Source organism: Brachypodium distachyon, chromosome 5 (genome assembly GCF_000005505.3).
Source record: "Brachypodium distachyon strain Bd21 chromosome 5, Brachypodium_distachyon_v3.0, whole genome shotgun sequence".
In the NCBI taxonomy this organism is placed as follows: domain Eukaryota; kingdom Viridiplantae; phylum Streptophyta; class Magnoliopsida; order Poales; family Poaceae; genus Brachypodium; species Brachypodium distachyon.
In genome coordinates, this window is record NC_016135.3 from 1176205 (window position 1) to 1229183 (window position 52979).

The 52979-nt window shown below is 45.4% G+C and overlaps 4 protein-coding genes across 36 annotated transcripts; 2 read left to right on the forward strand and 2 right to left on the reverse strand.

Moving 5' to 3' along the window:
* Positions 1-1644: 1644 nt before the first annotated feature.
* On the reverse strand, positions 1645-4554 carry LOC100833026 (serine/arginine repetitive matrix protein 1). Of its 2 annotated transcripts, XM_003580141.4 has the most exons (3): positions 3277-4554; positions 2611-3173; positions 1645-2028 (listed from the first exon to the last, which is right to left on the reverse strand). In XM_003580141.4, the coding sequence occupies exons 1-3, from the start codon at positions 4283-4285 to the stop codon at positions 1996-1998; spliced, it is 1605 nt and encodes a 534-aa protein (XP_003580189.2). In that variant the 5' UTR covers positions 4286-4554; the 3' UTR covers positions 1645-1995. The 2 variants fall into 2 exon arrangements, with proteins under 2 accessions (XP_003580189.2, XP_010239627.1); XM_010241325.3 differs by lacking the exon at positions 1645-2028 and having other exon boundaries at positions 2364-3173; positions 3277-4553.
* Positions 4555-6377: 1823 nt separating this feature from the next.
* On the reverse strand, positions 6378-12547 carry LOC100844336. The gene is made up of 3 exons (XM_003580909.4): positions 12280-12547; positions 11750-11937; positions 6378-7079 (listed from the first exon to the last, which is right to left on the reverse strand). The coding sequence occupies exons 1-3, from the start codon at positions 12492-12494 to the stop codon at positions 6868-6870; spliced, it is 615 nt and encodes a 204-aa protein (XP_003580957.1). The 5' UTR covers positions 12495-12547; the 3' UTR covers positions 6378-6867.
* Positions 12548-14604: 2057 nt separating this feature from the next.
* LOC100839661 (protein transport protein Sec24-like At3g07100) lies at positions 14605-21964 on the forward strand. The gene is made up of 13 exons (XM_010241326.3): positions 14605-14750; positions 14894-15937; positions 16015-16153; positions 17397-17587; positions 17999-18106; positions 18242-18445; positions 18549-18780; positions 18869-19018; positions 19357-19513; positions 19819-19946; positions 20028-20350; positions 20932-21117; positions 21400-21964. Exons 2-13 carry the CDS (start codon positions 14906-14908, stop codon positions 21628-21630), a joined length of 3081 nt encoding a protein of 1026 aa, XP_010239628.1. The 5' UTR covers positions 14605-14750; positions 14894-14905; the 3' UTR covers positions 21631-21964.
* Positions 21965-31725: 9761 nt separating this feature from the next.
* LOC100844641 lies at positions 31726-35362 on the forward strand. 32 transcript variants are annotated; one of them, XR_002961141.1, is made up of 6 exons: positions 31726-31927; positions 32780-32886; positions 33793-33883; positions 33973-34297; positions 34469-34538; positions 34614-35354. XR_002961141.1 is itself a non-coding variant. In XM_024455947.1 (5 exons), the coding sequence occupies exons 1-5, from the start codon at positions 31794-31796 to the stop codon at positions 35054-35056; spliced, it is 477 nt and encodes a 158-aa protein (XP_024311715.1). In that variant the 5' UTR covers positions 31726-31793; the 3' UTR covers positions 35057-35362. The 32 variants fall into 32 exon arrangements, 8 of the variants coding, with proteins under 8 accessions (XP_024311715.1, XP_024311716.1, XP_024311717.1 ...); XR_002961144.1 differs by having other exon boundaries at positions 33973-34280; XR_002961149.1 differs by having other exon boundaries at positions 33973-34054.
* Positions 35363-52979: the final 17617 nt, after the last annotated feature.

Sequence of the window (52979 nt, forward strand, 5' to 3'; positions counted from 1 at the left end):
ACTCCACATATCTGATGCTTAGACCATTGATGGCAGACAAAGATTTATTTAGTGAGCTTATTAATGCAAATTACCATCCTGGATATCCCCTTCTTACTCCTGAAGTTTGGCATGTTCTTGGAGTGCTGCTCCAATTTGAGATCTTTTATGATGCAAATGTTCAATTGTCGGGTGTTTATTATCCCACATCTCCTTTAATGGTGCATTACATTGAAGATATTATTGCTCACCTTAAAGCATGGGAAAATGATCCTATTTTATTTGAAGCTGTTGTTGCTATGAAAAGAAAATTTATGAAATACTGAAAAGAGATCCCATTGTTGTATGCCTTTGCTTATCTTGGATCCTAGGGCTAAGCTCACCGCGTTTAGTGGTATTCTCTCACTAACAGCTGGTAGTGTGGGCTACGATTATTCTCCTTATTTTACTAATGTTCGTGCGAAACTTAATGAAGTTTACAGCAAGTACAATTAAAAATATGGAAGTATTCGGCAACAACTTCCTCCACCAATACCGACCTCTGCCTCGGGCTCAAATACAAGATCGTGGGGGAAGTTATTTGGTAAATCACCCTCTGCCTCGGGCTCAAATAGAAGATCATTGGGGAAGTTTTTCTGAATTTTTACATATTTTTTTCTGATTTTTTTAAGTCATTATTGATAAATGGACTTCTCAGGTCCGGGGCTTTTTTTAGGCTCGTCGGTCCGCTCGGGCCGGGCCGGCCCGAGCCGTGCATGGAGCCGAGCCTGGCCCTTGGGATCCCCTTGACGTGCCGGCCCAGCCCCTTCAATTTTCGGGCCTGTGGGGCCGTGGTCGGGCCAGGCCCTGGAGCAGCAGACGAAGCTGCTCTTCGTCGCCGCCTCGCGCCGCCGCTGCCCCGTGGCTACTTCGGAACGGCATCGTGCTGATGAACGCACTGGCCAAGGGGGGGGGGGGGGGAGGGACCTGCTGGCGTCACCGTTGTCCCGCGCCACGGCCATGGTGCAGGACGTCGTGCGGATGGTCACGGAGGGAGTATTAGATAGCTAGGCACATGCATAAATATTCAGATCTCATGCATAAGTTATACTCTCTCTGTCCCAAAATAAGTGACTTAGATGGCGATGTATCCGGTGAAAACTCCCATCCAGTGAAACCTGAAAACTTTCACGATGAACCGTTGGATCGAGAATACACAATTCAGATCAGAGGTCGAAATCCCTCAAACCACTTAAACACGTTTTACGGAAAAAAACCCTGCCCTTGACATTTTGCTTGGGAAAACATTGACCCAAAAGGAAAAGAAAACGGACGAATCGTCTTCTCCGTCTGGCTATGGCGACGCAAGTGCCGCCTCAAGGAGCTGCCCGTCCGCCGGCGCTGCAACTACTACGCCGACGGCAGCCATCATCCCCTCCGCGACGGCCCCTTCTGTTTTCCCCTCCACGACGGACCCCCTGTTGTTTTCCCTCAGCGACGCCCCTGTTGTTCTCCTGTAACTGAAGTTGTTCTCATGTTAACTGAAGAAATTGGTTTGTTGTACTCCAATGGTGGATGTACAGGCTGATTTCTGCCTTTTGTTGTTGTATTTGCCTTGTTGTTGTGCAATCCTGTAACCCAAGAAATCTTCTGATCCGGCAGTCTATATAGTTGTGCATGAATTGGTGATTAAAATGAATTCCTCCGGTCAGAAAATTCATTGGAGTACCGATTGATAGACAATCTTCTGGATACTCAAACAAACTGGAAGCGATCTGTAAACAATCTTCCGGTATACAATCTGATCTGGAGAGCAATCTGTAAGCAATCTGGTCTGTATGTAATCTGTATACATTGTTTAAAACACATTGGATCTGAAAATGCAATCTTTATAGACTACTGGATAAAGAAATTAGAGTACAGATTGATGACAAATTAAATTGATGCCCAGTTCACTAATTCCAGCAGCCAGATTGTATTTTTTTCCTCCGGTCTTCATGACATTCAAAATGACCGCCAGAGTGTTGGATCACTTTTTTAGAAACTATACTTGAAAATCAGCTCTAGATTCTGGAACAAAAGTAAAAGTATTATACAATACTCTGTTCAGTGTAAAATTTAACTAACACTGACCAGGAGTAATGCAGGACAGAACAAGTGTGTGCTAAATTAAAAGAAGCTCACGACACATATTGCAAAGCAAAATCTGATCTATTTTATCCTTTAACAGTAAAAAAGATGCATGCAACACATTTTTTTTAGATTTAGCAAACATATAATCTAGCCATAAGAGATATATTAGTTGCTATCTGATGTTTCAAAGAAAAAATATGACTTCACAAGTAAGAAAATATAAACTCAATCCCTAAAATAACCAGTTAATCATGACACAGGAAACAGGCACATAAAGATCTAGAATTAAGCTCCCATTAAACTTGGTGCACTTAATCACAACACATAAAACATGCACATACAAGATCTGGAATTAAGCTAGCATTAAACCGAACAGTTGTTTGAAACATAGGGTGATGCATGCTGATAACTGAGAAAGGCTAGCACAATCTTTCTCGGGCTCAAAGTGAAGAGGTAAACATGAAATCAGTTCATGACCTAGCAAGCTTCTGCCAGCTCACCAGCGAGTGTCTGCCTAACCTGGGAAACCTGTGCCTTGGCTGCATCAAGCTGTTTCTCCAACTGACATGCCACCTCAGCATCTATTCTAGTGAACGAGCTTTTAGCGGAAGGATCTATATCCGCAATAAGCTCCACCTCCTGGGCAAGGAGAGGGTACATCTCACACATTTCCTCAAAGCTCTTGTCCCCAGTCTTGCTGCCATTGCTATCCTTTCGAGAATTTCTCCGCAATGCTTTCTTGGAGAGATTTCTGCCACTGCTATCCTTAGCCCCAACTTGGGAAGGTTTGCCCCAGGCTTGCTCAGAGAGATTGTCAAGGCATTTACCATGCTCAGTAGTAGATTTGTGCTTCTTCTCGAAGTAGCGGCGCCATAGACTTCTCATTTTATCCTTGACAGCACGGAGTTCTAAGCTCTGGTCCCCAAGCTGCTTGAGGACAGATTCAAAGAAGCCGCTGTCCTTGACATCTGGGGCATCCCCATGGGTGTGGCGGTAATTGATGACCTGCTCGAGGATCAGGATCTCGTCATTTGGAGCCCATTCACGCCTGATTCTCTTTACCTTGGAAGTGCCCGGCTCACCTTTTTGAAGTAAAAAGTAGGTGATTAACATCCTAGTGCGATTAAATACAGAGAAAAGAAAGGAACCAAAGAAAACAAAAACAGGGGACTCTGGCTCGCTCACCTTGCTGCTGTGCTGGCTTGATCCTATCCGACTTACGCTTCTTGGACTTGATAACCTCTGCCCCTTGATCCTCTGGTCCGTGCTCTTCCGGTGCAGGCTTGCGCATCTTCTTGTTCTTGCCCTTTAGAATCCCTGCACCTTCATCCTGCGGTCCATGTTCTTCCGGATCCTCTGGTTCATGTCCTTCATCCTCTGGTCCATGTGCTTGCGGTGCTGACTTGCGCATCTTCTTGCTCTTCTTCTTGTTGTTCTTGACAATGCCCGCACCTTCATCCTCTGGTTCATGTTGTTCCTGATCCTCTGGCTCATGACCTTTATCCTCCGGTTCATGTTCTTCCGGTGCTTGCACCTCTGGCTGGAGCGACCTACTGAGCATGTTCCTCTTGCTGGGACTGGGACTTGGAACCTCTGTCTGGCGCGACCTAGTGACCATGTTCCTCTTGTTGGGACTGGGGCTTGGAAGCGGCTCCTGATTCCTCCTCTTGTTGCCGGGCGGAGGCGATTTCTCGGCCTCCACAACCCTGGCAGATGGTGCGGTCTTCTTGCCTTCCCTCTGGCTCTTCCCCTTGCTCGGTGACTGCAGAGCAGACGCAGACTCGGCCGCCTTGTTGTTGCCGGATGGAGGCGGTTTCTTGGCATCCGCAACCCTGGCAGATGGTGCGGGTTTCTTGACGCCGTTCCTCCCCTTGCTTGGTGACCGCAGAGCAGGCGCAGGCTCGTCCGCCTCTTCCTCTTCCATGGATTCCTCCTCATCCTCAGACTGGGAGCCCTCCTTGCTCGATGAATGCAGATCGGACTGCTCCCCCTCCCTTTCCGCTTCCTCGGACTGCTGGGAACCCTCGTCCTCCTCCGCCTCTCCGTCTTCAACCTCCGCAGCGGGTTCCGGCGGTGGGTTCTCGGTGACCTGGGGCTCCACCGGGACGCCATTGAGCCCCAGCTCAACCGAGCAGTCAGATCCGGCCGGGATTCCGGGTTTGCGGCTGCGCTTGGCGGCGCGCTTGCCGGCCATGGCAGCAACAACGGCGAAGACGGTGGTGGTTAGGTTTGGGGGAAGAGGGAGTTTGAGTTTTGGGGTATCGGTGGAATGGTGGATGGCGTGAGCTATTCAAAGGATGGCGTGGGAGCCGATTCGTTGCGTTGCGGGCGTTGATTGGGGAATTGAATCGAGAATTCGAGAGACTTGGTTTTGAGAACTGAGAGACCATGAATGCTCCACCAAGGAAACGGAACCCAGCTCCTCCTACTGGCCCGTGCTGACGGTTGGTTTCCTGCTCGCGAACAAAACGAAACTAAAAAAGGACTTTCTGTGGCTAATCCCATCATATAAAATAGTTTTTTTTTCTTACAGCCCATCGTATAAAATACTTGATGACCACGATTGCTGCTACGGAATGGAAAGGTTGCGCTGTGGACAGATACCGGCCGATCAACTGGGTATTCGGTTTCAGGCCCAAAAAACGGCCCGACTGGATACCGAATAATGGGCTGGCCTGAAAAAAGATTCGAATTACCGAAACGGCCCGCCAGCCGCTCGTATATCTACGGCTCAACCCTCCGCCGCATTCGACCACCGTGCCGCCGCTAGCGTGCACCGTCATGAGCTGCTCTACCCCGTCTTCCTCGCGCCGCCGCAGCCGGACGATTTCCCCGCCGCGGGGAAATCTAACCCTATTTCCCCGTCATGGTGGGGAAATAGGACCGTCGCCGCTGACGCCCTCCTCACCCCCGCCGAGCGGGTCAGGCTAGACACTCGCCGCGGGGGAGCTCTCCGGTGGTGGAGCTCAGTGAGGACGCGCGCCTCTGTTGGGAGGCGTTCCTCGTGAAGGAGGAGCAAGGGATTGCGGCGGCTGCGGCTATGTTGGCCCGTGGAGCCGTCGTTCCTGCACCGCCGGAGGAGGAGGCCGACGACGAGGTCACGTGCCTCGTCAAGGAGAGGTCCAAGGCCAGCTTGGCCGAGGATGACGCTCACCGGGCTGCCATCGAGCAAGCCCCGCTCCATGCCGTCATCGAGCTCTCGCTAGCGCCGGCGGTCGTCACCATCGACGACTAAGAGGAGCAGTGCTATATGGCTGCTAGTTTTTATTAATCTATGCATGTAATCTGTTCTAGGGTATGCAATGATGATGATTGGTTTAGGAAAAAGCCGAATCACTCGCAGATGGATCTTTTTTCTACCTTTTCATTACTGATGAACCGGTCGTTCGCATATGTCACTGATAGTTAAGCTATCCAGCTATCTCGAATCAATAGACTAGGCGGTTTAAATATCTATGTTAGTTCTGTTCATGAGTGAATGAGTTTTTTTGAAAGTTTGGTTTTGAATTTGGTTTCTGTTCTGCGCATCGTGTTTCAAAACTAGATATTGTTTTTCAGTTCAACCGAACTCTGCCAGTTCGGATGGACCGTGTTCAGGAACTACTAGAGATGCTCTAAGAATTAAAACCTTTTATGCTCCCCGTTAATTGTATTACTTGTGTACGGAGTAGTACGTGTTTACATGCGAGTATGCCGCAAGATGGATACACGGTTGTTGAATCGACTGTGCACCAATGGTAGAGAGACGTCATGCTGCAGTTTTGTAGGAAAGATTATACATGTACCTCCCTTCCAAAAAAAAAACATGTACCTGAACTGCTCAAGAATGTGTGTTCTATGATGTCTGCTCTTGAGTTTCGTACGGCTGTTTTTGTTACCTCTCGTATCTCTTATTATCTACATCTATTGTTCTCTTGTGTGCAATGCATTGAGAATCTGTCGCCCTGCCTTTGTTGCTCTGATAAATTCAGCATCCCAGAAACTGTTCTGAAATTAGTTCTAGCACCAATACCTCCTCAATGTTGCTTCAGCTGTACAAACGGTACTAGTACATGCTCATCTTAAACAGTCAGATCTTCATGTTTATCTATTCCAAAACGGTACTAGTGTACAATAAGACTGTGCTACATGGTGTTTGAGCCTAAGCTTACCCTATCAAAAATTTATGGTGGAGAGTTATTCAAAGAACAGAGCAGGCTAAGTACGTAAACCCCATCTCCAGCTTCCTGGTATACTACCTTCGGTAGGATACTGGAATCCAGCATATGTAGTTTGAAAACATGATAAAGCAATCTAAACACAAATTAATAAAATGAGTCAGAGATTTCTCGACCACTAACAGTGTACATTCCCAAATAGCAATCTGGAACAATCATTACAAAGAAAATGATCATTCGGCATACATAATGTGATGACCGTCCAGGAAGAAAACATACTGTCAGTATGTATGTATTGCAAGTCTGCAACCAACATGAAGCTAGCTATGTAATACGAGTAGTGAACTAGGCTCTTTCTTCAGTACCATGGAAATGAACTTTCAAAAGAATGAGCTTTTTGTCCAATTTAGCCTTCTTTCAACAACAACAGAAGTTTCATCTAACCTACTCTATGTCGTATCATTTGCTCAGTGCCCACATATCAGAAAAGAATCTCCTGCTGACTTTGTCCCTTGGGAAGTACTTATTTTATTATAGAAAAGCTTGATGAGGAACAGGAAAAGAAAATAATAAGACCATGGTAGCTATGTTCAGACCAAAGATCATCTCTGGATGAGGTTCACTTCCCTTGAGCTGGAGGTGGTGTCGGTGTCGGTGTTGGCTGGGACTTGCATGCGCTGCAGTCAGCTGGCAGTGGAGCTGTCTTCTTGTTGTCTGGGATCGTTACCCTTATTGTTTGGTGTTTCCCATCTTCAGTATGAACATCAAGAATGGCGTCCATAAGAAGTATCTCCCAGTCACTGCGTTGTATAAATGATAACCAAGATCCATCTGCAAGAGAAGACACAAAATAAGAACTGGTCTGCGGGGGACCCTCTGCATCCAGGGCAATGTCCCCTGCTGTGGAATCAACATTATTTATTCTAGATCTAAAATCAACTTTATTAACATAATCTTTACTATTTCTGGTAAAATACTCATGGTACATCTTTTTAACAGCTGTTCATTATTTAATATTACTAGAAACAGTATTAATAGTGTTCAATAAAAGGCAATACTAAAAATGCTATGGCAATGTCAGGCAGACCATAATGCAGTTAAAAGCTAAAGCTATAGGCCAAACCAGATCCAAATGCCATTACTTGAAATTTGCCAAACCATCTTTTGCCTTAGCTTATTCCCCCATTGTACAGTCACCTTAGGCGTAGTAGCATGAGTATCTTCAATTTTAATAAGCTCCACGGAAATTTTAATCTACCAAAGTATGTTGCTGTGAAGTTGTCTCAATGTTCAACAATGAAATAATGCAGTTATATCCTGTACTTAATGCAGCTATATTCTGCCGGCAATCTACCCGCTGTGTAGTGGTATTCACAAACAATAAATGAACAGGCATACTAGTTATTGTTATAATGAAAGAAAAAGGTTAGTCCTGCTCCTGGATTTCAAATTCAAAAGTAGCAGTAGCGGAAAGGGAAGAGTAACTTTATGGCATTCTTATAGAGATCACAAAAATTACTCAATGCCCTTAAGGCCTTAAAAGTTCAAGCGGAGTGCAACTATGTGAAAACCAACAGACTTGCAGAAGCACATAATGCATCCAAACACTAACCTACTCGACTCCACTGCGACCAAGCCCATCCAAAATAAGCTATCCAGTGCTTTGAGCAAAAATCCGGCTCACTACAACCCTGAGTTTCCTATATAAAAATCTGCCCAAAGCTGCCTTTCAATATCCATTTCAATTTTTCTTCAGTCTCTTCTAGCACGGATTAGGTCGTTCGGAAAAGAAAGATCTGTGGGGTTGAACCTTTTATATACAAAAACTTCATTACAAATTAGCTTGCCAAACCAGATAGTCAATCAAAGTCAACTAAAGTCATAAGTGTACCTAGTGGAGTAAGAAAAACACCAAAATATTTTTTAATGGTTTCAAACAATTAACTTGCAGTTACATTCCAGAAATGGAATACACAACATAAAATGAACCAAAGCTCATGAAATCGATAGTGGCAGACCAATGGAATTACATGTGTAACAATAACAACTAAATTGCTCATGTCATCTATTCTATCATACCATGACGAAACCAGCAACACCGCTTGGAGGGCAAATTTAACAACACAAAATACACATAAACATGCATGCAGTCTCGCTCTAAATCTTTGACCACTAATATATGCAAAAGTAAATAGATTGGACATGTAAAAATAATACTATTTGTATGTTTCTTGAAAAATACTTTTATGTCATATGTCCTTTTACTAATTTTGTTGCATATTACGAGTCAAAATCATAGTCAAAGTTGTGTAATGGAGACCATGAAAAGTCAAGCACGCCTTGTAAAACGGAGGAGTAAAATACATCTCGAGCTGCTCCTTTCAGTAGCTTACGTTATAATGATACCCTCTCAGTTGTCCGAGAAACTATAACACCTTGATATAAATGGCTAAAGTCATGTAATCAACTGATCCAATACTTACTAGTAGTTACTGAGATAATAGTGCCTGTTCAGCTCTATATTTAATAGTTTAACAGAATTAGTTTTAGACAGATTGCAAAAGGAAGAGTAAGTAAATATAGACAGAAAGCAAAAGAAATAGTAAGTACTACCTACAGTCTACAGATAACAATGGTACATAGGTTAACTTAATAAATTTCAATCTACCGATCCCAAAATTTCACATCCAGTTTTCCAATGGAAACCACCGAGGAGCAATTTATCCCATGATTTGTTGTGTAAGAACTACCGTACTGATACTACTAAAGTGAATACACAGCTGTCAAAGCTAGCAGGCAAGATTTGGCATGTTCATGTGGTTGTGCATAAAGCTGGTATGCCACACATATGCCATATTAGCACCAATGAGGTCCTTGGAGATGCTATGATGTGCTACATTTCCACACTTCATATACAAAAACAAATAATAATAGGAGAGCAGCATTGTATCTCTAAGAACAAGTTGGTGAAACCAGAGCATATCGGCTTTGTGGTACAACACAGACAATGTGCCTTGCTCTACCTTAGACCGGCTTGACGGAGTACAGTGTCACATCGTCATCTGAGTGCAAAGCCTCAACCTCTACTATGCCCTTGCGCATGCGGGCCATGCATTCCTACACCTCTACGACCTTGACCAACATCGCTAGAGTCAGGTTGTTCCCTTACCGGCGTGCCATCAAAACTGGAAACAACTCCATCGCCTCCTGCAACTCTGTGAAGAAGCGCATGCTGGCAAGAACTGGATCACCCGCTTCATGGTCTATAAAAGAAGCGCAAACGGACGATGGAATGTACAAGTAGATCAAACGAACTGAACACATCAAAACAAATTCATACCATCACATGGCAGATTGGTGCTAACATCAATCATCGGACCACGGCCAACCTCACAACAGCTTCTCCTCTTTCTCCACCACGATCATCTTCTGGCGGAGGCTCATCCAAATCCAAAATCGCCATGGTTATTTCCATGCAACGGATCAGAAGAGGAAGGAGAGAGAGAGAGAGAGAGAGAGGCCTAGGAATGAAGTGATCTGCTATAACTACTAGCCAATCGCCTCATTTCTAAGTCATTCTCTTCTTCCTCTTCCTATCTGTAACAGAACATAACAATGGCCATTTTGGACTTGAACACGCCTTCGCCAAAAGATGACGGTAGCAGGGAACAAGGAGGACCTGCTGGTTCTCAACATTGATCTGCCATGTGATGGTATGAATTCATTTGATGTGTTCGATTTGTATGATCTACTTGTAACTCCATCATTTGATTGCTTTTCTTATGTAGATCATGAAGTGGGTGATCGTGTTCTTTCTAGCGCGGGCTGCTTCACAGAAGCTGCAGGAGGCAATGAAGTTATTACAGGCTTTGATGCGTGTAGCTAGAGGGAACAAGCCAGACCAATGATGTTAAGGACACGGAGGTGGAAGGGATGCATGGCCCCCATGTGCAAGGGCATGGCAGAGGTGGATGCCCTGCACTCGGATGCAGACGTGGAGGTGACGCCGATCATCATCGTTTTGATCTTGCCAAACACTGTCACGCCGGTTGAGGGTACGCAGTCCAGGTTGAAGCCAGCCGCAGGCTTGCAAGGCTTGGCCTAGCTAGTCTAAGTCATAGGCACACGTACCATGCTCCAGTAGTCTTTAGTGTCGAGCATGTTGGCGACGAACGTGTCACAACCAAGAGAGTCGGCATGAACTTAGGACCCTCCATGGAGTCTACGAGGAAGCAAAGATCTCAGCCTTCACAAGAGTCGTCCTCATAAGGGCCTTGGTTGTAACCAGCAACGTATCTTATCCCTCAACTTGCGTGGCATGCTCATCATCCTGGAAATGCACGTCCTCCATCTCATCGTTGTCGTCTCCAGCAAGGTCTTCAACCTTGTTCTCCAAGCCATGCGCCTTTGCCCATCTATTCAATACATTCTGCTTCATCCATCTCTTCAATGCCATCTCCGGCAATATCTTCATTGTTCTTCTCCAAGCAGTACAAGACTAAAGTGCGCTCATCATTGGCAACACACTTTCCTTCAAGCACTCCATGGCCAACCAACCATGGATTGCACAAACATGTGTGGTTTCTCGGCTAGTTAATGACTTTTGTTGCCACGCACATGCACATTTCAGACATGGCCGGCATGTGCCTAGCTGATTTTGTGAAGCGATGATCGTTCATGCGTAGGCTGGTTCCTCGCTAGCCATTGGCAAACAAGCTACTCTTATCCAGCCATAGCGATCTAGGCGAGAACGAAAGACACGATGGAAAGAAAAGAGGGAAACCGAGAGAATAGGGAATTGACATGCATGCATAACAAACACGAGATGGGAAACTAGGTGTGTTCTTTAATTACGACACCAAATTCTAGTGCTCATCACATCTATAAGTTTGGAAGGAAAAAACTTCCTACGAAAATGGATGGAGGGAGTACATATTGGAAATAATGACAGTATGTTAACTTACGGATTCCAATTTACCAATCCCAAATTTCGCATCTAGTGCTCATCACATCATGCAACAAAATATATGCAGTTAATGCATTACATGCTAGTAGGCTACAATCGTAGATACGCAACCTTTAGAGTTTATTCTACCATAAATGATATTAGATGAGAAGACAGAATGAGAATGTTATCCCAAGGAGACAAAACAGGCTCACTGACCACAATCCATCAACTAAGTCTACCAAAATGTGCATTCTCATGGCCTTCTTTTCCGCTCATGTACCCGCTATTCTTACCACATCTAATACACATAAGGAAAGAAACTAAAAGGTACATTTTAGCATGTTTCTTGAGTCCAATATTAAACATACAGGGGGTGTCAACTAAAAATTTCATGTTTTCCATTCCAGTAGCAGCGAATGAGCCGATGCGATTTCAAGTTGGATTCTTCCAGGGAAGAACACGGACTGCCGGTTGATGTAACCATAACAATTCAGCTCACAAGGAATGTAAGAACTTGAACACAGAATTTGTGATGTTAATATATAGCACACACCTCCCAAGCGAACAGCCTTGAGCTTAAGAAGCCCGTCTCCTTGAGGGCCTGACACGGGAAAAGTGCAGGAGACAGAATTCCTCGCGTGGTTCACGGCAATGGAAGCGCTGTACCAGGCACCCCGCGTGATGGGCATGCCGATCGCACTCACTATCTGCTGGTTCTGTGTGGCCTTCTCCATTGCCTGGCTGCAACAAGAGCAGCAAAAGCAGTTAGCCCTAGCAATTGCCTCTTCTTTGTGTAAAAGAATGCCAGATTTGAGCAGCAACAGCAGTTAGCCCCAGGGCTAGGCCCCTGGCAAATATACTAGGAACAAAAATTAACATCAGCAGCAGGAGCACACATCCTGCAAGTTGCACAGACCAATGCGAACATACGCAACCGACGAACAGGTAAACCAATCCACGCATGAGGCGGTGATCTTAGTTAGATTCATCTAATCTGGCCGATCCCACCCGGTAAACACGCAAAAATGGGTATGCATGAACAGAGACGGCTAAGAAATGGGAAGGGTAAGGCGGGGGGTTGACCTGGAGCAGGAGAGGAAGACGGAGAGGTCGCTGACGGCGCTGGCGGCGACGGCGCCGGTGAGCCCCAGGAGCGAGAGCGCAGCCGCGCGACGGGCCCACGCCCCCGCGCCCTCATCTGACGGCGGCGGTGGGGCTTTGGGTTTGGGCTGCGTGGAGAGGCGGCGGAGGAGGAGGCGAGGAGAGGTGGAGGCGGCGTGACGGCAAGCCGCCAACATTTTCGGCGGCGGCGGAACGAGGGAGGGGAGAATCGAAAACCCCTGCTGCGCCCACTGGCTGCTTCGTGGACCCCTTTATGGCCCATACTGTTTTTTCATTATTCTTTTTTTTGGGGAATGCTTTTTTCGATTAGTCTTGTCGGGTTTAGATTTTTTTTCTACGAGTTCATGTTACACATCGAAAACTCTTAAGACATGTCCAATAATGAGATGTCATGCTCATGAACAAAATCTTCGTGAAAGAGTAATCATTATGAGAGATGATACGTTGGCTAAACTTCATATATGGTCGCACGTAAGCCATGGCAAAACCAAAGAGCAGAAAGAGATATCAAATACTACCTCCATTTCATAAAGGTTGGCGTATTTTGTTTCGTTAAGACAAGACTTTGACGAATGAAAACTCCATCCATTGATATGTGATTTTTATATATGAAATTTATATCAATGGATTCGACTTTAAAAGTTCTTTCTAATGATCATGGTTTCATATCATATAACTTGCATTACATTATCTTGGTCAAAGACTAGTCTTAAGAAACAAAATACGTCAACATTTGTGAAAAGGAGAGAGTACATTCTCCGTCCGAAAATAAGTGACCAGTATTTGTATAGATTCTTATACAAGTCATAACTTGATGGGTCCAATGGCCACTACTCAACAACAAAATATCTTCTTCAACAACCTCAGTCTTGAGCATGTTGCTTCTCGTTCAAGATGGAAATATAGGTTAACCGAAGGAAAACAAAGACACCAAATATGTCTAAAAGACTTTGTAACACGAATAAGAAAACTTTATTGATGCCAACAAATATGATTGGGTGGCGACCATCATGTAGAGACCAAACCGCTGCTTTGAAACACAGAAAAAACAGACCCAAAATCGCGAAGTGTGTCTTTAACAAATCAGGAAAACTCAACACTTTGTGTTACATTCCGTACCAAAATCATCGTCATGCTAGCACTAAAGACAAATGAGAAGAGTAACAGGAATGAAGACAAAGAAAACCAGGATACAAGATATAAGAAGGATCATGCACCGGGTAAAAGACAACCTACTTTGACCACTGGGAGAATCCGAAGTGTACAAGCATCAAATGTTCGAAAAGGGACACGCGACATGATTAAACAAAGAGGAAAAGAAGGATGGGATGAAACAGATTGCAAAGGCAAGTTTCAACAATTGGGTGCTATTATCGAAACGCATTGTTTGATTCTAATTAAACACAAAAGATTTTCAAATCCCTTGTTTATGAACCGAAGCCATACTTTTATTAGGACGGAAGTTTGGCTTCAAAGTGTCCATACCAAGCCCACTCGAAGAGTATAGATGTACAAACTCTAGCATGACCGTTTGGAGGTTCGTATATTTTAAACTCCCTAATCCTTAATAGACTACTCAAGACACTACAAATGTGTAGTTAGCATGGAAAGTTTTAAAAAAAAAAAATACTAAGTGGATTTCTTTCTAGCAAAGTGCATAAGATCTTCACCCAACCCATTGAACAACTTCTTTTGCTAGGGTCCTTTATATGCTCATGGTGATCCTCAAATCACTAAAGGACTGTCTATGCCAGGTCCAAGTAGTTAACAATATCAAACTCCTTGAAGCATGTATTAACATATTAGCAAGTCAACAAGGATCAATCAAAAGTACCGCAACCTCATCCACAAGTCATTTTCCCACTACCGTTTTCTTAACATCACGATGCATTAAAATCACGAACGTGCACCGATTGCCATCTAGGTAGTTATTTAGACCATTTATCCCACTCCTCATCGTCCGCTTTACATGTTTCTCCTGGTCTGCGTCGCTGATAACCATAATAATGTCCTTAACGAATCTCATGTATCATGACAGCCTAATATGCTACGATTCTACCAAGAATTCAGAAAATAATAGAGTCCTAGACGTTTACAAATAAAAAACATCTAGTCCATCAACTCACATGTTTCTTCTGTTTTGAAACGAATTCGGAAGGAAATGATTTGGATTTCGGTTCTTCCGAATCAGAACTTCTTGAGCAGAAGGGCAACAAAAGAAAGGGAGATCTAGAGAGAGTCCAGAGAAAGAGAGAGGGGTGGGACCCAACGCACAGAGAGCCAGACAGGCAGCACGCCGGCCTCCACCTCTATTCTATTCGGAACCTTCTTTCTTCTCCATCTTCTCGTCCGACTCCAATCTCGCTTCTGCGTCCACAACCCAACCCCTCGCCTCCCCCACGGGCCGGAGCGCCGCCGACGCCCCGATCTCGGTACTCCCGCCGACCCTCTCCCCCTGATTCGCGCTCCGCCCGCCGGATCCGGCCGTGGCTGTGGGGGATCAGATCGAGAAACCCTGCCCCGGTCAATACCTGATCCTTTTTCTTTCCTCCCGTGATTTGGCTGAATTCCGCAGGTGCCCGACGCGATGCATCCGCCCACGGGGAACGAGAGGCTGCCGGGGCGCCCCGTGTCCGGCTTCGTGCCAGGTAGCGCCGCGGCCGCGGGCCCCCCGCCGTTCGCGGCTGGCGCTCCGCTTATGCGCCCCGGAGCAGCCGCACCGTTCGCCCCGCCGACGCAGCAGCCGGGCGTGCCGCCTCCGCTGGCGGGCGCTTCCCCTGCGGCGCCGTTCGGGGCTGCGCCGCCCGCCGCAATGGGTGGGTACAGGGGTCCGCCGCCGCCTCAGGGTCCCTTCGGCACTGGACCGCCTCCTCAAGGACCCTTCGCCACGGCATCGCCTCCTCAAGGGCCCTTCGCCACGGCATCGCCTCCTCAAGGGCCCTTCGCCAAGGCACCGCCGCCTCAGGGTCCCTTCGCTGCAGCGCCTCCGTCTCAGGGCCCCTTTGCGGCGGGGCCTCCCTCTCAGGGCCCCTTTGCGGCCGGGCCTCCCTCTCAGGGCCCTTTTGCCACGGCACCTCCACCGTTTCGCCATCCGCCGTCTCTCGGGCAGCCACAATCCCCCACGGGGAGTGGCATGCCTGCACCGACTTATGTGAGGCCACCGCCCGTGCAATCGCAGCCGCCGCCTGTGCAAGGGTATTACCCTGGTGTCCCTTCTTCGAACCCACAGTTCCCCATGTCCCGGCCAGCGTATCAACCGCCAATGCAGACCATGCCGCCGCCTCCCATGGGTCCACCTTCCTCTTATAGTAACCAGCCAGCATATCCTACTTCCGGGCCCCCGATGGGCACACTCCAGAGCTTAGTGGAGGACTTCCAGTCTCTATCAGTGAGTTCTGCTCCTGGATCACTTGACCCAGGTGTCGATGTAAAAGGGCTGCCTCGTCCATTGGATGGTGATGAGGAGCCCGCTAAGGTTTTTGAGGCATACCCACTGAACTGCCACCCGAGGTACTTCCGGCTGACAACCCACACTATTCCGGCGTCCCAGTCATTGGTCTCCAGGTGGCACTTGCCCCTTGGGGCCGTGGTACATCCTCTAGCAGAATCACCTGATGGGGTAATAAACTCTGCTCTTATCATTTTCTTTATACAAAGCGCTTGACCATTTTGACATGTTTGTTTCTTGTTATTTAGGAGGAAGTGCCAGTTGTCAACTTTGGGTCGGCTGGGGTAATTCGTTGTCGAAGGTGCAGGACATATATAAACCCTTACGCAACATTTGCAGATGCTGGAAGGAAATGGCGCTGCAATCTTTGCACATTGCTCAATGATGGTAACTTTTAACTTGGAACTTATAAAGATTCGATGCGTATTTGACTATTTAACCAGTGAATTTCAATGTTTGTGCCAGCCATCACATCATGTAGTAAAACATGCAACTTTGCAGCTGGTTATGTGGTCACATGCTTCCAATTTTACCTTGCTTGTTTTAGAGTTAAGAGTTCCGTTTTCTAAGATTTCGCGATCCCAGTACCGTTTAATTGTTCATTATCAGGATCCCTTACTATAGTGTTAACAAAGTGTGAATACTGTAGCCTGTCATACTGTTGTGGTGACCACATGTTTTTATGAAGGGAGGAAAATTTTCTTTCCTTGAGTAACCCGAGTAAGCTATTCATTAATCATTGGCTTGCATTATTTCAAACTGATGTATGCATCACTAGACATGAGATGTCTTTTGTTCTTTCCATGAAAGCTTTGAATTGTAGAGAAGGAAAAACATAGTTTTCTTTAGCTTTTTTATGATAACCGTAGAACACTTGATGCCCACCTTTTCAATTGCTATTCTCCAGAGGTTTATAAAATTAAGAATTTAATGCAAGAGTTGGTTATTCTCTTGAGAGTTATACCCACCACCCAGAGGGTTATTTACTTTTATACCCACCAACCAGAGGGTTATATACTTTTATACCCACCGTCATGCATTCCAAATTGATCTTAGTAAAAAAGTAGTTGAAGAAATGCTTGGTACCTTCCGTGTTCCATAATGAGCTATATGGATAGTCAAAGAAATGGCTTTGTATATTGCCACTGATTGTCCTAGCTTAAACTTATGCTCGTTACTATAGAAAATGAGCTTACACTTGTACCCAAAAGTAAGCTTTCAGAATAAGTTTTGAAGCTTGAGTTATTCAAAGTAAGCTATGTTTTTGACCTGTAAATTACGTGGCCAATGATCTAAGCTGAACTGACTGTAATGGAGATAGGCTCCTTCTGTGAAGGAGGCAATTTTCTATATTGTGTTCTCATAAAATTTTCCAACACGAAAAAGTGTAGGCAGATCTTCTGATTAGAAGGGTTGAGAAAATCTGTCACAGTTTTTGACTAAAGTCAGTTATTTATAGAGATATTGGTTGAAGTACAATGAACTATCTGTTATATGATCTTACATACATTCTGTTGTTATAGTCATTTACAACATCTGTATGTATCTGTGCTTGCGTTGACTGACCTCCTCTTGGTGCCCTTTTCCCAGACAGTTTCCCCCAAATTTTTATTTTTCTCTTTCTCTGCAGTTCCTGGTGAGTACTTTTGTGCTCTTGATGCTAGTGGCAGAAGATACGATACAGACCAAAGACCAGAACTTTCTAAAGGAACAGTGGAGTTTGTTGCTCCTACTGAATATATGGTTCGGCCACCAATGCCACCTTCCTATTTCTTTCTTATTGATGTCTCAGTATCTGCAGTTCGAAGTGGGCTGCTAGAGGTATGTTCTCTATGTTTTCACAGTTTTTTTTTTGAACTTTTCATATTTCTGAGGTTTCATCTTTTTTTGTATCATCGGCAATGCATACTAGCGATGCACTCCCTTCTTTCCAAAATATAAGGCGTGTATAATTTTTTTTACCGTCAAACTTTCTAAAGTTTGACCAACCTTATAGCAAAAATATTAACATGTACTATACCAAATCAAACAGTAGTGACTTCTGACTTTTTCAGTGATAAAATCATTTGTTAAGTGATATATTTTCATAGTGTATTGATTTGGTGTAGTAGGTGTTAGTATTTATTTTCTATTATGTCTTATATTTTGAACAGAGGGAGTAGGATTTATGATCTTAATTTCTTATATAAAATTATTTTGGCTCAAATAATTTTGACATGCCCTTTCTTCCAGGTGGTTGCGAAGACCATTAAATCATGCCTTGATGATCTTCTAGGCTTTCCACGAACACAAATTGGATTCTTAACCTTTGATAGCACATTACACTTCCACAATTTCAAGGTATTTCCCGCATCTCCTCTTAGTAATTATTTTCCATCGAAGCTGCATTTTATTCTGCGGCAACATCACTGCTTTAACATGCCAAACTTGATTTTATGAGGTACTTAAACAATTTGTATTGTTTGCTTGTATCAGTCTTCTTTGAGTCAACCTCAAATGATGGTGGTTGCCGATTTGGATGATGTTTTCCTGCCATTGCCTGATGATCTCTTGGTTAATTTGGTCGATTCTAGACATGTTGTTGAGTCATTTCTCGATAGCTTGCCCAATATGTTCCATGACAATGTGAATGTAGAATCTGCTCTTGGTCCTGCACTTAAAGCAGCATTCATGGTTATGGTAAGATGCCTTGATAATTTATTATTGAAGTAATTGTCAGTTGTTTTATGTGGCTTCTGTTATACGATTTAATCTATGGAGAATTTTGGCATCCCTTTTGTAGGGTCAAATTGGGGGAAAGTTGCTTGTCTTCCAGAGTACGCTGCCATCACTTGGTATCGGTCGTTTGAGACTTCGAGGAGATGATGTCCGTGCATATGGAACAGATAAAGAGCATATTCTGAGGGTACCAGAAGATCCCTTCTATAAGCAGATGGCTGCTGAGTTCACGAAAAATCAGATTGCAGTGGATATATTTTCTTTCAGTGACAAGTATTGCGACATAGCTTCCTTAGGTGACAATTCAGTGACAAGCTCTGTAGAGAAGTGTGTTAGTATTTTCTATTTCTTCTTCTTTATTGTGATATATGTATAAATTTGTAGGTTCTCTGGCGAAATATACTGGTGGTCAGGTGTACCATTATCCATCCTTCCAGGCAACTACTCATGGGGAGAAACTTAAACATGAGCTTAGTAGAGACCTTACTCGGGAGACTGCTTGGGAATCTGTGATGCGTATCAGATGTGGAAAAGGTTCTAGATTTATATCCACAGCCACATGTTATCTTCACTTCGTAAATATTTCCTTGGTTAAGCATAGGCTAGTGGCCTGGTTGTTGGAGTGAGGGTATTCATTCCCACCCACCTGGGTTCGTTCCCTAGGATTGACATGGTGTGCCTTTATTGTAGAATGCTCAGTGAGCACGTGCCCATTCTTTATGTTGCCCTAGACCTATGCAAGGTTCCTAGCATGTGCAGTGGATGTTCATGCATCAGTGTGTGTGGCATGAATGTGACTTGTGTCTTCATAGTACAGAAATCTCTGTTTGGTACTTGACTCAACCTAACTCTCATGGGGTAATGTTTTGCAGGGGTGCGTTTCACAACATATCATGGTCACTTCATGCTAAGGTCCACAGATTTATTAGCACTTCCAGCTGTCGACTCTGATAAAGCTTTTGCGATGCAACTGTCTCTGGAGGAGACCCTAATGACCACACAGGCTGTATACTTCCAAGTGGCATTGCTGTATCCTTTCCTGTAGTGGTTTATACACTGCTAGAAGTTTCTCTATCTCTTGATTTCAGTGATAAAATCAATGTTACAAATGATAAGTTTACAAAGGGTCAAACAAACACCTTTCTCAAGGTTTCATGCCCGCGTGGGCAATGAAATGATGCATGGATATTGAAGCAGTATTGTTACCAGTAGAGTAGAACTGTATTCCTCGTTGTGCTTTTTATAATATGTTCTTTTCACTGTAGGAGAGAACCGAAACGCTTTCTCAGAATATTATTTATGAGTGTTATACTTGTGTCCTTAACCACCATCAGATATACATCCTCTTCTGGTGAAAGACGTATCAGGGTGCATACAGCAGCTGCACCTGTGGTCACAGATCTTAGTGAAATGTATCGTCAAGCAGATACTGGTGCCATCGTGTCATTGTTGGCTAGAATTGGTTAGCATTAAACGATGCTTCTCCCCTTCCATAAATGTCAATATACAAGCTATTTCACTGTTATACTTATTCTTCCTGCAGCTGTTGAAAACTCATTGTCTGACAAGCTGGACAGCGTTCGACAACAATTACAGTTAAAGCTTGTGAGAAGCTTAAAGGAATACCGGAACCTATATGTTGTACAACATCGGATAGGAGGGAGACTGATATACCCAGAATCATTAAGATACTTACCATTATACATCCTGGCCATATGCAAATCTCTTGCTCTCCGTGGTGGTTATGCTGATGTCTCTCTTGATGAACGTTGTGCTGCTGGTTTCAGTATGATGATACTGCCTGCAAGAAGGCTGCTCAATTTTATTTATCCTTCTCTGTACAGGCTTGATGAAGTATTAACAATGGTATGCCGTATTTCCTTCCCACTTAACTGATTGAGTTCTTTTTTTAACCAGTGTGCCATCGGTAGACATGTTACTTCCCACCCGCGTTAATGAAGTGTTGAAGAAAAAATAAATTAACTTTAGCCTTTTTTTGGGATGGAAATAACCAGTATAAGAACTAGTTGGTCTGGCCAATTAGTTTGGCTGGCATTTAGTAGTTCTTGTTCTGAAATGTAACTTCTATTATACTTCGCAACTTTGCATCCTCATCAGGCATGGTAAGCATTAAACAAAATAAATATGCAGCCTCTAGCTTTTTTATTTGGCAGTATGAAGTTTTTTCCTTTAATTCAGGCATATGTTTTAATCAAAATGAAAAGAATCAGTATAAGAGCTGATTAGTTTGCTTAGTTAGTTCGGTAGTGATTAACCACTTTGAACTTTTTCCTGATTCGGAAGTACGATTCTATTATACTTTATAGAGTCATCAGGCAGAGTGAGCATTTCTTGAAACTGAGCTGATTTTATAGCATACTCGAAGTCACTTTTTGTTTAATCTATGCACGGGTTTTTCTAATAAAAATAAATGTTGTGATTTTCAGGAACCAGGCAGGATTGATGGGTCCCTGAAGCGGTTGCCATTAACCTTGCAGTGCCTAGACACTGCTGGTTTATATCTTCTTGATGATGGTTTCACCTTCCTAGTATGGTTGGGTAGGATGCTCCCACCTGAGCTCGTTAACGACATTCTTGGAGTCAGCTTGGCAAACTTCCCTGATCTATCAAAGGTACCCCCTGTTTTTTACTCTTTGGTAAATAATAATCGTAGCTTTTGATTTATTATACTTCGTTCCTCTTTTCTTGCTTTTCCTTTCTGTTTTCATAAACAAAATCCAAATAATTTTACAGTCTATCATGCGTTGTTATCATTTTTATTTCGTTCTTAAGAAGACCTCTGGTATGCGCTGGGAAAGAATCCAGTATTTTAGTTGATTAGGAGCTCACTGTTGGTGGGTTTAATACCACAGTTTTTTGTTTTTGTTTTTGTGCTGACATGGAGTATCTTGCAGATCCAGTTGAGAGAATGTAACAACTATCACTCGAGAAATTTCATGACAGTACTAAGAACCCTAAGGGAGAAAGATTTTTCTTGTTACCAGCTACCCCGTGTGGTACGGCAAGGTGAGCAGCCCAGAGAAGGTTTCTTGCTCCTGTCCAACCTCGTTGAGGATCAGATGGCTGGAACAAGTAGTTACATGGACTGGATACTCCAAATTCACCGCCAAACACAAAGCTCGTGATATTGGATGAACCAGGAATTTTGTCATTGTGTAAAATGTTGCAGATTCGGTTGCTGCCCCAGTCCCCGATCGTCCTCTTAACTGTGTGAACCAAATCAAGAGCTAGCCAGCCATACGCTAAATCTTTCTTTGCTTCGCTGGCGAGCAATGTTTTCTTGTCAATAGCTGTTGTATCAGAATAAATAGGCAACAGTACCTTTGGTAAATTATATACAAACTGGAGTCGTGTATGAGTTTGTACGTTTTTCTTTTACTTTTGAGAATTTTTTATAGGTATTGTTGAGAATTTTAGTTGCAAAGTTGAATTATGATTGAAACACTTTTTCACTGCTGATCTGACCGTACCGAGAGTTGAACTTGCTGTTTATTAACTGTTACATTTTGCTTTCTTGATCGTGATGTTTTCTGTTATACTCTCTCGGTTCCTCAAATTTGACCGAGAGTTTTACCAAAGGTTACTCAATAAACATGTGACTTGTGCGATATAAATCATAATCATAAACAAGTGTTTTGAATACGAATCCAATACTAATTTTATTTAAAAATATATATATTAAAAGATTAAATCATGGTCCAAAAAGAAATATACGTCTTAATTTAAGGAAGGAGGGAGCAGGTAATTAGCTACTCAAACAACATTAATTCAGACAAGATTGTAGGCAACAACTTAAACAACATTAATTCAGACAAGATTAAAACTTTGAGGTTTATAGGACGGTGCTAAAATATCACCATTGTGCTTTAGATCATGTTTTTTGGGTTTTGATTGATGTCATGGTGGTGTCACGGCAGATGGCTTAAGATGGGGCCGATGAACGCAGGAGGAACCGGAGGAGGGAGGACGTAGTGTAAACTATGCACGGAAGTAAGAACACACGGCCGTTTACCCAGGTTCGGTGCCCTCTAGATGAGGTAAAGCTCCTACTTCTGCCTTAGATTGTATTATTCGAGGTACACAAGAGCTACCAAGGTGCTCCTTGAGCTGTGTTCAGAGGAAGAAGAAGAAGAGAAAGCTAGGTTAGGAATCTTGGAACCCCTCTCAAAGGAGGGCTAGCACCTCTATTTATAATGTCGTGGAGTCTCCCTGCCAGGTGGGACAATCTGCCACCGTAGCCACGCTTCCGGGCCCGCCGGGTACTGGCCGTGGTCCCCTCCGGGTTGTCCGGGAGGGGACAAGGAAGCTTTGGGCTTTTCGTATAGTCACACGGCGCGCATTGTAACCATGCTTCGGCTTCGTCATCGTCCTTCTACGATGCGTCAATGTGCAGCCGTCCGGCATGGCGACATGAGCGCTGACCGCTTTTTCGTCATCAAAAGGGCGTTACTTTGCTTTAGACCGGAAGACCAGGATATGAACGTTGGCATATCCCGGCCCCAGCCGATCTAGGATATCTTCCGTCTGTCCTGTAAACACACAAGACAAAATAGTAGTGCCGGCATACTTTTGGTATGCCGGCCTGTCAGGAATTGGCCTACGGATGCCGGCTTATTCTCATATGCCGTCCTGGCCTCTGCCTAATTGGCAGTTATGTGTCGTCATGACCCTAACCGGGGTCATTCCCCTGACAATTGATTTTGTAATAGACGATACGAATGCTCAGGCGGTTTTGGTTAGGAAGAAAAATACATGTTTTCGTGGGATATACCACACTTTTTTTGAGTTTTTGGTCGACTTTGATATCGTGATGTCCCATTAGAGTTTTCAGCTGGTACAGAAAAATCATCGTCTTGACAATTTTCGTGGGCTATTAGTCTTGTTTTTTGAGTTGTCGGCCTAGTTTTTTATGTCACTGTTTTCGTGGGCAAGTCCATGTTTGTTGAGTTGCAGGCCGGTTTTTCGCTGTCGTGACACATGATACACGGCTTCACGCAGTTTCGGTTTGGTGTAAAAAAATCACCATTTTAACCGCTACCTTTTTTGGGTTGTCGGCCTATTTTTCGATATCATGATGCTCTGTACATAGTTTGGGTAGTTTGAGCCCATGCGGAAGAATCTCACCATTTTGGTTTTTTTCCATGGTTATAGCCTAGTTTTGTGGGTTTTCGGTTTATTTTTCGATATCATGACCCACGGTAAACGATTTCGGCCAGTTTTAGGTTGGCACAGGAAAATGACCATTTTGGTCGTTTTTGCGAGCTAGACTATGATTATTATTAGTTTTGCCGATTTTCTGATATTGTGACCTCCGGTAGATTGCTTCGGGGGAGTTTTGGGCAGTGGAGAAAAATCACCGCTTTGGACGTTTTCATAGACTATATAGCTCACGTTTTTCAGGTCTTCAGCTGATTTTGGATATCATGATCGCCAGTACACAACTTCAAGCTCTTTTGGGCTAGTCTCGTATTTTGTGTCGTCAGCTGATTTCACTATCATGACCCTTAGTACAGAGCTTCAGGCAGTGTCGTGCCGGTGCAGAAGAACCACCGTTTTGGCCATTTTCTTGGGCATCTTGGCGTGAGAATGCCATGACAGTTGGTGCCCACCGTGAGGCTTGCGGCTACCTGAGACTCTTGCCGTTACGCGGTTTCCGACAGTTTTGGCTAATGCAGAAATATCAACGTTTTGTCTGTTCTCGTGACTCACGCACTATTTTTTTTTGGGGTGGGGGGGTGGGGTGGGGTGGGGTGGGGTTAGCTGGTTTTCCAATATCATGACAGTACACACTTCGGCACAGCTTCGCGCAGTTTTTGACCGGTGAAGAAAAATAATCGTTTTGGCCGTTTTCGTGATCTATATCTATGATTTTTGGGCTATATGCAACGGTACCATTGGTAAATTATCTACAAACTAGAGTCGTGTATGAGGTCGTACCTTTTTCTTCTATCATTGATAATTCTGTTGCAAAGTTGAATGATGATTGAAACACTTGTATCGAGGGGTGAACTTGTCGTTTATTAACTGTTACATTTTGCTTCCTTGATCGTGATGTTTTGTGCCGTAGAAAGATTATATATATTGACTAGCTTCGTAAAGATTTATAGAAGTTCATTCATAGAAAGTATAGAGCAAAACCTTCATGCATATCAAGAGTGATTGGAGCCTACTAGGACTCAACTAACAAATGTATAGAGAAATGCTTCTTCAAAGCATAATGGGTTAGGTGAATCTACCAAAACTCATACCTTTGCAAAAAAAAAAAGAATTATGTGGTAGGCCGATACTACAAGAGCAAACATTAAAAGCATCTGCACACATGAAGACATTGTATAGGAAATAGGGCAGACAAAATATAACAAGTCATGATATAGGTAATTAAGCATAAAAGACTTAGCTATTACATCCCACAATCATAATAAGAACCATGTCTTACCCACACAGTTTTAAAACCAATGCCACGATGGGCATACCACAATGCATAATATAGAAAGAATACTCACAGATAAAAGTTTGCAAATAAGAAGCTCCGTTTCTAACAACTACTTCTCCCTCCTTTGTCATGAACTAGGTAGACGGGCGACGAAAACAGATCATCGAGCTCACTCCCAAAGTCCGTGCGTCAGCTTGAGAAGTGTAGTGGTCCTGTGAACAGAAGCCGAGGTCGGACTCATAGTTTGGTGCATCGGCATGAGAACAATGCTCCTAAGGAAGTCTGCGATAATTGAGATAAACTGATAGCCGAGCCATGGTGAAAACAACACCATAAAATGGTATAAATAAATAATCTCATCCCACATCTAGCAACAAAAATTATCAGGCAAGCGTCCATACAGACGTATTCAAGAGAGTCGTCAACAATTGGAGTAGGGCCTCATATTGTTCACACTATTGTTCTTCACTACCATGGTCTACAAAGCGATGCAACGACGACATGTATATAAATAGATTAAATCAATGCAAGAAAAGAGGAAAACACTTTGTCTCCAACTATTACAAGAGATCAACTTCACGAGTTAGATTACTACTTATAGCCTTTAACTTAATTATCATGAAGTATTTGAATGCAATGTTGTTTTGAATATTCAGTGTGTTATTTGAATACATGCAATGTTACTTGGATGTTAGAAAACCATGTACTTTTTTCCCCTAGAAATTATTTGCAATTACACATGTATTTACAATTGAGATGAATGCATGTTGTTTTAAATCTCATGATTTTGATTTAGGTTTTTGGTGATTGAAAAGAAAAGTCAGCTAGGTTCGTTATTTAGTTGTATATCATAATTGTGCATTTGCATAATAGAATCAAGAGTATGGACTTTTTTCTCGGACTAAATTTTTGCATGCAACGGTCAGTAGCCATATGGTCAATCATTAATTTTGGATCTTGTTGTGCGTTATGAACTTATGGTTTGATTCATCCATGTATTAAGATTAGGCTATTATGTTGTTCGAAAATATTTGAGATCAGACGAACTTCTAGTGAGATACATAACGTTAAATATGTTCTTTTAAAATTTCATAAATATATTTTAATAGAGTTGGTTTATTATACATATATATGTTTCTAATAAATTATAAATATTAGAACATAAGTAGAACCGTTGTTGTATATATTTATATTTGTACTTCGAGAGACATCTCCATACTTACGGACCTAAGAAGGTCGGATAAATATCTACCATGTATGTAAAACTAAAGGACGAGAATGCATGATGTTTGTCCACATAGGATAAAAATATATATCCCGTTGATCTTGATTTGAACGGCCAAGATATTATGAATTTTAGGGAAAAAAGGAACTTAATTACTCCCTCCATTCGTACTAATCCGTGCCAATTAATATGAAATGGAGGGAGTAGTACTTTGGTTTTAACTCCATTTAAAACTCATAAATTGTTAAATTTTGGAAATAGTTTAATTAGAAAAAATAGAAGTTGAGCTTAATCTTTGCAAATTGCATTTTGTGGGTATTTCCAAAATTAAGTCCACAATAACTAAAGTTTGAAATTAATTTTATATGAAAACAAAAAGTTTGATAAAAAAAAAATGATCACAACTCGTTTTTATATGAAATTTAAAATACAAAAAAGAGGGAAATTGACAATTTACATAATTCGCACGAAGTTCATATTAGCATGCAGTTCCATAATGTGGAGTCGCATTGAAATTAATTAATAATTGATTTGCATTTGATAGCAATGCAATGTGTCTGGACGAGGACTCATGTGAGCATAATTCGATCTGGATGGTCGTCTCCCGTGAGCACATGCTGCAAAATGTTCTTCGACCGCATCACCAAATAAGGTCCAACTCTAGTAACTTGAGTGGATCTGCGTTGGAATCAATTGTATAGAAGTCAAGCAAGGGACGCTACATGAGCCGTTGTTAAAGGGACGTGAAAATAGAAAAATGTCTATAAACGGAAGTTGAATTGGTTTTATTTATTTGAGTGCAGAAGGGAGCACGCGTGCATGTCGTCATGTCGATTGATCGACCGGTCATGCCAATTAATTTACTCAAGCATTAGATTTGGGTCCCGGATCTATCTCAGCTTGCGTAGTTTTGTCCTTAATGTTCTGGCGGTGTTTCATGGCGCCGAATTGGCACAACAAGCGCTGCGCGGGATAATGAATATTGTTACATCGTGTTACTGCATCCCACAAGTGAGAAAGAAGTGTGCCCCACAGGATCGTCGTCGTCTCCGGCGGGATGGTTTGTGAGGTGGGTGAGGACTGAGGACAAACCTTTCTCTCCATGCCCGCAAGACGTAAGGGTTCTCGATGTCAGCCATGGATATATATATCGATCGATCTAGTGGCTGCGGCCGCGCTGAATTATAACAAACTCCTGATCGACTACTATACGTGGCCCGCCCGGTATCCGTGATCCGAGTGCAAAAACGACAAAGGGCTTGTCTAGTGTGCAGGCATGATTTGGCTTATAGGGTGCTCGCTTTCGGACAGCCCTGATCAGGAAACTTTGGCCTCCCGCACTATTTCGGATAAGCTGACTTGCCGCACGCTTGGGACCCTAACCACCCAAAAAAAAACTAACAAAGGCGAAAAAAGCTACTACTGCTACTTTTTTTTATTATAATTATTTGGTACTATCATTTTGGTTGGTTATTTTCATTTTTATTTTTCATTATCTGACATGAATAGTTTTATACTCCGTAGTAGAGTTGTATTAGTTTCATTATCAGTCTTTCCTTTGTCTTTTTTATTCTTCTAGATGCAAGGGACGTTGTTTGTCATGAGTCTTAGACTCTTTAGTTTGGTTGGTTTTTAGTCTCGGTCTTGTTTTTCAGTTATTTTATAAAATTCGTTTTGAGTTGAGTCTGAAGATCAGTACGTCCAACAGTGGTCAAACCTGCACGTACGCTCGCAGGAACCGGTGCTGCGGTGCATGCGGGGATCGAGCGAAGGATCAAAGGCACTGGCGTGGCGGATTAGAATGCTTGGTTTGCCGCGCAACACACGGACACTATGAAAAGTAGTACTCCCTTGTCCGGAAATTAGTGACGTGGATTTATATAAAAATCTATACAAAAGTTTCGGGTGTCATTGAAATGACAAAAGTTTTGGAAATTTTGGTTTTTTTTGAATTATTAATAATTATGTAAATTGATCTGAATTTTTCAGGTACATATTTCAAACCAAGATCACCAAAATTTTAGAAACTTTAGGGGAATTTTGACGACATTTTAAGCCCCATTGCCAGCAATCGGTCCAGAATGCGGGGTGTATCCGAGAGCTCAACATTTTAGGACTTATCGTCGGGGTTTGCTATCCTCTTAAACATAGACAATGGGAGAAATCAGTTTGTGATAGTGGAGGGAGTAGTATTTCTTAGCATGTAGGATTAGTGAACTTGATTAAGTGTAAATACTAGCACGTGGTACAAATAAATTACTCTCTCCGGCCGGAATTATTTGTCGAAATATTACATATCTCTAAACGCCATTTAAACAGAGATACATCCATATTTTGGCAAATTTGAGACAAAAAACATTTGTAGGAGGGAGTAGCATTTTTTGTAAGGGATGCTATGGCACCCACGACACTCTCACTGAATCCGCCCATCAAACGTCAAGCTAGCCGTTGCCAAGCATTACGCAGCGTAATCGTTTCCAACAATAAGCAGTGCTCTCTCTGATTTACAATGAGTGTCTCGGATTTAGTAAATTTTATACCCCCTCCATCTATATTAAGTGAATCAAATTTGTTTAAATATGGACATATTTATATACTAAAATACGTGTAGATACATGTAATATTTCAGCATGTACTCCTCGTCCGCGAATATAAGAATTCAAGCTACTTGTTTCCGGACCTAGGCAGTACTAAATTTAAATCTGAGGGAGTAGGCCGCAAAACTTGTGGCCAAAAAACTGATGGGGGCCTTGAACTTGGAACGAGGTTACGAGACCCGATCCGAAACAGACTAAGGTTTGGTCGACTCTAGATATTCGGTCCTCCCTGCCTCCCAAGTCCCAACCAGATCAAATCCAGAGCGAGCGAGGAAGGGGATCGAGGCGGGATAATGCCGGAGATGCCGATTGAGGTGGTGAGCAAAGGGATCCGCCCGGCCGAGCCTGGGTCCGGATCGAGCTGCGGCGGCGATTCCATCAAGCCGGCGACCGGAAAGAAGGCCGCGAGGAAAGGGTGCGAGACTGCGTCCGGATCGAGCGGCGGCGGCGACACCATGATCAAGTCGGAGAAGCTGGCGGAGGGTGACAAGGCAGAGGTGGGGAAGGTGAAGAGGATGGGGAAGGTGAGCGAGGAGTACATCGATCGGCTGCTCAAGGACGGCCTCCCCAAAAATCCCCACCTTCGACTACCTCGACAACCGCGCAGGTCCTAATGCTTCTCTTCTCCGGGCACTCGCGGCTAGCAGCACTGCTTCTATGGAGAATTTCCAAGCCGACACCGCCGACGTCCTCGAGCAGTACCGCACAAAAGGCTACGCCGAAGTTGAGGTCGAGGACTTGGACGAGGAGGAGCTCTGGATCCTCAAGGTGCTCAGGAAGACGAAGAAGCTGGCTTCATCTTGAAGCATATCGACGCAGGAAATTCATCCAGAACAAGTTTATCCCATGCCAAAACTATATAATTGTCATGTTTCTGTCAGGCGAGACTAATTAGGATTTAAGTTATGTCGTAACTTTATCATGTTCCAACTGGTCGATCTGGGACAAGTCAAATTGTGCTACTTAATCGATAAATTGTCATGGTTGTGCTGGTAATCCATAGTATAATCTGTCTTACAGCCCGGTTCAACTTGCCCTGCAAATGACTGCAATTAAAAGACCTCATAATTTGAGCATGTGTGCTGATCATCGCAAGTACACGAAACTCAGAATTTGGCACCACATGTGGTACAGCCTGTGCAACCATGTTGGTTGTCCTCTAGTGTTTGCTCTCTCGGCAATTTCCTCTCTGCAGATTTGTGTGGAGTAAGTGGTTCAGAGCTTTGATTTTTGGTGTTATTTTACATGGGAGATTTGCATCATGATAGATACATCAAACATCATAATGTGCTGCTATGTCCTTTTTCTTAGGATCTTCATAGTTTGCATAGAACACGCGCATTATTGTCATTAAATGCAAGAAGGACAAGCCAATTATTTTAATCTTGTGATCCACTAAATGTAGGTACTGCAGAATGAACATCTACTGGTTCTATTTTCCTCGTAACTATTGTTTTTTCTGAGATCAGGCCGGAAATTGCACTGTTGCAGAACACATTATTTTCCACTAATGCGACGATTCTGACATATATTATCCGGGACAAGACCAGCGATAGTTCTCAAAATCTGAGCAGGGTAATTTGCTGCCCATGACCTCCAGGCGTTTGTCCAGACCTCTGATGCCTCTAGTTGCAACTCGGCGTGCTCCAGTGGATGGCCAGGTGCAGAGGAGAAAGGCTGCGCAACAAATGCTTTGTTGGTTGGCTCTGGACATTCGACCACGTCTCCATGGGCGTCCAAGCCTTCTTCTGTGGGTGCTACTCCTTCCTGTTGTCTACTCCAATAAATTTACAGAAACAAGTACAAACTTGAGGCCCAGAAGGTTAGTGGACTGGAATCTCCGTTCCTCGTTTGAATTTTCCGTTACTCCGTTAGTGTGGTATCCTTGAATTGATGATTCATAATTAGGAAATCTTGAGATGTATAGTTGACAAATGTCTCTTCTTGACCGTTTGCTTTATCTTTTTTCAACACCTTCTGCAGTTCTATTGCAAAGTGTATGTTCTGTTGCATTAGCCAGATTTTGTTACTTTTTTCACATATGTATGCTATCATGTCAGAAATAAAAGATATGATGTCCATTGTACTATGCGATTTGGGGTTTAGAGCATCTTCAACAGCATACCCATATTTTACTAGAATACTCAAAAACCGTCGATATGGATATTTTGCCCTAAAAAACTAGCTCCGTACCTATAAAAATCGGATACCCAAATTTTTTTGGGCAGCTACCATATTTTGCCCCTCATTACATGGGTACTGAGAGCTAGAATAATATGGGTAGCTACCAAGAAACCGCGAACAAGGGGCGGGAAGCCCAGCTGCCTCGTTCCAGCCACTTCCGCGCCCACCCCGAGCCCAACCCTCCGTCGCCGGCTCCGATTCCGGCGGCCGGACCGCGCCGCTGTTGGCCACCACGGTCCTCCCCGACCCCACTCACCTCCCCGCCCCGACGAGCAGCAGCAGGTGCCCCCCGAGCTCCGCCTGCTGCCCCGCCCCGACCTGCCCCGTCGCCGTGCTCGAAGAAGGGGACGGCCGGCACACGCTCCGCCCCGAAAAGGCTTCCCGCCGGCCGCCCCCCATGCTCCCCCCTCCGACCTCCACGAAGATGGCCGCCGCCGCTGCCGTACTCTGCGCGCCCTGCACCGTCGTCTTCACCGCCCGCGTCCCGCACCCCACCGCCACCGTCAGCGCCCGCGTCCTTGAGTGCCGCCTGCCCCAACATCCAGCGCCTCGCCACTGCTCCCCGCCCGACCTGCGCGGCTGCCCAGATCGAAGAAGCAGACGGCCGGCTAGGGCTCGCTGCGCCGCCGGCCTCTGCTGCTCTCCCGAGCTCTCCCCGACCGTGCAGCGGCGACAGGATGGCGGCTCCGGCCGTGCAGCGGTGGCGGCGCTGCGAATCCGGCCTCGTTGGGTCCGATTTGGGTCCAATTTGGGGTCACGACGGGAATTGGATTTGGGGAAGATGAGCAGCTTGTGGCAAAATAAATAAAAGAAATAAACAAAAAGGGATATGGGTACTCAGTTTTGGGTATGCTGCAAAAGATGGGCAAGTTTGGACAAGTTTTGAGTACCCAAATTTTCTCTCTTCTACCCATAATGGTTTTGGGTATCCAAATTATGGGTATGCTGTTGGAGATGCTCTTAGCACAGCTGTGGTACATCAGGTTCGTCTTCACCCCTAGTGTCCTAGCATTTAACATTTACTTTGTTTTACATCTGAACACAAGATTGTTTTTTTCCCATTTGCAATTGATAATCTAACTAATTGGATCTTTCGTCTCAAAATCCCGACATCTTTTGATAATTTGGGTAACTGTACTTCAAAGAGGCTGGGATATTTTCCTCAATTCTGGGTGTACTGTACTAGGCTAACCACTATAACGTAGTATTTATCAAATGGATGGCGCTCTAACATAGAATCAGCATAATGCAGTCGTCTTATGCAATTGACTGGTTATTATTTGGATCCAACATGACTGGTACTTTTTATATTAGTGGAGATAAATTTACATTAGCAGACACATGTGTTGCACATGCATGTTTACTAGTACGTTGAATTGAGCTTTACCTTTATTACTCAATACTTCAGTCTCATTGCTGATTTTGATCGAGCAAAAGGATTAAGGAGGGCTGGAACCAAGAGAACACTAGAGAGAAATGGTTATGGTGCCTATATAGTTAGTGTCGCCGGAACAAGAATGGTTAATGTGCATGTTTAACCATCAATTTTGGAGAGATAGAGGAGATATAAATGATCACAAATAGGAGAAGAAGTTATCAATTCTGTACTCATGCCTTGTCGTATTTAGAAACAAGATTGCGAAAATTACCGGCTTTATAGTTTGAAACAGACGGAGTACTATTTTGCAAGATTTCCAAAGCTTGGTCCATTCAGAAAAGGATGGACTAAGTCCATGGTCTACTGCCAGATGAATTGTTGTTAGCCTGGACCAGTTTGGCACTGTTTCGAGGTGCTAACTATTCTTGATTAACACCAGTCCATATTTTGTTAGCAGGTTCGCACATGAAATCAGGTGTGATGAACCTTTCATGCTATTGGGTTGATATTAGTATTTTGCACATGAAGGGCCAAACCTCCTGGTACGCTGCATTAGGATCTATGGTTAGTGTACTGTACAATACTTTGCATGGACTGAATAAATTCCATTATGTTGTAGATGAGATTGCAGGTTTCAATTTTGTCGATGCCATATTACACTGTTTAATATAAGCATTTAAAATATTCAAACCAATGGTAGTTGTTGGGCTTTGTGGATGCTTGCTCGGTTGCTCCCATACTGCTTGTTGATCTTTGAACACAGCCTACATGAGCAAGGTCTTCTAATTGATTTACATCATCATTATTCTTGTAATTTATGTATTTTAGATATGGCATATGGCGTAAAGTGCCCATATATGTTTTCTTGCATAATGCTTTTCAGTGCTCTTGTTCCACCGTATACACAATATAACCTAGCATTACATTCAACTTATTTGGTGCCTTGTCAAATCAGGTTAACTATAATACATGTATGGGAGAACAAGCAAATAACTAATTTTGAAGGGAAGACTGTGTTCCCCTTTTGAACTGGATATTAAATTTGGAACACGAAGGCACAAAGTGATAGTACAGTTTTACACTTGGTGTGCAGTTGATGTTCCATTCTCAGTGGAACTATTAGGTGAACAAGGTAGATTTGCAACTGTATGAAACTGAATTATGCTTTCATGTATACATCTTCTGCTTGACCTGGACAAGATTCTACATTAGCACTCAACTATAGTTCACTAAGTCAGCACAATCTGGCATTAGAACCTTTTTTTAGGATGTGCTGCCAACTCTGTTCTCAGTGCCCTGGTTTTGTGTCTGAACTGTGTTCTTCTCCACTTCGCAGTCACTGTTGTGCTATTTTCCCTTGGGAAAACAAAAGCAGTTCTTATGTGCTTAAATTTGAAGGCTTACAGAGCTCTCAACGCTGTTCTCAGTGCCCTGGTTTGTGTCTGAACCGCATTCCTCTCCACTTGGCAGTCGCAGGTGTGGTTATTTTCCCTCCAGCCACCACATTGCAGAACGAGGAGGGTGCGATGGTGGACCTCTACCTCTACGTCCCCAGGAAGTGGTCTGTATGACATTATGCAGTCGCAATGAAATGATGTGTGGTTTGCGTAGGTGTCTGCTTGGTAATCTTGTTAAAACTTGTTCTTGCAGCTCGGCCACCAACAGTATCATCACGGCCAAGGACCGCGCAGATGTCCAGATCAACATTGCACTTCTGAATTGTCAGTTTCAGGTGTCTTCGTTCAGCTATTCTAAGTATTTATTTTCATCCTAAGTATTTGTCATTTCATAGTTCCTTTATTTTCAAATTGATGTACATACTATATATCATATCACTCTTTAGGTATTCTCCTTGAAGTAGAATGTTCATCTTGTTAGGGTTCTTGGAGGGACTGAAAATTGGCTGGATGCATGTTCATCTTTACCAAAAGAAAAATGTTCACATGTTACATGATCAGGTTCTTGGTTTTACAATGTATATACCCTTTTTCTTTTCCTGGTCCTTGACTTACAGCATGTATTACTACTTTGGTTCATTCTTGCATGCAGCAGTAGTGTTACAAGGATATGTTTGTATGTTAGGACTATTTTCTCAAGTGATTTTTGTTGTTCTTTTGTTCAATACATGGATCTCTTTGTATGTTAGATGGATATGCTAGGACCATTACATGATCTGTTTGTATGAAGCCTTCTTGTTGCTCTGCACATGCATTTTGGTAAGTTTGGCAAAGATACAAGTTCTGCTGGAAGCACTTCAAGAGTGGCTCATTAGTGTGGTCCGTTTATGCCAGGACATCAGTTATTTAGAGCGCAAAGATACAAATTCTGCTGGAAGCACTTCAAGAGTGGCTCATTAGTGCAGGGAAAGGCACCAAGAAGGCAATAACCATAAATTCCTTTGATCTCTGCAATAACATTTGTACTTAGATACTACTGATCATTACATGCCGTGTTAAGAAAGGCCACAAAGACGACCATAGTACCACGTGGAACTTACCAGATCCGACCTCAATAATCACTTTCTTTTGATCTGCAAGTTCTTCCTGTAACCTTGCTATCTGTTTTCTTCATCTCCACAAATCCTTCCAATTTGTAATGTCTAATTGATCTTGTTGCAAAAAACTGAGCTTTTAATGAGTTTGTTATATGTTTATACTGCAGGATAGCATGCTGGAACTTCACAAGTTTAAAAGACACTTCTCAGTTCATGTGTTCAGGCCTTCGTTTGTGCTAGTACGGAGCTGATCTGAAGAATTTTCTACCATGTGATGCCTTTGATCTGTCCAGAGATCAAATGCTTTTGATCTGTTCAGTGATCAAATTTAAATGCCACTTGCAGTTGAATATATTCTTCATATGTTCTGATGTTCAGACCTGATCGATTTGGTTTCTATGTAAAATTCTGGATGGATTGTTTATTTCGGACTGTAGTACTCTGTTCGAGGCTACAATTCAGCATGGAATTGCACACAAGTCTATGTTCTTGTATTTAAATACGATGCTATCCAAACAATATTTTAGAAGGGAAAAAAGTTCCGCTGGTTTTGTTGGTGCCTGGTAGAATACAGGTGTAAACTGACAAAGGGGTATAAAGTTTTCCGGATGCCAAGCGGGGCATTAGGGTTGATCTCCTAGTAGGTCTCGAATTCAGCTAGGTAGTTAGAATTGGATAGCTTCTTTGTCTTGTATCCGTACCCTCTAATCGATCAACCTAGCTAGTGAGATATAAAGAAAAGTATAAACAGGCTCTATACGGGCCTATAGCCATCAAATATATTTACCCGTGCGTGTGTAGATCGACGCGGGTAGCTGCTAACAATTGATTAGCTTGACTATGAGCGTTTTTGTACGTGCGCAGCTCGCCGGAATCGATCGGCATTGCTTGGCGTCAGCAAGGTTCGCAGAGAGGTCTTGTGTTGCCATCCTTGGTCTAACTAACATGCCTCATGGCTGAAGACGGGTAAGTTATTTACTCCCTCCGTTTCATAATTATTGTCTCAAATTTACCAAAAAATAGATGTATCTATTCTTAAAATGCGTCTAGATACATGTAATATTTCGACAAGAATTATGAAATGGAGGAAATAGATCCGTTGCTCTGTAAGCTCCGCGGAATTATAAATTAGAAGGAGAAATACGTACCGATCTGGCTTGCCACGTCAGCCTGAAAAGTGGGTTCCATATGTTAGACGGAGGTGATTCAGCTGAAAAGATTAAATAGGCTCATTAGCGACAACCGGGCCCACAGGCCAGGAGAAGAGGACAACTGGGCCCACGGGCCAGGAAAAGAGGACAACCGGGCCCGCCGGTCAGGAAAAGATGTGATTTGGAAGTGAGAGTGCAGGTGCAGAAGGCTATTTATGCTGGTCAGATTTTCCGTAAACTAGCGAGGTGGGACTAAAACTCCCAACCCATTGCGCGAAAGCTCGCTTTGAGGAGCACTAGTGGTGGTGAAAACGCAGCAAACCGCCACTAGTGCCGGCGCAAAAATTCCCCTCGCGTGGAGGAGCACTAGTGGCGGTGACTAGGGAACCGCCACTAGCATAGAGCACTAGTGGTATGATACGCAGAAGCATTGGAGACCTTAAGTTTGTGTACTGCATATCAGTGATGGTTCTCACGACAAAAACCGCCACTGGTGATGAATTTCTAATAAGCTATTAAATTCATAATATATTCTCTGGGTTTTAAATAAATACATCACCTGTTCTTTTATGTATAATAAGATCGTTTATTCTCAATAAAATTCAAATGTTATATACCGTAATTTCTATGATTAAGTGTCATTGTATGTGGCTTTTGTGCTATAAAAATTCTATAAAATTCATTTTTTCTCAAAACATTGTCAAATTTGGTGTGGACACTTCCCTATTGCTATAGAACACCCATAAAAAAATTCAAGTTCAAACAAAAAGACATGTCACATTTGGTTCATAGGGTTGGATGGTTTCTGAGAGATCTACCTAGATGGTTCCAAAATGAAGAAGCAATGTGAAAAAAAATGAAGAACCAAGGTGCATCCTTTTGAATTTTTGTACCAAAATTTATATGTAAGATTTTTTTATTGATAGAAACATTTCATGCAAAATTTCAGATCATTTTGAGCAAAATTCAATTTTATAGCAATTAATAACTAGAATATGAATAACATAATCATATAAATGGTTGATGATATTTCGGTATTTAGGTTTCAAACTTTGCATGGGACATGATATTAATAGTTTACACTCAAAAGGACAGGTGTTTTAATTTTTGGATGTACATATAATTTAATATGAATTTAAATTTGATTCAGAAATTAGTATCATTGGCGGTTTTGCGGTCAAACCACCACTAGTGCTAAATGCAGGAGCACTGGTGCAGCACCAGTGGCCGGTTTTGCAAATAGACCGCCACCCGTGCTCGCTCCAGTGCTATAGGCACTGAGGAGCACTGGTGGCGGTTGGTGGCATAAACCGGCCACTAGTGCTGGATCCAGGAACACTGGTGCAGCACCAGTGGCCGGTTTTGCAAATAGACCGCCACCCGTGCTCGCTCCAGTGCTATAGGCTCTCAAGAGCACTGGTGGCGGTCCGAAGCACCAACCGGCCACTAGTGTCCAGCACTAGTGGCTGTTTTGCTTGGTGAATCGCCACTAGTGCTGGCGCAAAAGGATTTTTGCGCCCGCACTAGTGGCGGGTTTATGCTTCGGACCGCCACTAGTGCTGCCGTGGTATAAATAGATAGCGACTGGACTTAGCAAAATTTCGAACCATTCGCCCGTGCGTCTCACAGACCAGCAGCGGAACAGCGAACCCTAACGCGGGCGAAGCCCTGCCCCGCCGTCGCCGCCGCCGTTCCCCTCCCCCACCCGCATCGCCGACCCCGACCCGCCGCCGTTCCTCTTCCCCGGCCTTCTCCTCCCCGACCCGCCGCCACCGCCGCCGCCATGGTGCGCACACGCGGCATGGGCCGCCGCCGTGGCTTCTCCACGGCGTCGGCCACGGCGAACCTGTCGCCCCGCGACGAGCCGACGGAGGAGGCGGCGCCGCCCCGCCGCACGGCCGATTCGGGACCGCCGGATTTCGTGGACGAGGTCCGAAATCCGGCTGCCAAGCACCCCCAGCGAGGACACACCGCCGGGGTCCCCGGCCGCCGGCGACGAGGTCAGTGTTGTTCTAGGGTTTAGTGATCCATGTTCTAGGGTTTGCTGTTCTAGGGTTAGGAAGTTTTTTCCTTGCTTTGGCGATGGGTAAAGTGTAAAGAAAATATCCTTGAGTAGCAAATATGTGACTAATGTGATGAAAATCATATCCATGAGCAAATATCCTTGAGTAGGAGTATAATGAATATGAATCTATGTCATATAATTATATATTAATAGAGTATGCATTTTGTCTTAGGTATGCATTTTGTCTTAAATATCCTTGAGCAAATATCCTTGAGTAGCAAATATCAAATGTCTTAAATATGCATTTTGTGGCATATGCATGATGTGGGCCCGGCCATCGTGCCGAGGCCATTGAAATTTAGGGGGCCGGCCATCGCGTCGAGGGGGTATATGTGGGTGGGTAATTTTTATGCAGGTATCATTGTCGGTTAGACCAATTCCTTTATAGCACGGGTCATGCCGAATTTTTCTAGATTTACAGTACGGGTCATGTCGAATTTTTCAATTTTTTAAAGTAATCCATGTAAGGGCATTGTATAGGAAGCTCAGGGTGGCGATGGAGAAAACCCTGAGGACTCACCTCAGGGTTCTTCGTCGTCGGGCACACCAATAGCCCATAGCCAAGACGACGAGCCTGAACACAGCGGCGGTGATCCTTCGTGCTTCAACGCAGGCTTTGAGGCTACCACGTCGCAGGCTACTTCTAAGAAGAAAAAGAAGGCGCCGCGTGGGTCTAACAAGCCAACGAAGCAGAAATTCATCGTCAACAAGACTGACGACGTGGGGAAACCCAAATCACCAAAGAGGGCGGCGTCGTGTTTCGCCAACACTTGCAGTGCAATCGTTCGCGAGTTCACGAACATCAACCAAAGATGGACCGAGGTGCCACAGAGCGTAAATGAAGATTGTTACGCCAAGGCATGGGAGAGGTTCGAGGTGCCTAATCCCGCGCTCCGTGAAGAAGTATTCGGAGCGATGAAGACCACAATGCGTAGGGGCAGAGCAATTGGGGTACCAAGGCCAGAAAAAAATTTAGCGAAGATTGGGAGACGGTGATTCATAAGAAATGGCCGAGGATCACAGAGGAGGAATGGGAGGAGTTCAAGGAGAAGGAAAAGGATCCAAATTTCAAAGCAACCCAAGAGTGGTACGCGGTGCTACGTGCCAAGAGAAAATTTAACCACCGCCTTGGCAGTTGTGGTATCGAGGGAAAGAAGCCGGTGTGGGAGAAGGAGAACGCCGAGCTTGCAGCAAGAGGGATAGTCCCTCCTGTCCCAACAATGCTCCATCATGACCGGTCCACCACCTTTGTGCAGAGTACCATGACAAAAGAACAGTGGGCGGGCCTGAATCCTATCCGCGATGACCAGAAAGTTTTAATCGTAAGGCCTCAACCGCCACTTCTTTTTCAGTTTAGCTTTTAACACACTCACTTATAAATTGGCACCGACTTTGTCTTATTTCAGGACAAGGTCGCCGAGTTCGAGTCGGAAGGCTCCCACGACGAGCTCCGTGCACAGTGGGATTCACCACTAAGCTATGCTCTAGGAAGAAATGAGCACAGGCCTTCGCCTCAAAGTCTTTTCTCAAGAGAAAGAAGCCCGGAGCCGTAAAAAAAAGGCCGAGAAGCACGAAGAAATAACAGAGGTGGCAAAAAGGGCGGCGAGGGAGGAGTTTTTCGTTTGCTTGAAAAAAGCAAGGGACTCCGGCCAGACTATGGAGGAGTTCGTTGCTACATATGATGGCAACCGGGGCGCGACACTAAGGCCACCCACTCCGCATGATCATCAGTCGACTCCGAATCCTTCGCCGCCACCGTATAAGAGCAGTGCTGGCTCGGGCACCGAACTCCCGAGTGACCCTGATGGCCCATCTAATGACATCCCGGTAAGCTCCTTACTGATACGATAGTGTATATGTATACTCAATTACGTCATCCTTCACACCATAACACTAACGTACGTATGTTAATTTGTTTGTCACGCACAGAAGAGTATTAAGTGCCGGATATTGATGCCATCCACCGGGAATCCGTTAGGCGCGCATGGTCTGCTGATGCCAAGAATGCCGGTCGTGCACAACACGCCTATGGCCCCGGATCATGTCAGGGTGCAGGTGGACTCCATGCTCCCAGAATTTGACAAGACGCCGGTCCCTTATCCTCCAGCGGAGGAATCAGTGACTCTAGGGCAATGCCGGGGCACGTACATCGAGTGGCCTAGGAGGCTGGTTGCCCTCGCTACCCAACCTTCTCCCTCTCCGTCGTGTCCTAGAGCGTCTCCACCGGCTTCCGCTCGACGACTTCCCTCTCCATCGCCCCTTGGCCCATCCCCCAATAAGCCGGCACGTCCGGATTCACCAACGTCGAGGCAAGGAGGCTTCGATTTCGAACCAGCGCAAGACTGCAGCGATGATGACGCTGCACCGGCTCATGTGCCGCTGCCTAATCCGTCGCCGCCCCACCGTAAAGACAGCCAACCCTCACAACCACCACGACCTGCACCCGTGCCACGAAAATCTGTGGCGGGCGCGCTGGAGTACGCGTCTGGCAAGCAGGTCTCCCAGACCTTCAAGGATCAAGAGGAGGCCGAGTTTTTGAAATGCCGGCGCACCAATAAGAGGGGGTCCAAAATCAGCAAGAGATCCAGTGACTCGAAGAGTAAAGAGTTAGACTCAACGGGCAAGCAACCCAGCAATCCGCCAATAATCGAAGGGAATTGGGAAAACCGGCCAGATAATTTGAATATGAAGCCCCCCCTATAGCTGGTGATTTAGTCGGTGGAGCCTACTTCATGGCCAGGGGATTTAATAAAGTGCTGATGTTCTACCCTGGACAACCGATGGTCAGCCTTAAGGACCTAAGGAGCCTGCCGCGAAAGATGCAAGAGCTACATGGCTACTACATGGCAGCATCAGCTAATTCTGCACAACATGGTCAACAGATGAATGTGAAGGTACCAGAGTATTATGGCTTCTACGATGCCGAAACGGGGGACCTGCAGACAAAGAAATTTACCTTCGACGTGGACTTCCTTGACTTGTTTAACGTCTTCAACCAGAAGTGCTTAGACAACAACATGTTAAGACTCTGGTGTGTATACTTCACAAGGGAGTCCTTCCGCCTGAAAGAACCACACGTTGCCATAGCCGATCCTCTCCTGTTCAGCAAAGCAACCATCGGTCTAGAAGAATGGAAACGGGGTTTGAGAGAGAAGGCAATTTCATACCTAGCTAAGTTCTTCGCAATGCACAAGCAACGCCGTTATGTTCTTACACTCTACCATTTAGAGTAAGTTGTTCTCACGACCATTGCTTTCTTTCTCGTTCCATTAAGTTGTTCTCTTTTCGGTTATAAATGTGTGTTCTTTTTGTAAACAGCGAACATTGGGTGGTGGCGGCCTTCTCTTTCGAAGAAGGGTCGGTGACGTATCTTGATCCACTCCGACGGAAGAAAGGCTATGAGCCGCGCGACTTCATAGCCGTCGGAACACTCTTCGAAGAGGCGTGGAAAAAGGCGGTGACTGACTATGAGGTGCCAAGCTACGGCTGGAAGAAAATGACCTATCACAGAAACTTCGCATGCATACAACAGCCGCAAGGGACGGTCTTCTGTGGATACTACTGCGCGTACATCATCCGCAATTGGGTCACCTGTTTCAAGCCCAAGACGAAGACGACCTACCAATAGATGACGGATTACTTCAAGACGGAATCAGAATATGGACACAACCCAGCTGTTCTTGTGTTCGATATTCAGAGGGAGATAGCCACCATTCTCAACAAAGAGGTCCTGAAGGAAAACGGTGATTTTTATAAAGGGAGGGTTGTGCCGATGTATTGAAACTTTGATGTACAATGTTAAATATTGAATATCTATCATGGATGTAATAAGTTTCCGTCTTATTTTTGTAATAAGTTTTGTGAACGGATGCTGTTATCTTCATGGATGCGTGATTTTCTCATATATATTGTTGTTATCTATCATGCTGTTATCTATTGCTGTGCTGTGATATATTGCTGTTACAGGAATGTTCTAATATAAAAATAATATTTTTTTAAACCGGAAAAGAATAGTGGCGGTTTCTGTTCACCGCCACTGGAACATTACAGTGGCGGTGCTTCCCACGGCCACCGGTGCACTTTCCGAAGCTCCCCTACAGATTACCAGCGGCGGTTGTGCAAACCGCCGTTGGTGCTGGCTAGCCAGCACCGGTGGCGCATCACCGCCATCGGTGCTCGTTAGCACCGTGGCGCAGGCTTAGTGGCGGTCCGGGTTACCGCCACCGCTGTGTAATCTGGACTGCCGCTGCTAACCTTTTCCGGAACAGTGATGTAATATTTCGACAACAATTTAGGATCAGATGGAGTAGTTAAAAACTAAGAACATGGTATAAGTTGCACATCATCATTCCACCAATCGTACTTCACTTCTGATTTAACCACTTCCAGATCTATATAATCATTTCCAAAAAGGGCATCTTCTTAATATAAACTCAACTACGACACACTACTCATCATCATCGAAGAACGAACAGGAGGTGGAAGAGGCGAAGTCATCCCGGTCGATATACTATCGTCATCCCATGACTCCACGTCTCTACCTTGATCCTAGAGGGGCCAGCCTCTGATGCCCCGGTCGTCTTCTCACAAACACTGCACGAGTTCTGAGTGCTCCTGGCGCGCGAAGCCTCGCCATGGCCACCTCGTCAGACTCGTGGGCGCGAAGCTGCAGCAGTGTTCCTTCTTCTCTTGGCGGGTCACCATCCGCACTTCGGGAGCAAGGAAACCCGCCCCAAGCCGGCTCGGCACGTTGCGGAAGTTCAGCTCGAACTTAGGCCGGCGGAACCTCCGCGCCGCCGCGTCGTACGCGTGCGTGACCAGATAAGCTGACTCGAATCTCGAAGGTGCCGAGCCATCACCGCTTGCCGTCACATGAGCAGTGGTGTAAAATGGTGATCCTTAGGGTACCTTTTGACTCTTCTTAGTTCAAACAAATGAACTAGTTTTTCAAAAAGTTACGTCATTTTAAAATTTTAGTTCATTAATTTGTTGAACTAAAGAGGATCAAAGGGTACTCCGAGGATCAGAATTTTGCAGCTCTACGCACGAGATCTCCATACATAGAGGCCGGACTGCCGCGGAAGCTGTTGTAGCTCTTCTCTCGACGGTGTGGCAGCAGCAATGGGGGTGTTACTGGCCTGATACAGTTCACTCGGACTTGGGGATACAATCAGCAAACAAGCATGTTGGGGATAGAGCCTGAGACTGGGAGGAAGAAGCTGGCGGTTGGGGAAGAAGAGCCGTCAAGTTCGATCTATTCTGTTCGCCCCTTCCGTTGCCTGTAACCTTGCGTTATATAGCATCGTATCATCACACCCTTGGGCCGCTGGCTGGCGTGTGGGGACCTTTGGTCCAGACCGGCCCAAGTTGTAGTAATGGCCGTGACATTCTCCCTTCGTTGAAACTCGGCTTGCCCCCAAGCCGGGGCGCACCATAGCCTCCCGGATCCCATGGCACCGACAAGATTACCATATCAATGGTCAATCTCCAACAATGCTCTCCAAAATGCTCTTCACCCATGCTGTGTAGGAAGCCACCATGATCCCAAGGTGCTAGCATCTTGAATGTCTTCATTCCGGCTATACCTTGAACTGTAGACACGATGTACACGGAAACATCCTCTTGCAGCTTGATGTTGTCGTTGTCGATGAGGAATTTCATCGAACACGAAGCAAGCATCGGCACAGTTAGCTTGGGATGGGTGAACGTCCACAACGACCGAGTCGGTGAGGACTCCTAGGGACTTTTGATGGTAGTAGACGCCGCCGCTTTGTTCAAGGACTCAGGCGTGGCATCAGTCAGGATGGTGCCACGGTCGTGGCTAGGCAAGCATGTGGTGGGCGAGGCACGCTGAGGCTGATCACATCTATGGTGATGCCAGGCTTGACGTGGACGTTGTTGACGTGTGTAGTGGTGGTGAGAGAGGTACCCAACATGCTCCTGGAGGTCAGCACGTTGGCAGCATCATTGGGGCATTCCATCGAACATGTTGGACGCGATGCTTTGACCAGCTTGGGAACGGCGCACACCAGCAGTACATGGGTCGGCAAGGCCCTTCCAGGAGCTGGCGAAGTGAGGAGCTTGCCCTTTTGAAGCTGGGACGCAGCCTTGGCGGGGATGCAGGGGGTCAGGACCCGGCATCGAACACCTTGTGGGCGTCGATGAGTACTGCTCTGGAAACATCGACAGCAGCGATGATGTCGCCGTCGAATGACCGTGCCGGTAAAAATAAATTTCAAGAAATCACAATTATTCATGCAATCTATCTTCTCACAAAACCACATTTTCTTAATAATTTTCTCGGAGAACCACACTACTTCAGCCTAATCTTTTCAGTTTGTCCAAAACCGATGTTTAAGCGTATTTGACACTTTCTCTTACAGGTGGGACCCACTTTCAGGTCGCAGCCCATTTATGCATTTAGCCCCTGCATATTTTCAATAATTGAAATTAGATAACTATATCTGTTCTAGTAAAATAAAACCCTTATATGGGTCAGATCGTAAATCCTACGTAGCGATGACTGAGTCAACATTTCTCAGCACGAGTCAAGACGCCAACGTGGCATGGTCAATTCTACATGGTAAGGGAAGACAAATCAACAAGTCAAACCTCTCATGCCATGGTCAAAGGAAAAATTCACTACTACAGAAAACCCCATCCATGATCCCCTCTAGTGGCGGTTAAAACGGACCAAAAAACATACCGCCATTAGAGGCCTCCCGAGGCATCCATGAGCGCCACCAGTGGCGGTGATACGCCACTGCTGCCCCACCACCAGTGGCGGTGAATATTGTCCCGAAACAAGTCACCGCCACTGGTGATCCATCACCAGTGGCGCTGTTTCTCACCGCCACTGGTAATGGCCATGGAAACCCTAACAACCACGAGTGGCGGCCATAAAAAATACCCGCCACTGGTAGACCACCTGATACATGATGGTACTACTCAGTCTCAGTGACCTTCCCTAAACCCCTTAAGCACTGTCCGATCACTCGTTTAGAACTCAACCGGAACGGGGAACGCACTGAGCATTGAGTAGTAACCATCGGTAGGTGGGACGGCGGAATCTTATTTATGCTGGTCGAAACTCCTCTAAACTAGCGAGGTGGGACTAAAGTTGGGGAACTGGTGGGAGATCACCAGTGGCGGGTCTAATCTTAACCGGCACCGGTGATCTTCCAGTGGCGGTTTACTTCTCCGCCCGCCACTGGAGGTCGTCAGTGGCGGTTATTCTATTTGCCCGCCACTGGAGACCTCCCTATATATAACCCCTGTGCAAGCCCGAAGATGTTCGAGCTCGCGCGTCTGTCTTGGACCAGCTGCGGCTCTGCTTCTCACCGGCGGCGAAACCCTGCCAAAATTTGATGGCGGCGGCAGGAAGGTAGCTCTCCCCCCTTCTCCTCCCTCTTCCTCTCCCTTCTTCCTCCTCCTATTCTTCTCCAATTTTGTAAAATGGCCATTAATGGTGCCTTGGCCGTCGGCGGGAAATCCGGCCCCGATCTCTCTCCGGCAGCTCTCCCGGGCTGCCCCCGCCGTCTCTAGAGCTCCCCCTCACCCTAGTGATGATCCTCCCTCTCTCTCTCGCTTTAATTTTGCTCGGATGAGCTCCCTCTCTCTCTCTAGCTCTCTCTCTCTGCAGCTCTCTTTCTAGCTCTCTCTCTCTGCGGCTCTCTCTCTATATAGCTGCTTATGGGGGAGCTTAGCCCTTGGGGGTTAGCCCTAGGGTTAAGCTTAACCTCGGGACCGGTGTATGTGCATGTTCAAACATATTAAATCTGTGTTGACACCGGCCATCGTGCCGTGTATTTCTTATGTGATGTGATACCGGCCGTCGTGCCGATGTGGGTGGGGGTAATTTGTTTTTGATGCAGGCATCGATTTTCGTAGTGCAAAATGCTATTTGTTTAGCAAAGGTCATGCCGAAATTTTCCATTTTTGTCGAGCAAGCTGATTTGTCAATTTTTTAAAAAAATTGTGTTGTAGCTCGATGGGCCGTGCTTGGATGTACGAGTACAGGTTACTTGTTGAGTGGATAGAGCGGCTCAAGACTTTTGTCGATGCCGGCGTGGAAGATATGCATAGGAAAGGGGGTGATAAGATGTGTTGTCCCTGTGTGAGATGTCGGAACAGCAAGTTGTACGAGGCAGAGGATGTGGAGATGCACTTGCTCATGCGGGGATTTGTGTCAGGTTATTCAAGGTGGACTTCTCACGGGGAGAATGGCATTGAAGCCGATGGCGGCATTGAGATGGAAAACATGGAGTCTAACGACCAGCCTGGTGAAGAAGCATACCGTGGCCTGGATCCAGCACAGGAAGTTCCAACCGGTAGGATGGTTGAAATGCTGGACGATCAGCATCTGCAGAATCAGTTGGATGACCTCGAGGATGAGAGGGTGTCCCGTAAGTTCGAGAAGCTGAGCGAGGATGCCGAGACACCGTTATATGAAAATGCCGGCGTGGATAACAGTGTGCTAGAAGTAACGCTCGAGCTTTTGCGTATAAAGGCAAAATACAACATCGTGGACTCGGGATTCACGGAGATTCTGAGTTACCTACGTACGGTACTTCCTCCGGGCAACAAGTTGGCTAAGAGCACGTACGAGGCGAAGAAAGTTACATGCCCACTCGGGTTAGAGGTCTTCAGATACCATGCTTGTCCGCTGGACTGCATCATATATAAGGGCGACTACAAAGACATGCACAGCTGTCTAGTATGCAAAACATCCCGATACAGGAAGAAAGACCCCAATTCTAACGGCGGCGAGGAGGAAGAATTGAAGCATGGTGCGGCGGCAAAGACGGTCTGGTATCTCCCATGTGGCACTAGGCTGGAGAGTTGGTTCCAGAACGAGAAGGAGGCCAAGTGGTTCATCTACCACGACGCGACTCCGGCGGATATCGATCCTGAGGGCGTGTACCGCGACGATGATGGAGTCCTCAGACACCCCACAGATGCGGCTCAATGGAGGACTCAACCCTAACAGGAATGATGATTGGATCCAGCGAAAACACAATTCTACATTCGCCATGTGGCTCAAGGATCTTTGGTATTCGAGGGCTGCGGCGAATGAAGATGAGAAGATTGTCCAGAAGTGTCACGGCTTCCCGACCGCAACGTCGTGACATACTAGTCGTACGTAATGAATGGGTATACGTACTACACCAAGGCTCAAGACCGTAAGAGTACATACCAAAACAGCAGTATAGTGCTCGTAGCTGAGACGGGGACCGACAACGAAACTGAAGCGTACTACAGCGTGGTCGAAGAGATCTGGGAGCTTGACTACACCTTCACCACCATCGCCATGTTTCACATCAGATGGGCACGCGATGTCAGGCATGAAGATCATAGGTTCACAACAATGATTCTGCCAAAAGAGATTCCCCGTAATCAGGTGAACGTCAAAAGAATCTCGGCACTGCATGAACCATGGCAGTTTGCTTCCAAATGCAAACAAGTCTTCTTCGTAGAAGACCTGATAGCGAAAAACCGCGTAGTCGTGAGGAGAGGTAAAAGGAGCATTGTTGGGGTCAACGGAGTAACTTCACAACAAGACTATGAAGGTTTTCCTGATCCCACGACCAGGCAAGAAGAAGAGGTGGCAAGACGGACGATCCAGACAAGAAAAAAGTCAAAATTACCCACACAAGACGGGGCCACCCGACGAGAACCTCACGGTAAGTGTCTTCGCGTGCTCAGAAAAATTGTGAAATACCACTATCATGCTCCAATCCATTAATGATGTTGCCATGTTTGTCATGCGCAGAAGGGCGTCGAATGCCGGCTACACATGCCGACGGTGGGGAACCCTCTGGGCGCGCGCGGGTTGCTGATGCCGCGTACGGCCATGGTGCACCACGTGACCCTGCGAGACGACATGGTCAGGGTGCAGGTGGACTCCGTGCTCAGGGGCTTCGAGGACGAACCGATCCCTTATCCTCCACACGAAGAGGTGACGACCCTAAGGGATTGCGTCAACTCCTACCTCATCTGGCCTAGGAGGTTGGTGGTCCTCGCTACGGAGCCGTCTCCATCTCCGTACCCCCGCCTCGGTCCGTCTCCACCCGCCCGGCACATGACGTCTCCGTCGCCGCTTGGTGCCTCACCCGGTCCTTTCGACTACAAGCCCGTGGAACGAGACTTCTCACCTGCGGCGGAGTGCAGCGACGACAATGCAGGCAAAAATCCTCCGCCGCCCAAACCCGAAGCCCCGAAGCCATCCGCACCAAGATCCGTCCCTAGGAGAGCCGCAGCACAATCGGCCCCGTTGGAGAGCCGTCCAAGTGCCCCTGCTGGGATGCAGCTCCCCCAGAAACCGGACAGTTCCGATTTCCTGAAACGCAGGAAAAACAAAAGGGGGACAGGCGGCAAGGCAAGCAAGGGCTCCTCCAAGGAGGCGAAAGGGTCGTCTTCTACGGGAAGACAACCAAAGACCGCGCCGCAGATAGAAGGGATTTGGGAAGAGCGGTCAGACATTCTGAAGATGCCCACCCACCCCCGTGTTGGAGATAGATTGCCTGATGGGTCTTATTTCGTGGACAGGCGATTCTCTCAATTTTTGTTGTTCCACCCCGAACAACCGATGGTGACCCAGGATGACCTGTATCGCCTGCCACGGGAGATGCAAGAGCTCCATGATAAATACATGAATGTGGTATCATCAGGCGCAGACCTCCAGAATCTGGAAATCAGGGTTCGAGTGCCAAAGCATTATGGCTTCTTCGACTCCAATACGGGGTAAATCCAGAAGGAAAACGACGTTACCTTCGGCATTGACTTCCTCAACTTGTTTCACCTCTTCAACCGCAAGTGCCTCGACAACGCCATATTAAGATTGTGGTGTGTACACTACACGAGGGAGGCCTATCGGGTGAAGCAATATGGGATGGCCGTCGCCGACCCCCTTCTCTTCAACGCCACTTTGTTTGGTCCAAACCCATTGTTGGCCGAAAGTAGAAGGTTGGCGATTGAAGACCTCACTCAATTCATCTTGAAGCACAGAGACCGCCATTTCGTAATGATATTGTACCATCTACAGTAAGTTGTTTTCAATTCGCCTGAATACATAAATCTTTTTCCGTCCGAAGACTTGCTTGTTATATTATTTGGCTAATACAATGTGCGTCTTTTTGTGAAACAGCGGCCATTGGGTGATAATCGCCATCTGCCTCGATATGGGGGGGGGGGTCACATATTTTGATCCACTAAGACGCAAGGGGAATGAACCACAACGCGACTTTGGGCCGATCAAATATGTCATTGACTCAGCCTATCGCGACGGGGGTGAAATGGTACGGGATGACTGGCTTCAGCCGCAATCCTGACGCTCCCCTCAGGACAATTTCAACTTCTCCTGCGAGCAACAGCCTGAAGGATCCGTCTACTGTGGTTACTACTGAGCGCACCTTATTCAGCAGTTCATCAACGACTTCCAGCCTAAGGGGAAGAAGACCTTCGAAGAAGTGAGGAATTGGTTTCTGGCCAACGTCGAGTTAGGGCACAACTCAGAAATTCTCGTGTACGAGATCCTGAAGGACATCGGCAAAATCCTCAACAAGGAGGTCCTCAAACCAAGCGGGGATTACTACGGTGGCGGGATTGTCGCCAAAAGTGGCTAAATTGTGTGGAATACTTTTATTTGTGACTCATTCTTTCAAACACTTTGTATACACATGCATGTGACTTGAATGTTTAACTCGTGTGGAACTTTGTAATATATTTGCTGTTTCTTTGGTGTTGTATATTGTGCTGCTGTATTCCTGGTATTATCTGTGATGTGCTGTATTCCTGCTATTTCTGTGCTACAGCAATATTTATTTTTATAAATAATTCATTTATTTTTTTGGAAGAAAATAGTACCAGTGGCGGTTAAAAGCCACCGCCACGGAACACATAGCAGTGGCGGTTAGACACCACTGCCACTGGAAAAGGTTCGAGTGGCGGTGGCCATAGACCGCCACTCGAAAATGTCCAGTGGCGGGTTCTTCGCCCGCCACTGATGTGCTCCACGCACTTTTCGGTTGGTGCCGGAGGGATTTACAGTGGCGGTTTGTGTGTCTTCGATGGCGGGTATTTTACCCGCCGTTGGTGATCTCGGAGCAGCAGTGGCGGGTATTTCACCCGCCACCGGTGCCAAAATCTCTAGTGACGCAGAGTTAGTGGCGGGCGTGATCACTGCCACCAACCCCATTTTTTGACCGCCACTGGAGGGGTTTTCTGGAGTAGTGATTGAGCTTGAGTAGGTGGCAAGAAAGGTGTGAGGAGGGGTCCCTTAGTCCATGGTGGACCATGGATCAAGCCCCACTTTTCCCACTTGGTGCACACAAAAGTTATGAACCAAGGAGCTACTTTTACCATTTTGCCCTTGTTTTCTCTCTTCCCCAAGGGTAGCCATGGTCTTTTGTCATGGACTCCTAGGCTATAAATACACCCCCATGGGGGCCTGTATTTCTGAGTCGATGATAACAGCCTTTTGATTCAATCATTGAGATTCGTGTAAGATTAATGTAGGTCCGATGGATAAGAAAAATCTTTGCTAGATGGCGCCCGCTGAGGTGCCACGTGGCGCCGCTGTTGCTCCCGCTCGCTCCTGCCTTTGTAACGGTTGCTTGCGCCCGGAAACACCCTCCCGGCAAGTGGCCTTCCCGGGAAGTGCCCAGGCGGGATTCCTCCTGCTGCCCCGCAAGACAACCCCCGCAGCCCGGCTAGCCCTGCCGGGTTGGCGACTTGCCGGGCAGCTTACGCAGAGCTGCCCGGGGTACGATCCTTCCAGGAACCAAGCGAGGTGGGCCACGTGTCGCGCAGCGGTGGCGCCCTAAGTGCCACTGGTGCGACAGGACATGACCGAGACATCTTTCTGATCAATAAACAATAGCGGGACCTGGATGTACATAATGGCTTCCACATATTACACGAAGATCTCATCAGTTGAACCACTATGTCGAGGATTCAATTAATCTGGTATCCAATTCACTTTGTCTCATGATATATTATTTGCCCGAGATTTGATCGTGCTATCTCCATACCTAGTTCAATCTCGTTACCGGCAAGTTTTCTTTACTCGTACCGCAATATAATATCCCCGTGACTAAATACATTAGTCACATGCTTGCAAGCTCATTAGGATGTTATATTAGCGAAAGGGCTCAGAGATATCTCTCCGTCACATGGAATGACAAATCACAGTCTTGATCCATACAACCCAACAAGCACCTTCTGAGATACCTGAATAGTTACGAGATGACGGTTGATGTCCACAAAGTATTCTTCTGATACAAGGGAGTGGCATGATCTCATGGTCTAAGGAAATGATACTTGACATAATAAAAACATTAGCGACACGATCAAAAGCTATGCTTGGGTTTGTGTATGTCCATCACATCATTCTCCTAATGATATGACCTCGTTATTAAATGACAACACATGTCTATGGTTAGGAAACCTTAACATGCTGGACCATTACATTGACTGAGAAATAACTATTTTTTAGACAATCGAGAGAAATAAACACTTCCTACATTTTTAGTGATAGCAAAGATAAACATGCTGGACCATTACATCAAGACAAACCAAACAGCTAGCCTATGTTATTAGAGTAAAAGCGTTGATACATAATTGAACTAGATTTACACGTGTCCATGCATAGAACAATTCTAAGGTCCTTGTGTGCTCTCTTCCTCATCAAGATAAAAAAGAAAGACGATCCATAGTACAGAGAAGGCGAGGCCCACTAAGCCGATGACTCGTGTGGCACGGTCGCGGAAGTCGACGAGGAGGTATGAGGAGCCGGCGACGGCGAGGATGAAAACGACGATGCCCAGGCATAAGCAAAGGAAGTTGGGCCTTCCATTTGATGCACAACAGCAACGACAGCAGCAACAACATTGCTTCTCGATGTCAGCCATTGGTATGCGGATCGAGCCGGCGATGGATCCTTAATTTGGATGGATCGCGATGTGTATGTAGATCGATAATTAGGTAGTCAGAGATTTAAGATTTTGATTGGTCGCTCTGGTTTGATCGATCGAGTAGAGACCCGGCCGATATATATAGAGATAGCACGGTTAGCTTCCCTCGATCCTGTACGAGACGCGCGCGCGCCTAGCTCCCTCCTGTACAAGTCGGTCTCCGAGTCGGAGTCGCGACCGAGTGCGTGCAGTGCAGGCTTCCTTAATTTCTCCGATCGAGACCGTACGTGTGCCGGTCTCGAGCTACACGTCAACGTACCTTTGTCACAAGCTGCTTTTCCTTTTTTGTCGCTCGCTCATCTGGTCCGATTCAAACTCGTGAAAAGCAGAACAAAAAGGCAAAATCATTTCGGCACACGTGTAATCCCTTGTCTTAAAAGACGTGGAAGAAATTCAATGAAGAAATTCTGTAGTATTTTTTTTATCTTTATATGAGTTTACCAGAGTTTCTGCAAAATAAGTTGTTTTACTGAGGCCTATTCGTGGAACATGGCATATACATGCCATGGCAGACGTCAACATAAAAAGAACTTTAAAAATATAAAAAGCTTATAAAAAAATTCATAAAGCATAACGACCATAAACTTAGGAAAATTATTAATATTCCATGAAGATGGGTACGTTTTTTTTCTGAGAACTTGTGAGTACGTATATTGTGGTAGAGTATTAAAAAAAATGGCAAAGTCCCTACCCAGCCCATAGCCCACGCACAAGCACAAAGGCCAATTGGCTCTCTCTTTTTTTTTTTGGTAAACTGCAATTGGCCCAGCCACCATCACAAGCTGACTTCTTTCCTCTGCCGGCGAAAATGCTGGTGCGGATGTGGGCCCGTTGGCCCTTGAGTCGCGGCTGCCCTCTCGCTAGCTTCTCTCTTTATTTTTTTTGAGGTAAAGACGGTCGAACCCGTCATTCGATTAGAGGAAAAGAGAAACTGTACAACATCGGATCAAAGGGAACCGACAAGAGAGAGGGGA

Bases quoted from the DNA above. Each gene is read 5' to 3' on its own strand.
- LOC100833026 (XM_010241325.3), bottom strand. From the start codon at position 4,285: ATGGCCGGCAAGCGCGCCGCCAAGCGCAGCCGCAAACCCGGAATCCCG. The intron at 3,174-3,276 runs GTGAGCGAGCCA...TACTTCAAAAAG, and splicing joins CAAGCCAGCACAGCAGCAAG to GTGAGCCGGGCACTTCCAAG.
- LOC100844336 (XM_003580909.4), bottom strand. From the start codon at position 12,494: ATGTTGGCGGCTTGCCGTCACGCCGCCTCCACCTCTCCTCGCCTCCTC. The intron at 11,938-12,279 runs GTCAACCCCCCG...CTCTTGTTGCAG, and splicing joins GTCTTCCTCTCCTGCTCCAG to CCAGGCAATGGAGAAGGCCA. The intron at 7,080-11,749 runs GTGTGTGCTATA...CTTCTCTTGCAG, and splicing joins CAAGGCTGTTCGCTTGGGAG to ATGGATCTTGGTTATCATTT.
- LOC100839661 (XM_010241326.3), top strand. From the start codon at position 14,906: ATGCATCCGCCCACGGGGAACGAGAGGCTGCCGGGGCGCCCCGTGTCC. The intron at 16,154-17,396 runs GTAACTTTTAAC...CTTTCTCTGCAG, and splicing joins TTGCACATTGCTCAATGATG to TTCCTGGTGAGTACTTTTGT. The intron at 18,781-18,868 runs GTGACAATTCAG...ATAAATTTGTAG, and splicing joins TTGCGACATAGCTTCCTTAG to GTTCTCTGGCGAAATATACT.
- LOC100844641 (XM_024455947.1), top strand. From the start codon at position 31,794: ATGCTGCAAAAGATGGGCAAGTTTGGACAAGTTTTGAGTACCCAAATT. The intron at 33,884-33,972 runs GTCTGTATGACA...TTGTTCTTGCAG, and splicing joins CTCTACGTCCCCAGGAAGTG to CTCGGCCACCAACAGTATCA. The intron at 34,055-34,200 runs GTGTCTTCGTTC...TCATCTTGTTAG, and splicing joins TTCTGAATTGTCAGTTTCAG to GGTTCTTGGAGGGACTGAAA.